General features: G+C 38.6%; 2 protein-coding genes and 1 pseudogene across 2 annotated transcripts; 1 reads left to right on the top strand and 2 right to left on the bottom strand.

The window, feature by feature from the left end:
* Positions 1-20,489: 20,489 nt before the first annotated feature.
* PAGE3 (PAGE family member 3) lies at positions 20,490-25,849 on the bottom strand. The gene is made up of 4 exons (XM_007991836.3): positions 25,712-25,849; positions 25,143-25,251; positions 22,622-22,741; positions 20,490-20,626 (listed from the first exon to the last, which is right to left on the bottom strand). The coding sequence occupies exons 1-4, from the start codon at positions 25,793-25,795 to the stop codon at positions 20,604-20,606; spliced, it is 336 nt and encodes a 111-aa protein (XP_007990027.1). The 5' UTR covers positions 25,796-25,849; the 3' UTR covers positions 20,490-20,603.
* Positions 25,850-37,739: 11,890 nt separating this feature from the next.
* Positions 37,740-47,915, top strand: LOC103232034 (putative G antigen family E member 3). The gene is made up of 4 exons (XM_073013201.1): positions 37,740-37,833; positions 38,134-38,242; positions 38,993-39,118; positions 47,796-47,915. The coding sequence occupies exons 1-4, from the start codon at positions 37,750-37,752 to the stop codon at positions 47,810-47,812; spliced, it is 336 nt and encodes a 111-aa protein (XP_072869302.1). The 5' UTR covers positions 37,740-37,749; the 3' UTR covers positions 47,813-47,915.
* Positions 44,387-45,413, bottom strand: LOC119622594 (non-histone chromosomal protein HMG-14 pseudogene; annotated as a pseudogene).
* Positions 47,916-72,089: the final 24,174 nt, after the last annotated feature.

Below are 72,089 nucleotides of genomic sequence, written 5' to 3'. Positions count from 1 at the left end.
GACATGATAGAAAACCCCATCATCTCAGCCCAAAAACTTCTTCAGCTGATAAGCAACTTCAGCAAAGTCTCAGGATACAAAATCAATATGCAAAATTCACAAGGATTTCTATACACCAACAACAGGCAAGCAGAGAGCCAAAAAATGAATAAACCCCCATTCAAGATTGCTACAAAAGGAATAAAATACCTAGGAATACAGTTAACAGGGAAGTGAAAGACCTCTTCAAGGAGAACTACAAACCACTGCTCAAGGAAATTAGAGAGGACACAAACAAATGGAAAGCTATTCCACGCTCATGAATAGGAAGAATCAACATTGTGAAAATGGGTATATTGCCCAAAGTAATTTGTAGATTCAATGCTATTCCCATTAAACTACCATTGACATTCTTTGAAAAATTTGAAGAAACTACTTTAAAGTTCATATGGAACCAAATAAGAGCCTGTACAGCCAAGACAGTCATGCTACCTGACTTCAAAGTATACTACAAGGCTACAGTAACCAAAACAGCATGGTACTGGCACAAAAACAGACACATGGACTGATGGAACAGACTAGAGAACTCAGAAATACGACCATACATCTACAACAATCTAATTTTTATCAAACCTGACAAAAACAAACAATGGGGAAAGGATTCCCTATTTAATAAATGGTGTTAAGAGAACTGGCTAACCATATGCAGAAAATTGAAACTGGTCCCCTTTCTTACACCTTATGTGAAAATTAATTCAAGATGGATTAAAGACTTAAATATAAAATCCCAAACTATAAAAACCCTAGAAGAAAACCTCAGCAGTACCATTCAGGACATAGGCATGGGCAAAGATTTCATGATGAAATCGCCAAAAGCAACTGCAACAAAAGCCAAAATTGACAAATGGGATCTAATTAAACTAAAGAGCTTCTGCACAGCAAAAGAAACTATCATCAGAGTGAACAGACAACCTAGAAAGTGGGAAAAAATTTTTGCAATCTACCCATCTGAGGAAAGTCTAATATCCAGAATCTACAAGGAACTTAAACAAATTTGCAAGAAAAAAACAACCCCATTAAAAAGTAGGCAAAGGACACAGACACTTTCAAAAGAAGACATTCTTGCAGCCAAACAAACATGAAAAATAGCTCAACATCATTGTTCATTAGAGAAATGCAAATTAAAACCACAGTGAGATACCATCTTATGCCAGTCATAATGGTAATTATTAAAAAGTAAGAAACAATAGATGCTAGCGAGGTCGCAGAGAAATAGGAACACTTTTACACTGTTGGTGGGAGTGTGAATTAGTTCAACCATTATAGAAGATGGTGTAGCAATTCCTCAAAGATCTAGAACCAGAAATACCATTTCACCCAGCAATTCCATTACTGAGTATATACCCAAAGGACTATAAATCATTCCATTACAGAGATACATGCATGCATATGTTCATTGCAACACTATTCACAATAGCAGAGATGGAATCAACCCAAATGCCCATGAACGATAGACTAGATAAAGAAAATGTTGTACATATACACCACAGAATACTATGCAGCTGTAGAAAGGAATGAGATCATGTCCTTTTCAGGGACATGGATGGAGCTGGAAGCCATTATCCTCAGCAACCTAATTCAGGAACAGAAAATCAAACACTGCATCTTCTCACTTGAAAGTCAGAGCTGAGCAATGAAAACACATGGACACAGGGAGGGGAACAACAAACACTTGGGCCTGTCCCAGGGTGGGATTGAGGGAGGGAGAGCATTAGAAAAAATAGCTGATGCATGCTGTCCTTAATACCTAAGTGATGGGTTGATGGGTGCAGCAAACCACCATGTCACACGTTTACCTAAGTAACAAACCTACACATCCTGCACATGTACCCCACATCTTAGAATAAAAATTTTAAAAATGTATAGTCATTTCAATTGATGCTGAAAAAGCTTTTAAGGTTCAACATTCCTTCATAAATAAAAGCCTTCATAAATCTGGGGATAGAAGAAATATGCCTCAACATCATAAAGGCCATATGTGACAGACTCACAGCTAGTATCATACTGAATAGGGAAAAAACTAAAAGCCTTATGGAACATAACAAAGATGCCCACTTTCACCATTTTTATTCAACATAGCACTGGAAATCCTAGCTAGAACAATTCAGGTAAGAGAAAGAAATCAAGGGCATCCAGATTGGAAAGGAAGGAGTCAAAGTATCCTTGTTTGCAGATTATATGATCTTATATTTGAAAAAACCTAAAGGCTCACAAAAAACTATTAGAACTAATGAAAGTGTTCAGTAAAGGTGCAAGATATAAAGTCAATATAGAATAATCAGTAGCACTTGTATATGCCAACAGTGAGCAATCTGTAAAAGAAATCAAGAAAGGTATCCCATTTACAATAGCCACAAATAAAATAAAATACCTAATAATTAAGCAAAGAAGTGAAAGATCTCTATAATGAAAACTATAAAACACTAATGAAGGAAATTGAAGAGGACATAGAAAAATGGAAAAATATTTCATGTTCATGGTTTAGAACACTCAATATTGCTAAAATGTCCAGACTATCCAAAGCAATTTACAGATTCAATGCAATTCCTATCAAAATACCAATGACATTCTTCAAGGAAGTAGAAAAAAAATCTAAAATTTATATGGAACCACAAGGACCCAGGATAGCCAAAGCTATCCTAAGCAAAAAGATCAAAACTGAAGGAATCACATTACTTGACTTCAAAGTATACTGCAGAGCTATAGTAAGCAAAACAGCATGGTACTGGCATAAAAACACACACATAGACCAATGGAGCAGAATAGAGAATCCAGAAACAAATCCATACACCTACAGTTAACTCTTTGCAACAAAGACTACAAGAATATGCACTGGGGAAAGAATATGCACTGGAGACAGTCTCTTTAGTAAATTGTGCTGGGAAAACTGGATATCCATATGCAGAAGAATCAAACTAGACCCCTACCTCTTGCTACAAAAATCAAATCAAAATCGATTAAAGTCTGAAATCTAAGATATTAAACTATGAAAATACTACAAGAATACATTGGGGAAACTCTCCAGGACATTGGTGTGGGCAAAAACTTGAGTAATATTCCACAAGCACAGGCAACCAAAGCAAACATGGACAAATGGATCACATTAAGTTACAGAGTTTCTGCACAGCAAAAGAAAAAATTAACAAATTGAAGAGACAACCCACAGAATGGGATAAAATAGTTGCAAACTACTCATATGACACAGAATTAATAACCAGAATATATAAAGAGTTAACTCTATAGCTAAAAATATAATAATCTAATTAAAAATGGTGAAGAGCTATGAATAGACATTTCTCAAAAGAACACATACAAATTGCAAACGGACATATGGAAGGGTGCTTAACATCATTGATCATCAGAGAAATGCAAATCAAAACTACAATGAGATGTCATCTCACCCCAGTTAAAATGGCTTTTATCCAAAAAGCAGGCAATAACAAGTGCTGACAGGGATGTGGAGAAAAAGGAATCCTCTTAAACTGTTGGTGGGAATTTAAATTAGTACAACTATATGGAGAACAGTTTGGAGGTTCCTCAATGAATTTAAAACAGTGCTACACCATACAATCCAGCCACCCCACTGCTGGGTATATACCCCACAAAAAGGCAATAAACATATTGAACAGATATCTGCACTCCCATGTTTGTTGCATCACTGTTCACAATAGCCAAGATTTGGAAGCAACCTAAGTGTTCATCAACAGATGAATGGATAAAGAAAATGTGGTATTTATACACAATTGAGCACTATTCAGCCTAAGAAAGAATGTGATCCAGTCATTTGCAACAACATGGATGGAACTAGTGGTCATTATGTTAGGTGAAATAAACCAGGCACAGAAAGACAAACATCACACGCTATCACTTATTTGTGGTATCTAAAATTCAAAACAAACTCACAGAGATAGAAAGTAGAATGATGGTTACCACAAACTGGGAAGAGTATTGGAGAGGTTGGGGGAAGGTGGGGTTTGTTAATGAGTATGAAAAAATGGAAAAAGTGAATAAGATCTAGTAATTGATAGCACAAGAGGTTGACTATAGTCAATAGTAATTTAACTGTACATTTAAAATAACTAAAAGAGCATAACTGGATTGTTTGTAATACAAAGAATGAATGCTTGAGGGGATGGATACCCCATTTTCCATGATGTGATTATTATGCATTGCATGCCTGTGTCAAAACATCTCATGTATCCTATAAATGTATACACCTACTATGTACTCACAAAAATTAGAAATTAAAAAATTTTAAAAAGAAAAACAATTTAATAAAAGAAGATAAATTAACCATAAATGCATGAGTTTATTTCTATGTTTTCTGTCCTGTTCTATTGGTCTATGTGTCTGTTTTTATGCCAGTAAGAACCCCATGCTGTTTTGATTACTATGGATTTATTATGTATTGATATTTTAGAGTCAGGTAGTGTGATGCTTCTAGCTTTGTTCTATTCACTCAAGATTTCTATGGATGTTTGGTGTCTTTTGTGGATTCACACAAATTTGTGATTAGTTTTTCTTTTACTGTGAGAATTGTCCTTCAAATTTTGATAGGGACTGCACTGAATCTGACATTTTAGTTTTTGTTTTGAGACAGAGTCTGGAATTTTGATAGTGACTGTGTTGAATCTGACACACACACACACACACACACACATATATATGTATGTATATACACACATATATTATTATTATTATTATTATTATTATTATTATTTTCTGAGACAAAGTCTCATGCTGTCGCCCAGGCTGGAATGCAGTGGCGTGATCTCTGCTCACTGCAACTTCCGCCTCACAGGTTCAAGTGATTCTCCTGCATCAGCCTCCCGAGTAGGTGGAACTACAGGCGTGTGCCACCACACCTGGCTAACTTTTTGTATTTTCAGTAGAGACGGGGTTTCACCATGTTAGCCAGGATGGTCTCGATCTTCTGACCTCGTGATCGGCCCACCTTGGGCTCCCAAAGTGCTAGGATTACAGGTGTGAGCTTCTGCGCCTGGCCTGACATTTTAATATTTTTAATTCTTCCAATCCATGAACATGAAATATCTTTCAATTTGTTTGTGCCTTCTTCTATTTGTTTCATCATTGTTTTATAGTTTTCAGGGTATAGATATTTCACCTCCTTGGTTAAATTTATTCCTAAGTAATTTTGTTTTACAGCTATTGTAAATGAGATTATTCTTTTGATTTCTCATTTTGGATAGTTTACTGTTAGCATATAGAGGAACTACTGATTTTTGTATGGTATTCCCTTCACTTTCAATCTATGTGTGTCTTTAAAATTGAAGTATCTTGTAGACAGCATATAGTTGAGCTTTCCTTTTTATCCATTATGCTCCTATTTCTTTTGATTTGAGAATACAGTCTATTCACAAAGTAATCATAGACATGTAACTTACTACTGCCATTTTGTTGACTGTTTTCTGATTGTTTTGTAGGTTCTTTTTTCCTTTCTTCCTCTCTTGCTACCTTCCTTTGCGGTTTGATGATTTTTTTGAGGTTGTAGTAGTATTCTTTGATTCCTTTCTCTATTTTTTATATCTGCTTCAGGCTTCTGATTTTTGGTTAACATGAGGCTTACATAAAATATCTGTTAGGTTGGTGCAAAAGTGATTGCTGTTTTTGCCATTACATTTTGCCATTAAGGCTTTTGTTTGCCATGAAATGGCAAAAAAGCAATTGCTTTTGCACCAACCTAATACTTTAAAAAGACTGTTTTAAGCTGATAACAACTTAATCTTGATGGCATTAAAAAACTCTACACTTTTACTCATCCCTTCATTTTGTGTGTGTGTGTGTGTGTTGTTTGTTTGTTTGAGACAGGGTCTCCCTCTGTCGCCCAGGCTGGAGCACTGGTGTGATCTCAGCTCACTGCAACCTCTGCCTCCCAAGTTCAGGTGATTCTCATGCCTCAACCTCCTGAGTAGCTGAGACTACAGGGGTGTGTCACCACACCCAGCTAATTTTTGTATTTATAGTAGAGACAGGGTTTCGTCATACTGGCCAGGCTGCTCTTGACTTCTTGTTCTCAAGTGATCCACCTGCCTTGACCTCCCAAAGTGCTGTGTTTACAGGCATGAGCCACTGTGCCCAGCCCATTTTGTGTCTTTCATGCCACAAGTTACTTCTTTTTATGTGTATCTTTTAACAAATTATTGTGGTTATAGTTGTTTTTAATAGTTTTGATGTTAACCTCCATACTAGAGACATAATTGATTTACACACCACCATTACATTATTAGAGTATTCTGAATTTGACTGTGTACTTATTTTTACCAGTAAGTTTTATATATTTTCATGTTTCTAGTTAGCACCATTTTCTTTCTGCTTGAAGAACTCCCTTTAGCATTTACTGTAAGGCAGGTCTAATGGTGATGGACTCCTTCAGCTTTTGTTCACCTGGGAAATTCTATATTTCTCCCTCATTTCTGAAGAACAACTTTTCTAGATAAAGTATTATTGGTTTACGTGTGGAGAGGGGGAGTTAACACTTTGAATATATCATCCCACTCTCACCTGGCCTGCAAGATTTCTACTGAGAAATCCGCTGATAGTCATTGATGTGAAACCACAAAAGACCCCAAATAACCAAAGCACTCTTGAGAAAAAGAACAAAGCTCAAGGCATTATACTTCCCAATTTCAAACTGCAGTACAATGCTATGTTAGTAAAGACGGTATGGTACTTGCATAAAAACACACGTGGAACAATAAAACAGAATAGAGAACCCAGAAATAAATCTAGGCATATGTGTTAAACTAATTTTTGTTGTGGAAGCCGAGAATACATGATAAGGAAAGGATATTATCTTTAATAAATGGGGTTGAGAAAACTGGATATCCAAATTCCAAAGAATGATATTGGACCCTTATCTTATACCATACATAAAAATCAAATAAAAATGGATTAAAGACTTAATCATTAAGACATGAAACAATACAACACCTTGAAGAAAACAAAGATAATAAACTCCTTGACATTGGCCTTTTCAGTAATTTTTGTATGTGCTACCAAAAACATAGGCAACAAAAGAAAACAATTTTAAAATGAGACTACACCAAACTAAAAAGCTTCTGTACAGTAATGGAAACAGTCAACAAAGTGAAAAAGCAGCCTACAGAATGAGATAAAATGCTGTAAACCATATGTCTGATAAGAAGGTAATATTCAAAATATGCAAGGAAATTACACAACTCAATAGCAAGAAAACAAGTAACCCTCTTTTTAAAAATGGGCAATGGACCTGATAGACATTTTCCCAAAGAAGACATACAAATGGCCAACAGTTATAGGAAAAACTGCTCAGTGGCACTAATCAGGGAAATGCAAATCAAAACCACAATGTGATATTTCCTCACATCTGTCAGGATGGCTATTATCAAAAAGGCAAGAGATAGCAAGTGTTGTTGAGGATGTGGAGAAAAGCGGACCCATGTACACTGTTACTGGCAGTGTAAATTGGTAAAGCCATTATGGAAAATAATATAAAAGATCTTTAAACAATTAAATATAGAATTACCAAATATGGTCCAGATTATATGACTCTCCCAGTTATATATTCAAAGTTAATGAAATCAATACCTTGAAGGGATATCTGCACTCACATGTTCATTACAGCATTATTCACAATATCCAAGATATGGAATAGACTGAAGTATCCATTGAGTGGATAAATAAATTGTGGAATGCATATACAATGAGATGTTATTCAGACTTAGAGAAGAAGGATATCCTTCCATTTGTGAAAATATGGATAAATCTAAAGGGTATTATGTAAAGTGAAACAAGCCCAACACAGAAAGAAAAATACTGCATCTTATATGTGTAATCCAAATAAGTTGAATGCATGGAAGCAGAGTAGAACAGTGATTACCTGTGGCTGGGAGGTGGGAGGAATATGGAGATGTTGGTCAAATGGTATGAAGTCACAGCTATGTGGGATGAATAAGCCTAGAGCTATAATATATTGCATGAATACTGTTATGTACACTGAAAATTTGCTGACATTAGAAAAACCCAAAAAGGTAACTACATGAGAAGATAGATGTGGCTGTTCGCTTCACTATAGTAATCATTTCACTATGTATATCAAAACATCTAGTGCACATTAAATATATACAATTTTTATTTGAAAAATGAAAATAGGAAAAACAATAGAACAAGAATAACTAAAATGATTCTGAAGAATAATGTTGAAGAACTCATGCTACCTAATTTAAAGACTTAGTGTATAACTACAGTAATCAAAATAGTGTGGTATTGGTTAAAAAAAAAAAAGGACCAGAAGAGAGTTCAGAAATAGACTCATACATATATGATCAACTGACTTTCAACAAAGATGCAAAAACAATTCAATGAAGAGAGATAATCTTTTTAACAAATAGCGTTTGGATAATTGGAGTCTAGAAGCAAAAACAATAAAACAAAAAACACAAAATGAACAAACAAAAAAAACCTTATTCTGGCTGGGAGAGGTGGCTCACGCCTGTAATCCCAGCACTTTGGGAGGATGAGGTGGGCAGATCACGAGGTCAGGAGATCGAGACCATCCTGGCTAACACAGTGAAATCCCGTCTCTACTAAACAAAATGCAAAAAATTAGCTGGGCATTGTGGCGGGCACCTGTAGTCCCAGCTACTCCGAAGGCTGAGGCAGGAGAACAGCCTGAACTCGGGAGGCGGAGCTTGCAGTGAGCCCAGATGCCACCACTGCACTCCAGCCTGGGCGACAGAGGGAGACTCTATCTAAAAAATATGCCCAAGGTAATTTATAGATTCAATGCCATCCCCATTAAGCTACCAGTCACTTTCTTCACAGAATTGAAAAAAAACTACTTTAAAGTTCATATGGGACCAAAAAAGAGCCCGCATTGCCAAGACCATCCTAAGTCAAAAGAACAAAGCTGGAGGCATCAGGCCACCTGACTTCAAACTATACTACAAGGCTGCAGTAACCAAAACAGCATGGTACTGGTACCAAAACACAGATATAGACCAATGGAACAGGACAGAGCCCTCAGAAGTAATACCACACATCTACAGCCATCTGATCTTTGACAAACCTGACAAAAACAAAAAATGGGGAAAGGATTCCTTATTTAATAAGTGGTGCTGGGAAAACTGGCTAGCCATAAGTAGAAAGCTGAAACTGGATCCCTTCCTTACTCCTTGTACAAAAATTAATTCAAGATGGATTAGAGACTTAAATGTTAGACCTAAAACCATAAAAACCCTAGAAGAAAACCTAGGTAATACCATTTAGGACATAGGCATGGGCAAGGTCTTCATGTCTAAAACACGAAAAGCAATGGCAACAAAAGCCAAAATTGACAAATGGGATCTAATTAAACTAAAGAGCTTCTGCATAGCAAAAGAAACTACCATCAGAGTGAACAGGCAACCTACAGAATGGGAGAAAATTTTTGCAATCTACTCATCTGACAAAGGGCTAATATCCAGAACCTGCAAAGAACTCAATCAAATTTACAAGAAAAAAACAACCCCATCAAAAAGTGGACAAAGGATATGAACAGACATTTCTCAAAAGAAGACATTTATGCAGCCAACAGACACATGAAAAAATGCTCATCATCACTGGCCATCAGAGAAATGCAATCAAAACCACAATGAGATACCATCTCACACCAATTAGAATGGCAATCATTAAAAAGTCAGGAAACAACAGGTGCTGGAGAAGATGTGGAGAAATAGGAACACTTTTACACTGTTGGTGGGACTGTAAACTAGTTCAACCATTGTGGAAGACAGTGTGTTGATTCCTCAAGGATCTAGAACTAGAAATACCATTTGACCCAGTCATCCCATTACTGGGTATATATCCAAAGGATTATAAGTCATGCTGCTATAAAGACACATGCACATGTATGCTTATTGCGGCACTATTCACAATAGCAAAGACTTGGAATCAACCCAAATGTCCATCAATGACAGACTGGATTAAGAAAATGTGACACATACACACTATGGAATACTATGCAGCCATAAAAAAGGATGAGTTTGTGTCCTTTGTAGGGACATGGATGCAGCTGGAAACCATCGTTCTCAGCAAACTATCACAAGGACAGAAAACCAAACACCGCATGTTCTCACTCATAGGTGGGAATTGAACAATGAGATCACTTGGACACAGGAAGGGGAACATCACACACCAGGGCCTATTGTGGAGTGGGGGAGGGGGAAGGGGGAAGAGATAACATTAGTAGATATACCTAATGTAAATGACGAGTTAATGGGTGCAGCACACCAACATGGCACATGTATACATATGTAACAAACCTGCACGTTGTGCACATGTACCCTAGAACATAAAGTATAATAATAAAAAAATAAAATAAAGGAGAAATGAAGGTTTTCTCAGAAAAAAACCTTATTCCACATGCAATAGTTAACCCAGTGTGTGTCATAGAGTTAATTATAACACCTAAAACTGGAAAACTTCTAGGGAAAAAAATAAATAGGAGAAGATATTTTTACCTTCTGTGAAGCAAAGATTTCTTGGATTAAAAAAACCCATTAGAGAAAAACTGGGTACATTGTATTTCAAAACTAAAAACATCTTCTGCTCTTCAAAATGCATGGTTAGGAGAAAGAAAAGACGAGGTACACATGGGGAGAAGATGTTTGCAAAACATCACATATGGGGAGAAAAGATTTGAAAAACACATCTCTAATAAAATACTGATTTCCAGAATGTATCAAGTACCCTCAAATCTCATAAAGAAATGAAAATAACTCAGTTAAAAAATTGGCTAAAGATTTGAACAAGACACCACAAAGGAAGATATGGATGACTAATAGGTATATAAAAAAGTGCTCAGCATCGTAAATTATTACAGAAATGCAAATCAATGCAATATGTTACTACTATGTACCTATGCCGGTAGCTGAAATGAAAAGAAATACTTTTTAAAACGAAAATAACACTGCCCATCTGGCAAATTTTAGTTTATAATTGCCATTCAGCCTTACATTAGTAGAAGCAAGTATATGAACCCAGTGATCGGTGGATATGGGAAGTCCAGTGTATCTCTTTCACTCTAAGAATGAGTCGTCTTTTTGTGCTTTTCTCGTGCTTTTAAGGAACCTCAGTCTCTTTTTTTAAAAATTATACTTTAAGTTCTAGGTTACATGTGCACAACGTGCAGGTTTGTTATATATGTATACATGTGCCATATTGGTGTGCTGTACCCATTAATTCATCATTTACATTAGGTATATCTCCTAATGCTATCCATTGCCCCTACCCCCTCTCCACAATAGGACCCGGTGTGTGATGCTCCCCTTCCTGTGTCCAACTGATCTCTGATCTCATTGTTCAGTTCCCACCTATGAGTGAGAACATGAGGTATTTGGTTTTCTGTTCTTGTGATAGTTTGCTGAGAATGATGGTTTCCAGCTGCATCCATGTCCCTACAAAGACATGAACTCATCCTTTTTTATGGCTGCATAGAATTCCATGGTGTATACGTGCCACATTTTCTTAATCCAGTCTCTCATTGATGGACATTTGGGTTGGTTCCAAGTCTTTGTATTGTGAAGAGTGCCACAATAAACATGCGTGTGCATGTGTCTTTATAGCAGCATGACTAATCCTTTGGGTATATCCCAAGTAATGGGATGGCTGGGTCAAATGGTATTTCTAGTTCTAGATCCTTGAGGAATCACCATACTGTTTTCCACAATGCTTGAACTAGTTTACAGTCCCACCAACAGTGTAGAAGTGTTCCTATTTCTCCACATCCTCTCCAGCACCTGTTGTTTCCTGACTTTTTAATGATTGCCATTCTAACTGCTGTGAGATGGTATCTCATTGTGGTTTTGATTTGCATTTCTCTGATGGCGAGTGGTGGTGAGCATTTTTTCATCTGTCTGTTGGCTGTACGAATGTCTTCTTTTGAGAAGTGTCTGTTCATATACTTTGCCCACTTTTTGATGGGGTTGTTTGTTTTATTCTAGTAAATTTGATTGAGTTATTTATAGGTTCTGGATATTAGCCCTTTGTCAGATGAGTAGATTGCAAAAATTTTCTCCCATTCTGTAGATTGCCTGTTCACTCTGATGGTAGTTTCTTGTGCTATGCAGAAGCTCTTTAGTTTAATTAGATCCCATTTGTCAATTTTGGCTTTTGTTGCCATTGCTTTTGGTGTTTTAGACATGAAGTCCTTACTCATGCCTATGTCCTGAATGGTATTGTCTAGGTTTTCTTCTAGGGTTTTTATGGTTTTAGGTCTAATATTTAGGTCTCTAATCCATCTTGAATTAATTTTCATATAAGGAGTAAGGAAAGGATCCAGTTTCAGCTTTCTACTTATGGCTAGCCAATTTTTCCGGCACCATTTATTACATAGGGAATCCTTTCCCCATTTCTTGTTTCTCTCAGGTTTGTCAAAGATCAGATGGCTGTAGATGTGTGGTATTATTTCTGAGGACTCTGTTCTGTTCCATTGGTCTATATCTCTGTTTTGATACCAGTACCATGCTCTTTTGGTTACTTCAGCCTTGTAGTAGAGTTTGAAGTCAGGTAGCATGATGCCTCCAGCTTTGTTCTTTAGGCTTAGGATGGTCTTGGCAATGCGGGCTCTTTTTTGGTTCCATATGAACTTTAAAGCAGTTTTTTCCAATTCTGTGAAGAAACTCATTGGTAGCTTGATGGGCATGGCATTGAATCTACAAATTACCTTGGGCAGTATGGCCATTTTCACCATATTAATTCTTCCTATCCAGGAACATGGTATGTTCTTCCATTTGTTTGTGTCCTCTTTTATTTCACTGAGCAGTGGTTTGTAGTTCTCCTTGAAGAGGTCCTTGACATCCCTTGTAAGTTGGTTTCCTAGGTATTTTATTCTTTGAAGCAATTGTGAATGTGAGTTCATTCATGATTTGGCTCTCTGTTTGTCTGTTACTGGTGTATGAGAATGCTTGTGATTTTTGCACATTAATTTTGTATCCTGAGACTTTGCTGAAGTTGCTGATCAGCTTAAGGAGATTTTGGGCTGAGACAATGGGGTTTTCTAAATAAACAATCATGTCATCTGCAAACAGGGACAATTTGACTTCTTCTTTTCCTAACTGAATGCCCTTGATTTCTTACTCTTGCCTGATTGCCCTGGTCAGAACTTCCAACACTATGTTGAATAGGAGTGGTGAGAGAGGGCATCCCTGTCTTGTGCCAATTTTCAAAAGGAATGCCTCCAGTTTTTGCCCATTCAGTATGATATTGGCTGTGGGTTTGTCATAAATAGCTCTTATTATTTTGAGATATGTTCCATCAATACCGAATTTATTGAGAATTTTTAGCATGAAGGGCTGTTGAATTTTGCCAAAGGCCTTTTCTGTATCTATTGAGATAATCATGTGGTTTTTGCCTTTGATTCTGCATATGCTGGATTACGTTTATTGATTTGTGTATGTTGAACCAGCCTTGCATCCCTGGGATGAAGCCCTCTTGATCATGGTGGATAAGCTTTTTGATGTGCTGCTGGATTCGGTTTGCCAGTATTTTAATGAGGATTTTTGCATCGATGTTCATCAGGGATATTGGTCTAAAATTCTGTTTCTTTCTTGTGTCTCTGTCAGGCTTTGGTATCAGGATGATGTTGGCCTCATAAAATGAGTTAGGGAGGATTCCCTCTTTCTCTATTGATTGGAGTAGTTTCAGAAGGAATGGTACCAACTCCTCCTTGTACCTCTGGTAGAATTCAGCTGTGAATCCATCTGGTCCTGGACTTTTTTTGGTTGGTAGGCTATTAATTATTGCCTCAATTTCAGAGCCTGCTATTGGTCTATTCAGGGATTCAACTTCCTGCTGGTTTAGTCTTAGCGGTTTTTATAGTATTCTCTGATGATAGTTTGCATTTCTGTGGGGTTAGTGGTGATATCCCCTTTATCATTTTTTATTGCATCTATTTGATTCTTCTCTCTTTTCTTCTTTATTAGTCTTGCTAGTAGTCTATCAATTTTGTTAATCTTTTCAAAAAACCAGCTCCTGGATTCATTGATTTTTTGGAGAGTTTTTTGTGTCTCTGTCTCCTTCAGTTCTGCTCTGATCTTAGTTACTTCTTGCCTTCTGCTAGCTTTTGAATGTCTTTGCTCTTGCTTCTCTAGTTCTTTTAAATGTGATGTTAGGGAGTCAATTTTAGATCTTTCCTGCTTTCTCTTGTGGGCATTTAGTGCTCTAAATTTCCCTGTAGATACTGCTTTAAATGTGACCCAGAGATTCTGGTATGTTGTGTCATTGTTCTCATTGGTTTCAAAGAACATATTTATTTCTGCCTTCATTTTTTTATGTACCCAGTAGTCATTCAGGAGCAGGTTGTTCAGTTTCCATGTAGTTGAGTGGTTTTGATTGAGTTTCTTAGTCCTGAGTTCTATTTTAATTGCACTGTGGTCTGAGGGACAGTTTGTTATAATTTCTGTTCTTTTACATTTGCTGAGGAATGCTTTACTTCCAACGTTGTGGTCAATTTTGGAATACGTGTGAGGTGGTGCTGAGAAGAATGTATATTCTATTGATTTGGGGTGGAGAGTTCTGTAGATGTCTATTAGGTCCACTTGGTGCAGAGTTGAGTTCAATTCCTGGATATCCTTGTTAACTTTCTGTCTCGTTGATCTGTCTAATGTTGACAGTGGGGTGTTAAAGTCTCCCATTATTATTGTATGGGAGTCTAAGTCTCTTTGTATATCTCTGATGACTTGCTTTATGAATCTGAGTGCTCCTGTATTGGGTGCATGTATATTTAGGACAGTTAGCTCTTACTGATGAATTGATCCCTTTACCATTATGTAATGGCCTTCTTTGTCTCTTTTGATCTTTGATGGCTTAAAGTCTCTTTTATCAGAGACTAGGATTGCAACCCCTGCTTTTTTTGTTTTCCATTTTCTTGGTAGATCATCCTCCATCCCTTTATTTTGAGCCTATGTGTGTCTCTGCATGTGAGATGGGTCTCCTGAATACGGCAGACTGATGGGTCCTGACTCTTTATCCAATTTGCCAATCTGTGTCTTTTAATTGGAGCATTTAGTCCATTTACATTTAAGGTTAATATTGTTATGTGTGAACTTGATCCTGTCATTATGATATTAGCTGGTTATTTTGCTCACTAGTTGATGCAGTTGCTTCCTAGCATTGATGGACTTTACATTTTGACATGTTTTTGCAATGACTGGTACCTGTTCTTCCTTTCCATGTTTAGTGCTTCCTTCAGGATCTCTTGTAGGGCAGGCCTGGTGGTGACAAAATCTCTCAGCATTTGTTTGTCTGTGAAGGATTTTATTTCTACTTCACTGATGAAACATAGTTTTGCTGGATATGAAATTCTGGGTTGAAAATTCTTTTCTTTAAGAATGTTGAATATTGGCCCCCACTCTCTTCTGGTTTGGAGTATTTCTGTCGAGAGATCTGCTGTTAGTCTGATGGTCTTCCCTTTGTGTGTCACCCGACCTTTCTCTCTGGCTGCCCTTAACATTTATTCCTTCATTTCAACTTTGGTGAATCTGACAATTATGTGTCTTGGAGTTGCTCTTCTTGAGGAGTATCTTGGTTGCGTTCGCTGTATTTCCTGAATTTGGATGTTGGCTTGCCTTACTAGGTTGGGGAAGTTCTCCTGGATGATATCCTGTAGAGTGTTTTCTAACTTGGTTCCATTTTCCCCATCACTTTCACACACACCAGTCAGACGTAGATTTGGTCTTTTCACATAATCCCATACTTGTTGGAGGCTTTGTTCATTTCTTTTTACTCTTTTTTCTCCACACTTCTCTTCTTGCTTCATTTCATTCATTTGATCTTCAATCGCTGATACTCTTTCTTCCAGTTGATCGAGTTGGTTACTGAAGCTTGTGCATTTGTCACGTATTTCTCATGTTATGGTTTTCATCTCTATCAGTTCTTTTAAGGTCTTCTCTGCATTGATTATTCTAGTTATCCATTCGTCTATTATTTTTTCAAGGTTTTAGTTTCTTTGCGCTGGTTACATAGTTCCTCATTTAGCTCTTAGAAGTTTGATGGATTGAAGTCTTCTCTCAGCTCGTCAAAGTCATTCTCCGTCCAGCTTTGTTCCTTTGCTGGCAATGAACTGTGTTCCTTTGGAGGGGAGATGCACTCTGATTTTTTGAATTTCCAGCCATTCTGCACTGCTTTTTCCCCATCTTTGTGGTTTTATCTGTCTTTGGTCTTTGATGATGGTTATGTACTGATGGGGTTTTGGTGTGGGTATCCTTTCTGTTTGTTAGTTTTCCTTCTAACAGTCAGGACCCTCAGCTGTAGGTCTGTTGGAGTTTGCTCGAGGTCCACTCCAGACCCTGTTTGCCTGAGTATCAGCAGTGGAGGCTGCAGAAGAAGATAGGATATTGCTGAACAGTGAGTGTTGCTGTCTGATTTTTGTTCTGGAAGCTTCGTCTCAGGGGTGTACCCCACAGTGTGAGGTGTAAGGTGTGAGGTGTCAGTCTGCACCTAGTGGGGGATGTCTTCCAGTTAGGCTACTCAGGGGTCAGGGACCCACTTGAGCAGGCAGTCTGTCCGTTCTCAGATGTCAACCTCCGTGCTGGGAGATCCACTGCTCTCTTCAAAGCTGTCAGACAGGAGCATTTACCTCTGCAGAGGTTTCTGCTACTTTTTGTTTAGCTATGCCCTGCCCCCAGAGGAGGAGTCTACAGAGGCAGGCCATCCTTCTTGAGCTACTGTGGGCGCCACCCAATTCGAGCTTAGTTTACCCACTTTAGCCTCAGCAATGGCGGGTGCCCCTCCCCCATCCTTGCTGCCACTTTGCAGTTAGATCTCAGACTGCTGTGCTAGCAATGAGGGAGGCTCTGTGGGCGTGGGACCCTCTGGGCCAGGTGTGGGATATAATCTCCTGATATGCCATTTGCTAAGACCCTTGGTAAAGCACAGTATTAGGGTGGGAGTTACCCGATTTTCCAGGTGTTGTGTGTCTCAGTTTCCCTTGGCTAGGAAAATGGATTCCCTTCCCCCTTGAGCTTCCCAGGTGAGGCAATGCCTCGCCCTGCTTCAGCTCTCGCTGGTCAGGCTGCACCAGCTGACCAGCACTGATAGTCCAGCACTCCCCAGTGAGGTGAACCCGGTACCTCAGTTGAAAATGCAGAAATCACCTGTCTTCTCTGTCACTCGCACTGGGAGCTGGAAGCTGGAGCTGTTCCTATTCGGCTACCTTGGGTGTGCCACCCCCAGTCTCTTTTAAAATTTTTATTTTTATTTTTGGCTGGATCTCTTGCCCCTGTTCATTCTTTGTGTTTCAACTGCTTTTGTGTTTATTTATGTCTGTCCCATGAGAATGTGATATCACCCATGGCAAGAACCACATTTTGTTGGTCTCTTCATTTCCAGCATTCCAGAAATTTCCTGAAGCATAGCCAGCGGCAAGCCATATTTATTGAATTAATCTTTTGTAATGACCCAGACAGGGAAAGCATCCCCTCCATTGTGGAACCAGTATTGGAAATGTTATGTTCGTAAACACTATACATATAGTCTTTTGTTTTATGCCAGACACCAGGGGAATGGCTCAGCCTTGGTGCCTTGGTGACCCTGCCACAGGGAATTTTCTCACTTGCCTCCTATCTTGCTGGAGGCTAACATGAGATCATTACTCATCCATCTTCATAGTAGTTGAGCACAAGATGTTCCTTGTTGCCCCACCTTAGGGTACAGTTTTGGGTATAAAATTGTTTGCTGACTTTAAGTATGATTATGGACTTCTCAATGGCAGAGGACCCACCACCTGCACTGTTACCAAGCACCTCTGATTCAATGTCAAACTGTGGGGCTAGGGAAACAGAAAGCTGATACAATGCTTATCTTGCTTGTGCTGTCTGTAAGTAGTAAACTATTTGGATCTATTTGAACTCATTGTCTTCTTACTAGCTGACTCTATGAATGTGCAACAAGCCAATCTAACAATTGCAGTGGTGATCCGTATGGCACTAGTTAACCACCACAGGGCTGCTTAGGGACTGCTTGACCACTTGACAGACAGACTCTGATATTGAGTTGTGTGGTGTTGCATGACCAGAACATTGACTTCTTTTCAATGGCATCACATACAGCAAGGAGCAGTTTTCAGCACATAGGATGACCTAAGGTGGCCTTTGCCAGGCCTCTGTCATTTACAAACCAACTTTAGATACAATGCCATGTCTGATACCAACTACACTGCTATTTAGTTAATGTTTACTTAAATCAAATTAGTTTCTGAGCTCAGATTCATTCGGTTATATAACGTAATTACTTGAAATTCAAAATCAGTATCTCTTACTAGAGATATAATTGTAAAAGTAAATGAAATAAAAAATTAATTTAAAAATGGGCTATAACTAGTGAACCAAATCCATTTATACTGTAATGCCTACTTCATATGTGCTATCTCACTCATTTATTTTTATTATTTTATTTTCAGTAGTGATGAGGTCTTGCTATGTTGCCCAGGCTAGTCTCAAACTCCTGGGCTCAAGCAATCCTTGGCCTTCCAAAGTGCTGAGGTTATAGGCATGAGCCACCATGCCTGGCTTTATCTCACTTATTAATCATAGTAATACTTTAATGTAAATATTGTAATTTATATTTTAGTAATGCAAAACAGTTCCAAAGGATGTAAGTATCTTTCTCACTATCACACAGCCAGTTTGTGTCACAGCCAGGATGAAAACCCATGGCTATTTCATGCTACAGCCTATAAAGAGACAGTGTAGGTAGGACCCAAGACATTTTGCCTCAGCAACTACCCCTTTCATTCCTACCTAACTTCTAATCTTTGCAGTTAGCTCCAGCATCTAGGAACCTCTCACATATTTTGTGAAAATTGATATAGCCTGCATTTCTCTCATTTTTAAATTTTAACCATAGATTATTAGTCTTTTTGGATGAAGAAAATATTTTTAACTTGCAAGTAAAAGAAATAGTTGCTATTTATAATTCTGTGTCTTTCCCTAAGCAAGGTGGATTTTAGGTAGGGTCTTTTCTTGTATAACTGTAAATGTGTGTGGATATGAATGGGGCTCAGAGATGCAACCTGCTGTCATTGTGTACAGTAATAAGGGTGTAAGGCTGGAATTAGGCAGCTTTGGAAGCTTCTTAGCGAGATATGGGGAATACCAGGCCAATAAAGAATTTTATAGAGGAAAAAAGAGATTTGTCACTGCTCCTTCTCAATCTCTAAATTAACTTTGAGAAAGAACAGAAGGGGATACAAGAGAAACTTTCCTTCAAGGAAAGAACAAGGTCTTTTAAGTCAAACAATTTTATATTCACATGTTGATTAAATTTTTATGAAAGTATCCTATTACTGGCTAAGGTCATCATGTACAGTGTTAGTTCCTTATACAACACTTTCAGAAGCATATACTTTGAGAAAAGTATCAGCATAAAAACATGAGCAGGTGGCTTTCAGAGTGATAGCATCATTAAAGGCATCTAAGCATTCAGAGAAGATGTGCTTCATAAGGTTTGAAGGGATGGGAACCTGGAGCTGCCCCTTCTGTCACTGCCTTTGAAGTCCTAAAATGTAAAATTGTAAGAGACAGAAGCCATACAGAAACAGATGAGCGTAGGAAAGCCTAGCCCTTCATAACTCACAATTTGTGGAGATTTTATTTCTAGAGAATGGAAAAAGAAGTTTTACATCCCAATTCACATTAAAAAGCTAGCATAATCTTGATACCAAAATCAAAGATTGTACAAGAAATCAGTGTAAGTTAATCTCACTCATTATATATATATATATATATATATATATATATATATATATATACACACACATACACACACACACACACATATACCCTAAATAAAATGTTAGGACATAGATTATTGAAAAAGGATAACATTTCAAGAACCAATTGTGTTTACCCTACAAATGCAAAGTTAGTTAAATGTACTTAGTGTATTCACCACAGTAATAAATTAATAGAGGAACAAATCCTATGATAATCACAGACGATGAAGTACAACTCTTTGGGGAAAGTCAACATATATCCAAGAGGAATACTCTCAGGAAACTAGAAGTAGAAGGAACTTCTGATAAAGCACATCTACAGATAAAATCTACACCAAATCATGGTAAAATGTTGAATATTTTCCATTTCTTATCAGGAATAAGATGAGAGTGTCCACTATCACCAGTTCAATTCCACATTGTACTGGATGGGTCTGTCCAATGCCATAAAATGAATTAAGGAAATAAAGAGTAAAATACTTTAAAAGGCAGACTGAAAAGTATTATTACTCACAGATGGTATGATTGTATATGTTGACAATCAAAAAGACCTAGAGACAAACTTTTGGAATTAATAAGCATATTTAGCAAGGTTTCTGGAGAGAAAAATCAATACGTAAAATTATATCTCTATACACCAGCTGAAACAGAATATAAATTTTCAAAAAAACAAGCATGAAACACCTAATTATTCCTAGTTTAACATAAGCTGCACAAGACTTCTTTGCAGACAATTGTGAAACTTTATTGAGAGAATTTCAATAGTCAAGTTTCCAACGTAAAGACTGCATGTATGGTTTCAGCTTGTCTTCGTTTAAACCGATGGTGGCCCTTCACCTATAAGATAAACATAACAGTTGAGAGTATTTTTTAGCAGAACTTTTTTTGATGACACTACGGGTTGAAAAAAGACATAGTTTTGGTTTTATGAAATGAACTATAACAAGGTAACCCTCTGGCTTATATCCAGTTAAACCTCTATAGAGACTTCGAAGATAGGCTTTCAGGTGTATTAACAATATTTTAAAATCTCACTCATTTTTCTAGTGTATGAGAAAGAGTTTGAGTTCAAAATGATTTGATCAAATGAACCTATTTAAAGAAAGTTTTAACTAGAAACTAAAAACTGCGTGTAATTTTAGAAAAAAATCCAACTAGCCAAACATAAACATAAAACTTAGGAAACAAAAGAAATTTGAAATAATGTTTTGAATATAGGATAGCTCAAACAGTAATGCTACATTTGAAAGTGCTTAAGTGACATAAATAGAAAGGCTAGTATTATATTTGTTTTGTTTCTGTTGTGGGAAAACGCTAAAATGTTTTTGATTAGTTTACTCCTTATATGGTTGTTTTAAGTAGGTTAACCATTTGTCCCTGTTTTCACCTGTGGTTCTAGTATAATTATCAATAATGCCTCTTTGCACATTTAAAAATATTCCAGTTTGTCCAATAAATTATATCGTCACACTGGCTGCAAACCATTATCATTATAGATGAAGTGTTGAAAAGAAATAGTAGTGATTCTCACAATTTGGCAAAAGGGGGAGCAGAAGGAGGGGGAGAGGAGAGAGAGAAAGAGAAGAGACTGAGGAATCTAGAAAAGCCAAATACAAATAAACAAACAATAGCTTATTTTTTGTTGTTGTTTTTAAATGATAAATAATTTAGATGGAAAATTCTGGCAAGTTTTAAAAGTTCATCCATGTTACCATGTTTAAATATTCAGTACTACTGTGGTATAGTAAATAATTTTATGTTTTGCTAGCATATCAAACATTGCATCAAATTGTGAAAATTGTTTAGAGCTCAAGAATGCATCCACTTTTAATTATATTACACATTCAATATCTGTCCTGTCTTGTTCCTATTTTTTATTGTGTGTACTTGGGCTTTGTCCATTTTCTTCAAGATTATGCAAACTAGGGGATCCTCTATTCATAGATATGTTGAAAATCTCTTTTATTTACTGGTTGAATTATTTCCCTTAATGACTTATACCTATCTTTTATTAAGTATATATTTTTTCCCTTATGTTTATTTTATGCCTGTTTCTTATTTTTTTATATTGAATGCTCATATAATTTTATATTTTTATCTTTTAATAACATATGTATTTAAGGCAATGATCTTCTTACGAGTATATGTTCAATAGGTTCCTGAACATAGCCCGAAAAATACTTTTAATCTAAATATTCTAATGGAATGGATCAGGAATGTAGAGCAAAAGCAGTAGACTAATGCAAGATAATTTTTTCCCTAAACACTAAGTGTTTATATTAAATTCAGAAGCTCATATAATTAATGCCTAGAAGTTTGGGGAAAAAATGTATAAAACATACTTAAGTTGATTACTCAAATTTTAATATATTTGATTTTGACCCATTTTTGTAAGAGCAAATATGGGTTTAGAAGATAAGGAATTTGCCCAAAGTCAGTGAAATTTTGTTAGAGCTTGGACTAAAGCCTACTTAATTGCCTCAGCATGTTTCATACAATGAATATCTGTTACAAATTCATTAGGTATTTATTAAAAGCAGACCTTTATAAAAGTATCTGATATTATTAGCTGTTGGTTTAGGAACTTATACTAAAAAGTAAGAAAGTACCTTCACATTTTATAATTGAATGTGACTTTGACCCAATGTGGTAGAATCTATGATTCTGTTTGTTTATAAGTCAGGCTTTTGGGGACTGAACTATCTTTCAAAGAATCTTTATATACGAACTCTGTTAAATTATATTAGCAGTAGTGGTACCTCTGTATTATAAAATGTATAGTATTTTTGAAAACAGAAACCCCATAATTTGCATTTTCAATGAATAACTTACCTGCTTCTGGTATTTTAACAGGCTCGAGATTTGGCAGAAATTCTCCCTTGACATTAGGACCATCTCCACGTTCACCCCCAGTCTTTGACCGAGTCAGTTCCCAGAGATAGGCTGCCAGGTCTAGCACGTAAAAATAAAAAAGGTTACCAATTTAAGTTGTAAAACGTAAAATATAAATAAAAGAATGATAATATTCACTCCCTCAATGTTAAGAAATAAAAGCCTACAGGCTAGTGTGGTAATACATGCAATGCATAAGAATTTCAAGAACATTATTTCAGGAGTCTTATCAGAAAAAGAAAACAAAGTTCTCCAAATGTTATCACCCTTTTCTTTTCCCACAACTGCCCCAGACAGCTTAGTTGAACCCTCTGTAGGTATACGTTATTGTACTTATCATTTTAAGTTAGTGATTCATTTGAGTCTGTCTAACTAGATTATGAGCTCAAGGCTGAAATCATCTCTCTCATTATATTTACATCCCTAAAGCCTACATATTGCATGGCATGAGTCACTGTGAATAAATGTTGAGGGAAAAAAAAAGTATTTAAAAATACAGCCCATACTGGTGAACACTCTGCAAAGCAACTGGTCCATTCTCTTAAAAAATACCAGTGCCCTGAAAGACGAAGAAAGAGTGAAGAACTGGTCCAGATTAAAAGAGATTAAATAGGATTGAAAACTATATGTAATGCATGATCTTGGAATCAGAAAAAAAAAACTATAAGGGAAATTATTGGGACAGCTGGGGAAATTTGAATACAAGCTATATATTAAACAACTGCATTTTTCATTGTTGAATTCCCCAAATGTAATAAAAATACAGGGGTTATCCAAGAGAATATGGCTATATAAGAGAATAGTGGGTATGAAATCAATGTGGCAAAGCTGTAAACATTAGTTAATCTAGGTGAAAAGCATATGAGCTAATTATAATAGTCTTGCAACTTTTCTGTAAATTTTATATTTTTTCAAAACATAAATTAAAAATAAAAAAGAATAAATGACAACTGTGTTGGAGTTCAGGAAGACAAGAGTTAGTTTTGACAACATTAACAACAACTAGGATTGGACTTCAGACAAGATTGAGTGGATTCAGGGTGGTATGGCTGTGGATGGATTGGACTTCATATATTTGTTTTCCTGCATTACAAAAACCTCCATTTTAAATGACATTGTAAGAACAAAGCACAAAATGTGCTGTCCTTATATTTTACCACAGTGCAATCAGGGAATAAACATCAGTTTTCCAGGAAATCAGAAATTTATACCATGGATAAGATTTAAATTACATTTAAATTATAATTTTATGAAGAATTAGCTGAATGGATTTGTAAGCATATGACATATTTTATAGTCATGACACCCATAACCTGTGGAGGTAACAAGAAACTTACTATTGTCATCATAATTCTAGGACTCTTTCAACAGTGAATTGCTAAAATAATCTACAGCTTGAGCTATGTAAACATTTTGCTCCAAAATGCCATACCTGGAAGAACTGTTTCATGATAATTGTAGGTACTTAACCTTTTGATGTTTCTAGCCATAAGAGGATTTAACCACCTTTTAAAAGCCACTTAAAAATTATACTGAACCAGCTACCTATATGCCAATATCCTGAATTGTTCAGCTATTAACTAAACTTTCCATACACAAATTTCAATCAAAGTAAACAGTGGCTATCATTCATTGAGTCATTCTCTGGAATCACATTCTGTTCCACTGAATTGGGTCTATTCCTATGCCAGTACTAAGCTATCTCACAGTATAGACATTTTAGTATTAAACAGTTTGAGCAAAATCATTCACTTTTTCTTACAGCAACCTAGATGGTAAGAAGCATACATACTTTGGAATAAAATACAAATTATTTCTCCACCAGTGAAGTGCCCTTTGGTAAGACACAATCTCTGAGTCTCAGTTTTCTTACTTATCAAATGGGATTTATATTTCTATGCAAGCTAGTTTAACCCAAGGTGTTATATATGATATACATATGAGATGTGTATATCACATATCATGTATAGATTTATATCTCGATGCAAGCTAGTTTAATCCAAGGTGTGAATTAGTGTGGATATGAGATATATATATGATATATATATTCATATATGTGATCTATAATATATATATATAATGCCTTAACACTCTACACATGCTATTACAAGTTGCTTAAACTTTTAATATAATTACTAAAAAGGACAGACAGTATTCTAAGATCAAATTTAACTAGTGAAATAGTATACAATTCTGATGAAAATTAAACATAGTTTCCCTGGATTTGCTAATGAAGCGCTCTGGCAAGCATAACAAGTAAGTCTTGAAGGTCGAATGCATTATACTAAGGGACTGCCCCCGGCTGCAAACTATGCCTTCTTCACTTTTCCAGCCAATTTTCAGGCAATGTTTGAGATCTCTTTCTATTGCTTTTTTCCCTCCTTTTACTTCCATATCATAATACATGATATATACATACACCTCCTCCATTCATAGGCATTCTTTCTTTCCCACCCTTCACCTTGGAACTCCAGTGCTCCCTCGTCTCTCTCTTGACCAGGTGTATAATCATGACTTTCAATTGGTGGTTCCTGTTGTTGAAGTTGGTCATCATTGGGTGGCTCCTGGGCCTAGGAATATGAGTGCATGTGCAAATAAAAAGCTCTGTTATTAATAATGCATGTTAATAGCATACATATACTCAATATACAAATATATCTTACCATAAATAAGCCTAAAGACATTTTTTATCCTACACAATTCTATATACTTATTCTTAATAGTTACTACAAGAAAAGAGTTACCCTTAAAAACTTGGGAAGCTATTTTAATCCACGCTGGAATGGATGTATACAATGTGTTATGAATAAGCAGGAGAAGGAAGCCATTGAGAATATTTCTGGGGAATATAAAAACATAACCATCCAGGCAACATTAGAATGCAAACATCCAAATCTATGTTTACTTCACGAGATTCAATTATTACCATTTATAAGCATGGAAAACCTTATTAATATATCAATATTAGTTCAACAACATTTTCACAAAAATAAGTTTCTAATAGAAAATATCAAATGTCAAAATACTCACAACCACAGCCCCTATTGGATGATTAGAGTCTTGATCATCTCTCCTTTCTCTAGATCTGGATCTTGTTCTTTGATGTGCACTCATGTTTCACTCTGAAAGTGGCATACTGTGATTCAGAAAATGTACGTAAGAGTGTATCATTTGACCACTTCCATGGCTAAATTGGAAAGCATGCAAGCTCACAATTACCCTGGGACTTAATTTTAAGATATTTTCAAAATTTTTCAGGTATCATCTAATTTAGCCAAATATGGCTGCTTGCAAAGTCATTAATGTTATGGCTCTGGTAGCAGGCAAGGCTCACGGCAAGACAGAGGACTTCTCTGTGAGTTTCGGTTTTACAATTAGACTCTCCATCATGAAGACATCTAGGAAAATACAGGTGGAGAATTGGAACCAGAGTGACTACCTTTTGCCCCACTCTCATTTACTAGGCCCATTTCCCCCCTAAAATCAAGTTAAGTTGGAACGCACAGACTCTCCCATTCCTTCCCGAGACATCATTGGCAGAGGTGTGAAGTTACGAAGCAGAGTGAAGGGCGTGCTCCTCACTCTCTACCGCCGTGGGGCACTCTGCAGACCTCGGGGCCGCGGTTATCAGGCGGCAGTGTTCCTAGTTTCCAGGCCCCTTCCTTACTGCCCACCTCGCCCGGCCACTGCCCAGGTGAGAACTGGGGAATCTGCCCTCCCTCGGAGAGTTCCAGGCGTTTCGGCACTCAGATACCTCCAACAGCATGCCCAGCACTCGCCCCATCTTCACATGATTCCTCCCCTCTTCGACCCACGTTCCTCCCTCTTCCTAGCCCAGCCACGACGACAAAGGCCCATGCGGCGTAGCGACCTGGGAGGAGCCGGACGTCGACCGCGAGGCCCTTTTCCCTCAGAAGCCACAGACTGTGGCTTCTGTGCCGCAGGACCTGTCCAAAGCCCGCTGGCGCCCCCTTACATTCACTCACAACTAAATTCCCAGGAGGACTGATCTGCGGACCTACCAGCTGAGTCCCAGTCAGTGAGAAAGAATGAAGAGGACAGGAGGACCACCTCCCAGGGCACAGCTCTGAGCGCAGACGGCAGACAGCAAGGCACATGCGCAATAATGGACACACCCAGCAACGGACATGCCTACGGATGCAGCTTGTGTTACGTAGACTGAGGCTTTCCTGCCTCTGTTGACTGGGAGCCACAAGAGCTCTTGAGTATTGAAAGGGGCTTGCACAGCTCTTTTACTTTTCCTTCCTAAACTTTTTGACGTCTTAAGTAAGGGTCCTTGAGGCTCGAGGTCAAATTAACTATCATACCCAATACAACTCTCATACTTCCCTCATAAATAGAGGGAAGAGGGATCATAAATACATGACATTTAACTGCACCCCAGCCCCAGCCCAAGAACAGCCTTACACAGGATGGCAAATGACCAAGAGGGCACCTGTAACTGTTGATCCTTTTTCCTGAGGTCTAATTTGTATTAATTAACTCTTACCTTTTGTAAAACAAACACTGTTATCTGAAGTTTAATGTGTACCTTTAAAAATGCATTGTTTTTTAGACAAAAAGGACATATTTGATATGGGCCACTAGGGTTACCACAAAATACATAGTTGTTGATGAAATGTAATTTACATCTTTAATGTAATGAGCAAGAACAGCATTTTAAAGAAACACAATAAAATAAAATAGAAACTATCAGAACTGCATTTAGGATATATACACATAGCGTACACACACACGTACAAACATACATGTTTACACACATATATTTATGTTCAGTCCACATCTCCTGCCCTCAAACTGGGATTTACACCATCTGCTTCCCTAGTTCTCAGGCTTTTGGATCTGGATTGAAGTACATCACTGGTTTCTGGTTTCCTTCTTGCTTGTAAATGGCAGACTGTGGGACTCAGCCTTCACAATTGTGTGAATCAATTTTTCACACAATTTTATATATATATAAAATACACACACACACACGGATAAGGAAAAAGGCCAGGATATCAGTCCTACTCACTTCTCTTCAGCACTGTCCTGGTGAATCTAGTTAGTGCAATGAGACAAGAAATGAAATAAAAGGCATTCAGATTGAAAAGGAGGAAGTAAAACTGTATGATTCATAGATAACATAATCTTTCACGTGGAAAATCTGACAGACTCTATAAAACAGTTACTAGAAACAATAAGTGAGTTGCAGAATTAAAAATCAATATAAAAATTTAATTGTATTTCTGTGTATCATCAATACAAACTTGGATTGGCATTTTTAATGGTATGTATTATAGTATTGAAGAATATTAACTGCAAAGGGAAGAATCTGAATAAGGAAGTTCAAGACCTATAACACATTGAAAAGTACAAAAGATGGCTGAGAGAAAATTTAAGACTGAAATAAAATTAAGAGATATATCTTGTTCGTGAATCAAAAGAGTCAATATGCTTAAGATACAGTTTCCCCAAACTGAGCTATAGATTCAAAGCAATTCCAATCAAAATCCCAGAGGGTGTTCTTTTCGGAGAAATTGATAAACTGATCTTCTAAAATAAAGAGAAAGTTTTTAGGCAGAATCAGACAAGTGCAGAAACAGCAGAAACATATATACATGAGTACAACCACTAATCAGACAAGTGCAGCTGCTCTGTCTGTGGAGTAGCCATTATTTTATTCCTTTACTTTCTTAATAAACTTGCTTTCACTTTGCACTGCAGACTCACCCTGAATTCTTTCTTGAGTGAGATCCAAGAACCCTCTCTTGGGACATGGGGTCAGGATCCCTTTCCTGTGACATATTTCTGGCGACCACAGAAGGGACTATAGTGCAGAAACCCTGACCCAATGCTGACCTTTGGGTAAGTGTTGGGGTCTTGTAACATCTCTCTGACGACCACGGAAGTGATTATACTGCAGACACCCCCAACCAAAAGGCTAACTTTGGGTAAGTGGTGGGGTCCGGTAACATCTTTCTCGTGAACCACAAAAGGACAATACTGAAGAAACCTCCCCAACCCAAAGGAAATAGACTGCAACACTGATTGGACGACTGGGTAAGTAGCAGGGTATCAGGCTAAAGGATGGGATTGGGTTAGAGGCCCAACTTAGGGGAGTTAAAGTCTCTCCTAAGAGAGAGTAGATTAGAGGCCCCTCTTCATAAAAGGCAAGGACACTAGACTGACCTTGGGTTACAGGCCCAACTTAGGAGTGTTAGAGTCCCTTCTAAGATTTAGGGGGTTAGAGGCCCCTCTCGGTAAAGTCCCTCTCAGCTAAGAACAGGTTCGGCACTATGGGATGTTAACTGCTATTCTCTTTGAATTAATCTGGCTTGCACTCTTTGCTGATGGCTGTGGGTGACAGGATTAGGCATGTGCAGGATCGAGGGACATGGGGAGCATTTTCCTCCTCCAAAAGGGGAAACTTGAGAGCTGATGGGACTGCTTGAAAAAGATCCCTGCCAGACGACAGCAGCCGCCTGAGCTTTTCAATGTCGCTGCAATGGGTGGGTCTTTCTCTGGCCTCCCTGATCATTTTGCTTTCCCCACCCTGCCACAGGCAATACTTTCCTTCTCTACTTTTTGTTTCTCTTTCTTATTTTTATTTTATTAATTTGTTTACTAGTTAATTTATTTATTTGACAAAGTCTTGCTCTGTTGCCAGGCTGGAGTACAGTGGCGTGATCTTGGCTCACTGCAACTTCCACCTCCCAGGTTCAAGTGATTCTCCTGCCTCAGCCTCCCTAGTAGCTGGGAATACAGATGTGTGCCACCACGCCCAGCTAAGTTTTTGTTTGTTTGTTTGTTTTTTAGTAAAGACGAGGGTTTCACCATGTTGGCCAGACAGTCTCCATCTCTTGACCTTGTCATCTGCTCACCTCAGCCTCCCAACGTGCTGGGATTACTGGCATGAGCCACCGCGCCCAGCCCCCTTTCTTATCTTTTCTATTATTCAGGGCCACCCTCTTGCCCAGAGACCATGTGTTGAAACTCTAAGTCGGAGGTTGGATTAAAGATGACAGGGCCCATCTGGGGGCAAATTTAAGCCTTGCTAGTTTGATATTGGGTGCTAAGCAGAGTGGCTAATGTCTATGTTTTATCACACATAGTTTGCTCCAGCCAGAACAACAAAAAAAATAATTTTCCTTTATGATGCAGCTTGGCCCCCAGGGTGATGGTGCTGCAAACCAGATCACTAGGGCTGCTCAAGGAAAGAGAACCCAAAAGCCTGGCATGCTGACAAAAGGGTAAGAATTTCTTACCAGTCAGATTTCTGGCTTATCTCTCTCTCTGTAAACGATCGAATGAATTGAAAAAAAATCAGTGTTTATCTCCTCTGTAAAGTTCTGATTAATGCGAAAAAGAATTAGTTCTAAGACTAGTCTTAAGCTGGTGTATTTTGTTCTATGAATTCATTTTTCTGTGTTGAGGGGTACTTCAGCGTAAAACATGGGCTTAGAACACTTGTAAGTCCGCTTTTCAAGACGACCCAGCAAGCTGGTCAATAACTACTTTGGCTGCAGGTCCCTGAAACAAAAAAACAAACAAAAACGGATTAAATATCCACATCGTTTTACATCCTTGGGAGCTTTACCTTTTAACCACGTGGCCGTACTTTCTTTCGGTCTCTGCCTTCAGGGAACAGGAATTTTAGGGTTCATGTCATAGTTAGTTCTAAAACTCATACTGAATAGTTAAAAGCCTTTGCAAGCTCAAAATTAACTACTCTAGACTCCTTCTGGGAAAGAAGCTGAAGACTGCTGCGGGCTGTAGCTCACTAGCTAAGGTATGGGACCTTCGCAGTGGTGGTCCGAGTTCATATTCCTCACCTAGGAAGTAAGTCGTTTCTGGTTTAATGTTGCGCATATTTGTCAATTATCTTCTTCTCCACAGACTGTCTTAAATTTTCCTTTCTCTAAGCGCCTGAGAGGTTAACTTTAGTAAAGTTCAAAAGCCAGAAATATCGGCCGTTTGGCATAAGAAATACTAAAAGGACTTTATTAAAACATGCTAAAAGCAGATGTTCAAGCTCTAATAGCCAGGACTCCTTGGGAAAAACAGGAGGCACCAGAGACCCCTTTCCTGGCCCTGTTCTTCCAAGGGCTCCACCCTAAAGCCAGTAATCCAATTAAGAAACTTAAAAACTGGCAAATGAAAAATCTTACAACTACTGCAGTAATCATCTTCTGTCTTTCTGTGTAGCTATATATGTGTTGCGTGTAACATTTATATAAAAGAGCTCTAATTAATTGGTTTACCAATAAGCATTTAAATCAAATATTTTAAAAGCAAAATAAAAAGTGTAATGCCTTTTAGTTTATGTAACTTTAGTAACCTTTGGGAAATAAAAGCAGTTTTAAAAATTATTGATAAAATAAAAACATTTAGTCTAAATTATGCAGGTCAGATATTAAGTTTGTTAAATGCTTTAAAGTCATAAACTGCTTCTTTAACATTTAATAATTGTTCAGTTTACCTACCTCAAAGCCATTAGATTCTAGATGAGGTCTCAGGACATGTGGAATTAGCCATGCCCTCTAGCTATACAAAGAAGATTATAAAGAAGGTTATTTTATATGCAAAAGAATCTTGTATGATAAATTCTTGTCCTAAAGTAAAATGACTGGTTGTTTAAAAGGAGGGATGTTTTTATTTTATATTTTTATTTTATAAAAATGTTTTTATTTTATATTCATACAGGAAGCATTATCAAATGTGAAAAAGTGTTTTGCTTTCTTTGGACTAAATTTGCATAAATATGTTATTGGTATATGTTCCAAAGTTATGGGAAACTCCTATAATTCTAATATGACTTAATGTATGTAATTAATAATTATAATTGTTACATAAATCATTGTATACCACAGAGGTAACAAATTTCCTTATCAATTGTGGCTTTACTAGTGGCTGCCCTAAAACTTTATTATCCACAGAAAATTGTTGTCTTGTTTTAATTTTCTTTAGAAGGTGGTTTATAATCCACTATAGAACTCTAGCAAGGGTTCTTAAATGCAGCTTTCTGATAACTTTGGAAATTGTAACATTAAAATACGGGAAACAACTTTCAGAACTCTCATGAAGAGCTAAAATGTTCATGAATATCAAGCAAAACCAAAACAGGAGTTAACTAAATTCACTGAACCAATGAAAAACTGAAGTAATATTTTAACTTTGCTTAAAATGCTGTTGATCCTTTGTTTTGTTTTTCAGAGTCAAGGAAACTTTTCTTTTACGCTATTTACGGCTTTTAGAAGTTGAGTAAAATATACTCCTGTGAACAAAATTTGGAGCATATTTGTTTCTGTCTGCCTGATTTTGCCAGAATTTGGAAACTAGTCGTGAGTGTTCTTAACTTATGGCAATATTGTTATTTGCATAAGTGCAGTAAGAATCTGTTTTCTTTTGTAACAGGAAACAGTTGGAGAAATTGATTATTTTACCAAGGTTTTGACTAGAATTGTGTGTTTTCCTTTAGGGAATTAAACTTGACTTATAGAGCCAATAAAAGCCCTGTGGGGAACTGGCCTCATACCTTGCCTACAACAGTCCCTGTGCAGGGTTTCTGACCGGTAGTGAGTAAAGAATGTCACTTTCTGACAGGTCCAGAAGCCCCAAGTCATCTTGGGACCTCGAGAGGAAAAAATTACCCAACTCATAGGTATTTAAGGGTACAAACCCATGGTTGGGCTCGGCTTTAAAAAAGTCTTATCTGAAATTCCTTCTATGGAACAGAGTTCCATCAATGCCAATTTAAAAAGAGCTTATGTGAAAAATAATTATTTTTGCTGCACTTTATACAAATAATCATGGCAAGTATAATAAAGCAAATCTGTCTTACCATGATTTGTCTTTAGTAAAAATGGGAAACTGGAGAGGAAATATTATGTTTCAAAAGCTATGGTATACTTGTTAGATTCTAGTCTCATCAGTTGTTTTTAAGTTTATTTCTGCAATTTAGGGTAGCCCTGCTTATTCTTGTGAACCAACCAGTGGTCTCTGACTGTTGCTCAGCAGAAACAAGAGGATGGGTAATATAAAAATCTGGATCAGTATTCTAATTCTGGACACATTGTAATCAGCTAACAACCCCACACCAGCTTAGTTCCAACAGTTGCCCAGTTCATGAAAAGCCTTCTAATTTAGTTTATTTGGAATAACTGTACTTATTTTGCTTTACTCTTGTGGAATATATTGCTGTTATATTCTTTGTGTAGGAATATAGGACAAGCTTACTGAATGTTTTCTTAAACACCTATTAATCTTCCAGATATCACCTTTTGTCGAAACTCAAGAGTTATGAGTGGACCTTACTATACTGGTGCTTTCTGACTGAGCTCCTCTCTACCTTGAATGCAAGAAACCCTCACGGTTAGGCAGGAATATCATAGGCCCTATTCAGTCTGAGGAAGTTACAGAAGATGGATCTTCATCAGCGGTGTATGAACCAGAGCAACTCCATTTTAAATAGGAGCTGGGTGAAATGAGACTGAAACTTACTAGGCTGCATTCCCAGACAGTTAAGGCATTCTAAGTCACAGGAAGAGATAGGAAGTCAGCACAAAATACAGGTCATAACGACCTTGCTGATAAAACAGGTTGCAGTTAAGGAGCGAGCCAAAACCCACCAATACCAAAATGGCAATGAGAATGACCTCTGGTCATCCTCACTGCTACATTCCCATCGGCACTATGATAGTTTACAAATGCCATGGCACTGTCAGGAAGTTACTCTATATGGTCTAAAAAAGGGGGGGCATGAATAATCCACCCCTTGTTTAGCATATCAACAAGAAATAACCATAAAAGTGGGCAACAGCACCGCTTGAGGCTGCGCTATCTATGGAGTAGCCATTCTTTTATTCCTTTACTTTGTTAACTTGCTTTCACTTTGGAAAAAAAAAAAAAAAAACAAGTGCAGAAACATACATACATGAGTACAACCCTTAATTAGAAGAAAATAATCTTACATACTTAACATTATTACCATTTTTGGTGCTCTTAATTCCTTTGTTTAGATCAAAATTTCTACCTGTTTTTATTTTCCTTCTATAAGAAAGATGTCTCTTAACATTTCTTGTAATGTGATATACTGGGCACTGTTCTTTTTTGTTTTTCTTTTTTATTGTACTTTAAGTTCTGGCATACATGTGCAAAATATGCAGGTTTGTTACATGGGTATACATATGCCATGGTAGTTTACTGCACCTATCAACCCATCATCTCGGCTGTAAGCTCCATATGCATTACGTATTTGTCCTAATGCTCTCCCTCCCCTTGGATGTGGTTTTTGTGTAGTGGTCCTTTATGTTGGTGTTAATGTTATTGCTTTCTCTTTGTTACCTTTTCTTCTAACAGTCAGGCCTCTCTTCTGTAGATCTGCTGCAGTTTTCTGGAGGTCCGCTGAAGACCCTATTTGCCTGGGTATCACCAGTAGAGGCGGCAGAACAGCAAAGATTGCTGCCTGCTCCTTCTTCTGGAAGCTTTGTCCCAGAGGGGCAGCGGCCTGATGCCAGCCAGAACTCTCCTGTACGAGATGTCGATTGACCCCTGCTGGGAGGTCTCTGCCAGTCAGGAGGCAGGGGGGTCAGGGATCCACTTGAGGAGGCAGTCTGTCCCCTAGCAGAGCTCGAGCGCTGCGCTGCAAAACCTTTTCAGGATGCACTGCTCTCTTCAGAGCTGGCAGGCAAGAACGTTTAAGTCCACTGAAGCTGTGCCCACAGCTGCCCCTTCCCTGAGGTGCTCTGTCCCAGGGAGATGAGAGTTTTATCTATAAGACCCTGACTGGGGCTGTTAACTTTCTTTCACAGATGCCCTCCCTGCCCAGTGAGGAAGAATCTAGAGAGGTAGTCTGGCCACAGCCACTTTGCCGCCCTGTGGTGAGTTACACCCAGTCTGAACTTCCCAGCTTCCTTAACACTGTCAGGGGAAAATTACCTACTCAAGCCTCAGTAATGGTGGATGCCCCTTGCCCCACCAAGCTCCATTGTCCCAGGTTGACTTCAGACTGCTGTGCTGGCAGTGACACATTCAAGCCAGTGTTTCATAGCTTCTTGGGCTCCATGGGAGTGGGACCCACTGAGTGACACTACTTGGCTCCCTGGCTTCAGACTCCTTTCCAGGGGAGTGAAGGGTTCTGTCACGCTGAGGTTCCAGGTGCCACTGGGGTACGAAATAAAATAAATAAATAAATGAATAAATAAATAAAACTCCTGCAGTTAGCTCAGTGTCTGCCCAAACAGCTGCTCAGTTTCGTGTTTGAAACCCAGGGCACTGATGGTATTAGCACGTGAGGGAATCTCCTGGTCTGTGGACTGCAAAAACCGTGGGAGAAGCATAGTATCTGGGCAGTACAGCACAGTCCCTCATGGCTTCCCTTGGCTGGGAGAGGGAGAACCCTCACTCCTTGCACTTCCCAGGTGGAGCAATGCCCCACCCTGCTTCTGCTCGCCCTCCAGGGGCTGCACTCGCTGCCTAACCAGTCTCAGTGAGATGAACTCAGTACCTCAGATGGAAATGCAGAAGTCCCCTGCCTTCTGTGTTGGTCTCGCTGGGAGCTGCAGACCGCAGCTGTTCCTATTTGGCCATCTTGCCAGATCCCCACCAACCATCCCATATAAATTTGAAAATAGTTTTTTTTTTTTTTTTCTAAATCTGTGAAGAATGTCATTGGTGGTTTAGTAGGAATATCATTGAGTGTATAAATTGCTTTGGTCAGTTTGGCCATTTTGACAATTTTGTTTTTCCTGTTCATGAGCATGGAATGTTTTTCCATTTGTTTGTGTCATCTCTGATTTCTTTGAGTAGTGTTTTGTAGTTCTCATAGAAGAGATTTTTCTCCTCCCTAGCTAGCTGTATTCATAGGTATTTTATTCTTTTTGTGGCATTTGTGAATGCGATTGTGTTTCTGAATTGACTTTGAGCTTAGAAGGTTGTTGGTATATAGAAATACTCCTGGGTTTTGTACATTCATTTTGTATCCTGAAACTTTCTTGAAGTTGTTTATCAGATCAAGGAGCTTATGGGCAGAGAGTCTGGGATTGTCTAGGTATAGAATCATATTGTTTGCAAACAGAGATTGTTTGACTTCTGTGAAAAACATAGTGGGGTGAAAGCAATCACCTGTCAGCAATGGAATGGAACAATAAAAGTGCCCAAGAATAAATTTAATTTGAATGTGAAGAACGAATATGAAGTAAATAACAATCATTGCGAGGGATACGTAAAAATTGAGTAGTGGCTTTTTCTTGGATAGAGAGATTCTAAAATAGAAAGATAGTTATTGTCCCTAAGATGTAATTTAAAAATAATAGCTAGTATCTCAACAGGAATATTTTAACACCTGATCAAACGGTTCTGAAGTTCATCTGAAAGACAAATGTGTCAGAATAGATAGAAAAAGAGAAAGGAATGAGGGAGGGCAAGCATTATTTGACATTTCAAATATAATCAAGCTACAGCAATTAAAAAATATAGTAGTGGTGCAGTTATAAACAATTCAGTAGAAGAAAATTAAAAGTAGAGAGTTACACACCAAATTGAGTAGGGATGTAGGTGACAATAAAAGAGCCATTTCAAAACACTGAGTGAAACAGGGATTCAACAAAAATGTTGAGTCCCTATCACATTAATTTTGTTCAGATGGATCAATGATTTTGAATGTACAATAATGCAACCAAAAACTATGAATGTCTTATCGTATTGGAGTGGGTAAGTTCATTGCAAACATGACAGCAGACTCATGAAGGAGGCAAGAAAATGATTTATGATAGCAGATATAAAATACGTATTAAAATATTTAATATTTATTTCTATGATGATGAATTTTTCTGAAACACATTCTTCCCTTAGAGTAACCTGGGGCTCATATTCTCCAAAGCCATTGGAAGTGGAAGAAAGGTTGGGCAGGGGGAAAAAGAAAAATGTTTTGTAAGTTCAGTTTTGGTGTCAGGAGAGCTTGTAGTCTAGGTTCGCCACAGAGGCAGGAAAACTTCAGTCACGTGGTGAATGCCTCACTCAGTGCACACGCTACACAGATCTGTTGCTGTGGATTTCTGTTGCTACGCGTGACTGTTGTTACGCATGCGCCTTGTTGCCTACCTTCTGTTCACACAGAGCTTTGCGAGGAGAGGCTGAGTTTTCTTTCTTTCCACCATTTTGATTGTTTCTCACTGACTGAGGCTCAGCAGGTAGGTCCTCAGAGCGGTCTTCCTGGGAATTTAGTTGTGAGTGGATGTGAGGAGGAGCCGGCAGGCTTTGAACAGGTCCTGCGGCATGGTCTGTGGCTTCTGAGTGAAAGGGGGTCGTCCGGTTCCTCCCAAGTCGCGACGCTGCTATGGGTCTTGACATAGTGGCTGGGCTGGAAGGTGGGCCACGGAGGGGAGGGATCACGTGAAGGTGGGGCGAGTGCTGGGGGTGCTGTTAGAGGTATCTGAGTCCCCAAAACTGGAACCATCGGAGAGAGGACAGTTTCCAGACTCCTCGGTAGGGATGAGGGAAGGGGCCTGGGAACTGGGAACGCTGTGCGCTGGTGACTGCGGCCTGAGGTCTGTAGAGTGCCTGGCAGAGGTGTCCATTGAGGAGCATAACATTCACTCTGTTTAACGATTTCTCACCTCCGCCGTGGACGTCATGGGAAGGAATGGGTGAGGCTGTGCGTTCCAACAAAACTTGATTTTGGTAGGGGGTATGTAGGGGGGGAAATGGGCCTAGTAAATCAAAGTGGGACGAAAGCAGTAGTCATTTCGGTTTGAATTCTCTGTCCGTTTTTTCCTAAATGTCTTCATGATGGAGAGTGTGATTGTGAAACCAAAACTCAGAATCTAAGTCCTCTGTGTTTTGCTATGGCGTTAAGGTGATTTCTGTGCCTCTTCGACTATGACACAAACAAATCTGTCCATAGTTTGATTGGAAAACATGCGTACTTATCATTGCTCTGTGAATTATTTTGAAAATATTTTCAAAATTAAAAAAGTACAAATCACCATTTTGCCATGGAATATTCATATATATAGCTAAGCTACACACTTTTTTCAAATAACAATATTCTATTTTCAGTGGGAAATATGAGTGAGCATGTAAGAACAAGATCCCAATCCTCAGAAAGAGGAAATGTCCGAGAGTCTTCCCAGTCGGTTGAATCTGTGATTGTGAGTCCTTTAACATTTGATGTTTTCTATTAACACAGTTTATTTTTAAAAATATTTTTGAGCTAGTGTACATGCACTGATACAGATGTTCCATGCTGATAAAAAATGATGATGGCATCTCATGAAGGAAACTTTGGTTCAGGAATATTATATTCTGGTGTTACCTGTATGAATATGGATATTTCTCTCTCTTCCTCCCCCCATATATATTTATGTCTTTAGATTTATGAATCGATGCACATATGCATTTGTGTATTTATGTTACTGACTTTTTATTCGCACACACACTTACACCCTTAGGTCCAGCAGCCCGCTGAGGAAAAACGTCAAGAAGAGGAACCACCAAATGAAAATCAGGGTATTGCACCTAGTGGGGAGATTGAAAATGAAGGAACACCTGCTGTTCAAGGTGAAGGGAGAGTGGAGAATAATGCTTATGGGTGGTGGAGGTATATTTATGCCTTATATTTTATGACATACCAGTAACAGGAGGACAGAAAACATTAGGAAGGGATCCTAAACATTTCCTGCTGCTGCTGTGGGGAGGGGTGGGACAAGGACACATAAAAAGTCACAAAACTTTCCTACCATTTTGATAGAGGCTTTTTATTGATTGGATATTTGCATGGTTGCTGTAAACCTTTGAGTGTTTTCCGGAGCTCCTGTATGGTTTGTTCAGCCATTTTCTGTTTTTTGTTTAGCTTTGTTTTGTTTTATGTTTCTGTGGAAGAATGGCAGCTTGCAGCTTCCTAGTCTGCCATCTGCGGACGTCTCATGTATTTTTTAAGAAACTGTTTAACGCAGATTTATTAATGCTTTCTCATGCTGCGTAATATACTAAGTGCTGGAGATGTCAGTGCCAAATTTTTGCCTAAAGCTCATAGTCTAGTCAGAATAACTCAAACAAATCACTGATGTAATGTGATAAGAATAAGAGCAAATGAGTACAAAAGGGGCAAGTAAGTTGTCTAGGGCCAGCCTTGGGAAAGGAAAGGGCAATGTTTGAACATCACTGCTTTCCTGTTTTCCTGGCAACAGACTCCTTAAATGATTAACCCACAGGTTTTTATTTCATAACGATGAGGGAATAAACATTATCATTTCCTCGTTCATAGTTCATGTTTTAATTTGTAAACTGATGACCTTTTTATCTTTTAAGGGCCTGACGTGGAAGCTTTTCAACAGGAATTGGCTCTGCTTAAGATAGAGGATGAGCCTGGAGATGGTCCTGATGTCAGGGAGGGGACTCTGCCCACTTTTGATCCCACTAAAGTGCTGGAAGCAGGTATGTTGTTCAATTAAGATGCAAACTATAGGGTGTCTGTTTTCACAATATTATATTTTGTGTGACACAGAGGTAAAATTACTGCTACTTTAATATCATACTTCACGTCTAAAGATTCTTTGAAGGTAGTCCAGATCCCAGATGGCTGCCTTACACACTATCAGAGAGAGAGGGTCAGGTATGCTGGCTCATGCTTTTAATTCCAGCACTTTGAAGGCCAAGGCAGAAGGATCACTTGAGGCCAGGACTTCAAGAGATGGAGAAAAATTGGGTCAAAGCTAATTGGATTACAATATGAAAGATATGAAACATGCTAAGAGAGGATATCGATTGTCTTCACAGCTATGTGAAGTAATGCAGATATTAATTAGCTTGATACAGCCATTTCACAGTGTGTATATATATTTTAAAGCATCATGTTATGCATGATAAATATATATGATTTTATGTGTCATTTTTAAAAAAAGATATGAAAACGTGTTCTGACTTTTGAATGTAAGTCATTTAACCAACAGCCAATAATTTTCAGATATTTTTATCGAGGCCTGCTTTTAACAAATAAGTAAGATGTTTATAATAAGCATCAGTTTATATTGCAGTGTTAACTGTGATGGTAACGACTTAAAGCTAGCGCGGGTGTTCACTTTACTGTATAAACTGAACTGCTTTTAGGCATGTAAAGAGGCAGGAGAACCGGTGAAAATAGTGACAAATGTTCGCCCTACTTAAAGCAACTGCATAATGGCTAAACTAGTCCAAAGTAACGTTTTTACACTTTTTCACAAGAGACACAAAACAAATGTAATACTATTCTATTTCCTTCACTTACGGAGTTCTGAGCATGTTCTATATTCAGAGTGTTATTTCATATCAAAACATTTGAATGATAATTTGAAAATATCTTTTTCCCTTAGGATTTTGTTTCGTTGAATTTTCATTGAAAGTATATGCGTTTTTTTTTTTTTTTTTTTGCTTTCGACTTATATATACAAAACAGACTCACTTGATTGAATTCATTCTGAACTTGAACAGTCTCTTTGTTTCCTTATTCTACTAGAAAAAGTGGCATGAATTAAAAATATTGTTAATATGCCTGGAAGTCTACCTTCAGAGTTTATTCAGAGGCTAACTGGATGTAAGCTAAAGGGTCACCCTCAGGGTTCTGATATTAGTTCATCAACACGGTAGTTGTATGCCTCTAGTGTCGTATGAATAAAAATCTCCTGAGTAACGGACCCTAGTTTTATATTTATGTTATAGGTGATGCGCAACCATAGGTTTACACCAAGACAAATGAAGACTGAAACCAAGAATGTTATTCTTAATCTGGAAATTTGGCTGATAACATTCTCTTAATAAAGTTTTACAGTTTTCTGCAAAGAATCCTTGCACGTTTTTGTTAAATTTATTTCTGGATCTTTAATACTCTTGAGAATTTTATCTTTTTTGAAACTTTAAATCCTGTGTTTGAGATGGTACATGGAGATAAAATGTTGGTACATTGATTTTCTGTCATAGATAGATAGGAAGCTGGAAGCTTTCATAGGGGGATGCCAACAGCTGCGCAGATAGAAAAGGCCACGTGGGGCCAGGCATGTCCACCATGGGCTTTCCACCTCCCCTTTTTTAGCACATGCACAGTGAGAACGAAATGAGCAGTGTGGAGTAGCTCAAGCTGAGGACTTGCCTGCATAATAAAAGATTAGGGTGGGGCCTGGGAGAGATTCACGCCCTATGTAGATGGTACACTTGGTCCTAACCGGTTGTTTGTACCCTATGTAGATGATCAGATACTGCTTCCCCACTAGTTCATCCATAAAACTCCCTGCATTTCACTGCAGGATGGCAAACGTTTTTTCTGGGACCCCTGTCTGTAGTAGAAAGCTGTTCTCTTTGTTTCTTCTATTAACTTTCTGCTCTAAACCTCACTTTTGTTGTGCCCATGTCCTTGATTTCCTTGTCTGTGAGACCAAGAACTCCAGGTGTTACCCCAGACAACGAGGCCACTTCAATACTAGCTGTGGGTCTATGGTATATGGCTTTTATTACATTGAAATATGTTCCTTCTTTCCCCGGTGTTTTGAGGGTTTGTATCATGATGACATACTGAGTTTTATTAAATGCTTTTCAGCATCAATTGAAATGATTATATGGTTTGTAACCTTCTTTCCGTTGATATGATTTATCACATCAGTTGATTTGCATATGTTGAACCATCCTTCCATCCCAGAGATAAATCTCACTTGGTCATGATGATGATTCTAATGTATTGTTGAATTTGATTGCTACTAGTCTGTTGAGAATTTCTGCATCAATATTCATCAGCGGTTTTGCCCTGTAGTTTTCTTTTTTTGATGTGTCTTTGTCTGATTTTGGTATCAGGGTAACACTGGCCTCATAGAATGAGTTTGGAACTATTCCCTCCTCCTCTATTTTTCAAAATAGTTTGAGTAGGATTGGTATTAGTCCTTTTTTAAATGTTGGGTAGAATTCAATAGTGAAGCCATCAGTTCTGGGTGTTCTTTACTGGAAGACTTTTAATATGGCTTTGATCTCGTTGCTTATTATTGGTCTGTTCGGGTTATGGATTTCTTCATGATTCAATTTTGGGAGGTTGTATGTGTCTAGGAATTAATCCATTTTTTTCTAGATTTTCCAATTTATAGGCATGGAGTTTCTCATAGGAGCCAGTTATGATCCTTTGAATTTTTGCAGCATCAGTTTTGTAATGTCTCCTTTTTCATTTCTTTCTTTTTTTTTTCTCTTCTTTTCCTTTTTTTTTTTTTTTCTCGAGACAGAGTCTCCTTTTGTCGCCAGGCTGGAGTGCAGTGGCACAGTCTCAACTCACTAGAACCTCCACCTCCAGGGTTCAAGCAATTCTCTTGCCTCAGCCACCCTAGTAGATGGGATTACAGGTGCCTACCACCACGCCTGGTTAATTTTTGTACTTTTAGTAGAGATGGAGTTTTGCCATGTTGGCCAGGTTGGTCTTGAGGTCCTGGCCTTAGGTGGTCCACCTGCCTCAGCCTCCCAAATCGTTTTTCATTTCTGATTTATTTATTTGGGTTTCTCTCTTTTTTTCTTAGTTTGGCTAATGGTTTCTCAATTTTGGTTAACTTATTAAAAAAAGAAACTTTTGTATTATTGCTCTTTTGTAGGGTTTTTTCTTTTTTTTTTCATAATTGAGATTTTATTGGTTGAGGATCAGTACAGACATTTCAATCTGTACACAATTCTTAACATATGTAATGAAATTCTAAAAAGCCACGTGTTGTAATTCCTTTTTCAAGTTATTATATTTAGAAAATCCCATGGTCTCAGCCCAAAATCTCCTTAAGCTGATAAGCAACTTCAGCAAAGTCTCAGGATACAAAATTAATGTGCAAAAATCACAAGCATTCGTATACATCAGTAACAGACAAACAGAGAGCCAAATCATGAATGAACTCCCATTCACAATTGCTTCAAAGAGAATAAAATACCTAGGAATCCAACTTACAAGGGATGTAAAGGACCTCTTCAAGGAGAACTACAAACCACTGCTCAGTGAAATAAAAGAGGACACAAACAAATGGAAGAACATACCATGCTCATGGATAGGAAGAATCAATATCGTGAAAATGGCCATACTGTCCAAGGTTATTTATTGATTCAATGCCATCCCCATCAAGCTACCAATGACTTTCTTCACAGAATTGGAAAAAACTGCTTTAAAGTTCATATGGAACCAAAAAAGAGCCCGCATCTCCAAGACAATCCTAAGTCAAAAGAACAAAGCTGGAGGCATCACGCTACCGGACTTCAAACTATATTACAAGGCTACAGTAACCAAAACAGCATGGTACTGGTACCAAAACAGAGATATAAACCAATGGAACAGAACAGAGTCCTCAGAAATAATACCACACATCTACAGCCATCTGATCTTTGACAAACCTGAGAGAAACAAGAAATGGGGAAAGGATTCCCTATGTAATAAATGGTGCTGGGAAAATTGGCTAGCCATAAGTAGAAAGCTGAAACTGGATCCTTTCCTTACTCCTTATAAGAAAATTAATTCAAGATGGATTAGAGACTTAAATGTTAGACCTAATACCATAAAAACCCTAGAGGAAAACCTAGGTAGTACCATTCAGGACATAGGCATGGGCAAAGACTTCATGTCTAAAACACCAAAAGCAACGGCACCAAAAGCCAAAATTGACAAATGGGATCTAATTAAACTAAAGAGCTTCTGCACAGCAAAAGAAACTACGATCAGAGTGAACAGGCAACCTAGAGAATGGGAGAAAATTTTTGCAATCTACTCATCTGACAAAGGGCTAATATCCAGAACCTACAAAGAACTCAAAAAAATTTACAAGAAAAAAACAAACAACCCCATCAAAAAGTGGACAAAGGATATGAACAGACATTTCTCAAAAGAACACATTCATACAGCCAACAGACACATGAAAAAATGCTCATCATCACTGGCCATCAGAGAAATGCAAATCAAAACCACAATGAGATACCATCTCACACCAGTTAGAATGGCGATCATTAAAAAGTCAGGAAACAACAGGTGCTGGAGAGGATGTGGAGAAATAGGAACACTTTCACACTGTTGGTGGGATTGTAAACTAGTTCAACAATTATGGAAAACAGTATGGTGATTCCTCAAGGATCTAGAACTAGATGTACCATATGACCCAGCCATCCCATTACTGGGTATATACCCAAAGGATTATAAATCATGCTGCTATAAAGACACATGCACACGTATGTTCATTGCGGCACTATTCACAATAGCAAAGACTTGGAATCAACCCAAATGTCCATCAGTGACAGACTGGATTAAGAAAATGTGGCACATATACACCATGGAATACTATGCAGCCATAAAAAAGGATGAGTTTGTGTCCTTTGTAGGGACATGGATGCAGCTGGAAACCATCATTCTTAGCAAACTATCACAAGAACAGAAAACCAAACACCGCATGTTCTCACTCATAGGTGGGAACTGAACAAGGAGATCACCTGGACTCGGGAAGGGGAACATCACACACCGGGGCCTATCATGGGGAGGGGGGTGGGGGGAGGGATTGCATTGGGAGTTATACCTGCTGTAAATGACAAGTTGATGGTTGCTGACGAGTTGATGGGTGCAGCACAGCAAGATGGCACAAGTATACATATGTAACAAACCTGCACGTTATGCACATGTACCCTAGAACTTAAAGTATAATAATAATAATAAAAAAATAAATAAAAATAAAGTTATTCCAGTGACTTTCCAGTTTAAAATTTGGAAGCAAATTTTCCTTAAGAGGCTATCAAATACCAGTATCTTCACATGTTGGTCAGCTGTTACATATGGCCCACCAGTTCACAACTGAATAGCATGTACACTACATATTCAAATCTGTAATCTTTCACAGCACAGCAACAAAGTTATTAGAAAAACAGGACTACCACAACCAAAGATGTTACACAGTGCACACAATTCTGACAGGGAGCGCCATGAACAAGGAGTGGTTTTCTTTAGGAAACAATTCTACTAAAAAACATGAGAATAGAAGTAAAATAAAATGTTCAAGATATTAAATGCAGGACTGACTCCATATTGCCATTTAATATGCTTTGTATTATAGGACATAAAAACTATCCCCCCATCTATGGAATGTTAAGCCGACACCCGAGACAGTCAAAGCCTCCCATAATTCAATATCCTACACTATTTTCTGGTTGTACCAAAAAATAAACAACCAGCAAATGATTTCACCTCTTAAAAAAAAGCATTTACACTTTAAAAAAATTGGATGAGGTGGGATTCCCTCCTTCTTAAAAAATGTTTCTAGAGCTACTAAAAGACTTACATTTACAAAATAGTTGATAAAAATATTCCTCTGGATTGTACAAGAAGGGAGACAGGGACCACTGGTAAAACATGATACATAGGTCTCGGCTTCTTTCTCTCCTGCTTCATCAGAGGCTGGACTCTCCTCAGTTTTCGTTTCCCCGTTTTCTGCAGGTAAATCTTCTTTAGTTTCTTCGTTAGCCTCTTTGGCCTGTTTTCCCTTTGCTCCCCTTTTCCCTTTTGTTTGCACTTTTTTGTCTGAAGATTTATCAGCTGACAACCGCGCTGATCTCCTCTTGGGCTCTTCCTTGGCGGCGCCTTCAGCGGAGCTGACCTTCCTCTTGGGCATCCTGGCGGCGGGGAAGGCGCGTGCCAGGTGCCTGTGGGCCACGGCGCGCCTAGAGCCTTCGTGAAACTGGGCTGCCTGGCCGCTGCCACTCCTCCCGCCACCCGAGCTGCTGACTGTAGGATTTTTTCGTTTCAATTTTGTTTATTTCTATTGGGATCTTTATTATTTCTTTTCTTCTAATTTTTGGTTTGGTTTACTCTTTCTTTGCAGCTCTTTAAGATGCATCATTAGATTGTTTATTTGAAGTTTTTAACCTGTTTTGTTGTAGGCACTTAATAGCTACAAACCTCTTTCTGAGTACTGCTTTTGCTGTATCTCATCGGTTTTGGTATGTTGTGTTTCCATTATCATTTGTTTCAATAAATTTTTTAAATTTCCTTCTTAGCTTCTTCATTGACCCATTATTCATTCAGGAGCAGATTATTTAGTTTTCATGTATTTGTATAGTTTCCAAAATACCTCTTGTTATTAATTTCTAGTTTTATGCCATTGTGGTCTGACAAGATCCATGATATTATTTCAGGTTTTTTTTGAATGTTTTGAGACCTAACATATGGTCTTGTCCTTGAGAATGATCCATGTGCTGAGGAAAAGAATGTGTATTCTGTGGCCGTTGGATGAAATGTTCTGTAAATATCTATTAGATCCATGTGTCTGTAGTGCTGATTAACTCTGTTTTGTTGTTGTTGTTGTTGAGTTTCTGTTTGGCAGATCTGTCCAATACTGAATATGGGATGCTGAAGTCTCCATCTATTATTTTATTAGGGCCTATCTCTGTCTTTAGCTCTAATAGCTTTTGTTTTATATATCTGGGTGCTCAAGTGTTGGGTGCATATATATTTAAAATTGTTAATATCCTCCTGATGAATTGACTGCTTTATTATTACATAGTGACCTTTTAGTCTCTTCTCAAAGTTTTGCTTTGAAATCTTTTTTTTCTTATTTTTGTATCTTTTAAGTTCAGGCATACATGTGGTGCAGGTTTGTTATACAGGTGAACTTGTGTTATGGGGGTTTGTTGTAGAGATTATTTTGTTACCCAGGCATTAAACCTGGTACTCATGAGCTATTTTTCCTGATCCTCTCTCTCCTTCCATCCTCTGTTCTTCGGTAGGCCCCAGTGTCTGTTGTTCTCCTCTGTGTGTTGATTTTTTTCTCATTTTTAGCTCCCACTTATAAGCGACAACATGCAATATTTAGTTTTCTGTTCCTGCATTACTTTGCTAATGCAGCTCCATCCATGTTCTGGACACGGAGATAATGTTATTCGTTTTTATGGCTGTATGCTATTCCATGGTATATATGTACTACATTTTCTTTATCCAGTCTACCATTAATGGGCTTTTTGGTTGATTCCATGTCTTTGGTATTGTGAATAGTGCTGCAGTGAACATATGCGTACATGTGTCTTTATGATAGAACAGTTTATATCCCTTCGGCTGTCTACCCAGTAATGGGATTGCTGGATCGAATGGTGGTTCTGTTTTTAGGTCTCTGGGGAATCAGCACACTGTTTCCCACAATGGTTGAACTAATGTACACTTCCACCAACAGTGAATAAGTGTTTCTTTTTTCTCAACAATGTCACCAGCATCTGTTATTTTATTTTATTTTATTTTTTACTTTTTAATAATAGGCATTCTGACTGGTGTGAGGCGATATCTCATTGTGGTTTGAATTGCACTTCTCCAGTTATCAGTGGCTTTGAGTTTTATTTCATATGCTTGTTGGCCACATGCATGTCCTCTTTTGAAAGTGTTTCTTCATGTCCTTGGGCCACTTTTTAATGGTATTATTTTTTGTTTTGTTTTATTTTCTGAGACAGAGTCTTAGTCTGTTGCCCAGGCTGGAGTGCAGTCGCACGGTTTCTGCTCACTGCAACCTCTGCCTCCCAGTTTGAAGTGATTCTCCTGCCTCAGCCATCCTAGTATCTGGGATTACAGGCATGCACCACCATACCAAGCTAATTTTGTATTTTGTTGGTTTAAAGTCTGTTTTGTCCAAGAGTAGGATTGCAACCCCTGCTTTTTTATTTTTTTGCTTTCCATTTTCTTGGTCAATATTCCTCCATCCCTTTATTTTGAGATTTTGAGCCTGTGTGTTCTTTGTACGTGAGATGGGTCTTCTGCATCTATCACACCAATGAGTCTTGACTTTTTATCTAGTGTATCAGTCTCTGTGTTTTTATTTGGTTGAATTTTTACGGAAGGTATATGCGTTTTTTGCTTTCCTCTTATACATATGAAATAGATTCACTTGATTTCATTCATTCTGAACTCGAACAGTCTTTTTCTTTCCTTTTTGTACTAGAAAATGTGGCGTGAATTAAAAATATTGTTAACTACCTTCAGAGTTTATTCAGAGGCTAACTGGATGTAAGCTAAAGGGTCACCCTTAGGGTTCTGATTTTACAGTATTTGTATACCTCTCGTGTCATCTAAATAAAAATCTGCTGAGTAACGTGTTCTAATTTTATATTTATATTATAGGTGATGGGCAACCTTAGGTTTAAACCAAGACAAATGAAGACTGAAACCAAGAATGTTGTTCTTATGCTGGAAATTTGACTGCTAACATTCTCTCAATAAAGTTTTACAGTTTTCTGCAAATAATTCTTTCACATTATTGTTAAATTCTAGATTTTTAATACTCCTGATAACTGTATATTTTATGAAAGTTTAAATCCTGTGCTTGAGATGGTATATAAAGATAAAATGTTGGTACATTAATTTTCTATCATAGATAGATAGGAAGCTGGAAACCTTCATAGGGGGATGCCAGCAGCTGCACAGATAGAAAAGGCCACATGGGGCCAGGCATGTCCACCATGAGGGTTCCACTTCCCTTTTTTTTAGCACATGCACAGTAAGAAAGAAATGAGCAACATGGAGTAACTCAGGCTGAGGACCTGCCTGTATAATAAAAGTTTAGGGTGGGGGCTGCCAGAGATTCATGCCCTATGCAGATGGTACACCTGGTCCTATCCGGTTGTTTGTACCCTATGTGGGTGATCAGATACAGCCTCCCCACTAGCTTATCTATAAAAACCCCTGCATTTCACTGCAGGATGGCAGCCCTTTTTTCGGGACCTCTCTCTGTAGCAGAAAGTTGTTTTCTTTCTTTCTCCTATTAAATTTCTGCTCTAAACCTCATTCTTTGTGTGTCCGTGTCCTTGATTTCCTTGTCTGTGAGACCAAGAACTCTGAGTGTTACCCCAGACCATGTGGCCATTTCAGTGCTAGCTGTGGATCTGTTGTATATGACTTTTATTACAGTGAAGCATGTTCTTTCTATTGCCAGTGTTTTGAGGGTTTATATCATGATGACAATGTTGAGTTTTATTAAATGCTTTTTCAGCATCAATTGAAATGATCATATGTTTTTTTATTCTTCATTCTGTTGATATGATTTATCACATACATTAATTTGTGTATGTTGACTCATCCTTGTATCCCAGGGATAAATCTCACTTGGTCATGATGAATATTCTTTCTAATATATTGTTGAATTTGATTTGCTGGTATTTTGTTGAGGATTTCTGCATCATTGTTCATCAGTGATTTTTGGCTGGTAGCTTTCTTTTTTTGATGTGTCTTTGTCTGGTTTTGGTATGAGGGCAATACTGGCCTCATAGAATTAGTTTGAAAATATTCCATCTTCCTCTATTTTTCAAAATAGTTTGAGTAGGATTGGTATTGGTTTTTCTTTTAATGTTGGGTAGAATTCAGCAGTGAAGCCAGTGAATTCAGCAGTGAAGAAAAGTCCCAGACTTTTCTTTACTAGAAGACTTTTATTATGGCTTTGATGTTGTTACTTGTTATTGGTCTGTTCAGGTTATGGTTTCTTCCTGCTTCAGTCTTGAGAGGTTGTAGGTATCTAGGAATTAGTCCATTTGGTCTAGATTTTTCAATTTATAGGCATATATTTGCTCATAGGAGCCAGTAATGATCCTTTGACTTTCTGCAGCATCAGTTTTAACGTCTCCTTGTTCATTTCTTTTTTCTTTTTTCTTTTTTTTTTTCACAGAATTGCACTCTGTCGCCTAGGCTGGAGTGCAGTGGTGCAGTCTTAAGCTCACTAGAACCTCCATTTCCTGGGATCAAGCAATTTTCTTGCCTCAGCCACCCTAGTAGCTGGGCTTACATGCACCTGCCACCACACCTGGCTAATTTTTGTATTTTTAGTAGAGATGGGGTTTTGTCATGTTGACCAGCCTGGTCTCGAGCTCCTGGCCTCAAGTGATCTGCCTGCCTCAGCCTCCCAAATAGTTTTTTTATTTCTGATTTTATTTATTTGGATTTTCTCTTTTTTTCTTAGTCTGGCTAATGGTTTGTCAATTTTGGTTATTAAAAAACAACTTTTGTTTTATTGCTCTTTTCTAGTTTTTTTTTTCATTTCAATTTCTTTTATTTCTGCTCTGCTCTTTATTCTTCTACTAATTTTTGGTTTGGTTTGCTCTTTCTTTGCAGCTCTTTAAGATGCATAATTAGATTATTTGAAGTTTTTGCTTTTTTTGATGTTGGCACTTATAGCTATAAACCTCTTTCTTAGTACTGCTTTTGCTGTATCCCATAGGTTTTGGTATGTTGTGTTTCCATTATCATTTGTTTCAAGAAATTTTTAAATTTCCTTCTTAACTTCTTCATTGACCCATTAATCATTCAGAAGCAGACTGTTGAGTTTTCATGTATTTGTATAGTTTCCAAAATTTCTCTTGTTACTCATTTCTAGTTTTATTCCATTGTGGTCTGACAAGAAGCTTGATATTTCAATTTTTAAAATGTTTTGTGACCTAACATATGGTCTGTCCCTGAGAATGATCCATGTGCTGAGGAAAAGAATGTGTATTCTGTAGCTGTTGGATGAAATGTTCTGTAAATATCTGTTAGATCCATGTGGTCTATAGTGCAGATTAAGTCTGGTTTTTTGTTGTCGTTGTTGAGTTTCTGTCTGGAAGATCTGTCCAATGCTGAATGTGGGGTGCTGAAGTCTCTATTATTGTATTGCAGCCTATCTCTCTCTTTAGCTCTAATAGTATTTGTTTTATATATCTGGGTGCTCCAGTGTTGGGTGCATATATATTTAAAATTGTTACATTCTTTTGATGAATTGACTCCTTTATTATTATATATAGTGACCTTTTGCCTCCTCTCAAAGTTTTCGTTTTGAAATCTATTTTTTTCTTTATTCTTTTTTTATCTTTTATATTAAGTTCAGGCATACATACATTAAGTTCAGATGCAGGTTTGTTATACAGGTGAACTTGTGTCATGGGTTTGTTGTACAGATTATTTTGTCATCTAGGTATTAAGCCTGGCACTCATGAGCTATTTTTCCTGATCCTCTCCTTCCTCCCATCCTCCACTCTTTGGTAGGCCTCAGTGCCTGTCGTTCTCCTCTGTGTGTCCATTTTTTCTCATTTTTAGCTCCCACTTATAAGTGAGAACATGCAATATTTAGTCTTCTGTTCCTGCATTACTTTGCTAAGTATAATGACCTCCAACTCCATCCATGTTCCATCAATAGATATAATGTCATTCATTTTTATGGCTGCATACTATTCAGTGGTATATGTGTGCTACATTTTTTTTTATCCAGTCTACCATTGATGAGCTTTTAGGTTGATTCCATGTTTTTGGTATTGTTAATAGTGCTGCAGTGAAAACACGTGTGCATGTGTCTTTATGATAGAACAATTTATATTCCTTTGGCTATATACCCAGTAATGGGATTGCTGGATCGAATGGTAGTTCTGTTTTCAGGTCTTTGGGGAATTACCACACTGTTTCCCACCATGGTTGAACTAATTCCACTTCCACCAACAGTGAATAAGTGTTTCTTTTTCTCCATAACATCACCAGCATCTGTTATTTTTTTTTTTCTTTTTTACTTTTTAATGATAGCCATTCTGACTCATGTGAGATGATATCTCACTGTGGTTTGAATTGCATTTCTCTAATGATCAGTGATGTTGAGTTTTATTTCACATGCTTGTTGGCTGCATGCATGTCTTCTTTTGAAAGTGTCTGTTCATATCCTTGGCCCACTTTTTAAAGGTATTGTTTGTTTGTTCGTGTTTTTTTTTTTTTTTTTTTCTTTGTTTTTTGAGACAGAATCTCAGACCGTTGCCCAGGTTGGAGTGCAGTGGTGTGATCTCCACTCACTGCAACCTCTGTCTCCCATGTTCAAGCGATTCTACTGTCTCAGCCCCCCTAGTAGCTGGGATTACAGGTGTGCACCACCACACCCATCTGATTTTTGTGTTTTTGGGAGAGACGGGGTTCTGCCACGTTGGCCAGGCTGGTCTCGAACTCCTGGCCTTAAGTGATCTGCCTGCCTCGGCCTTCCAAAGTGCTGGGATTACAGGTGTGAACCACTGCGCCTGGCCTGTCATTTTTGTTTGTTTGTTTGTAAATTTGTTTAAGTTCCTTATAGAGGCTGGATACTAGACTTTAAACAGATGCACAGTTTGCCATAATTTTCTCCCATTCTATGTGTTGTGTGTTCACTGTCTGGATAGTTTCTTTGCTGTGCAGAAGCTCTTTAGTTTTATTAGATCCCATTTGTCAATTTTTGCTTTTATTGCAATTGATTTTGGCATCTTTGGTATGAAATCTTTGTCCTTTCCTGTGTCCAGAATGATACTGCCTAGGTCATCTTCCAGGATTTTTATAGTTTTGGGTTTTACATTTAAGTTCTTAATCCATCTTTGATTAATTTTTGTATAAGAAGTGATCCAGTTTCAATCTTTTGCATATAGTTAGCCAGTTATTCCAGCACCATTTGTTGAATAGGGAGTCCTTTCTACATTGCTTGTTTTTGTCAACTTTGTTGAAGATCAGATGATAATAGGTGTGAAGTGTGCAGCATTATTTTTGGACTGTGTATTCTATTTCATTGGTCTATGTGTCTGTTTTGCCATCAGTACCATGCGGTTTTGCTTATTGTAGCCTTATAGTGTAATATAAAATGAGGTAATATGATGCCTCTGGCTTCGTTCATTTTGCTTAGGATTGCCTTGGCTATTCAGGCTCTTTTTTGATTCCATATGAATTTTTTCTTTTAGTTTTTTTTCTTTTCTTTTTTAAAATTTTACTTTAAGTTCTGGGATAAATGTGCAGAACCTGCAGGTTTGTTATATAGGAATACGTGTGCCATGGTGATTTGCTGCATGTATCAACCTGTCATCTAGGTTTTAAGCCCTGCATACACTAGGTATTTGTCCTAATGCTCTCCCTCCCCTTGCCCCCCACCTCCTGACAGGCATGGGTGTGTGATGTTCCCCTCCCTGTCTCCATGTTTTCTCATTGTTCAACTCCCACTTATGAGAACATGCGGTGTTTGGTTTTCCATTCCTGTGTTAGTTTGCTGAGAATGATGGTTTCCAGCTTCATCCATGTTCCTGCAAAAGACATGAACTCATTCTTTTTTATGGCTGCATAGTATTTCATGGTGTATATGTGCCACATTTTCTTTATGCAGTCTATCATTGATGGGCATTTGGGTTGGTTCTAAGTCTTTTCTATTGTAAATAGTGCTGCATTAAATATACGTGTGCATGTGTCTTTATAGTAGAATGATTTATAATACTTTAGGTATATACCCAGTAATGGGATTGCTGGGTCAAATGGTATTTCTGGTTCTACTTCCTTGAGAAATCGCCATACTGTCTTCCACAATGGTTGAACTAATTTACACTCCCACCAACAGTGTAAAAGCATTCCTATTTCTCCACATCCTCTCCAGCATCTGTTGTTTCCTGACTTTTTAATGATTGCCATTTTAATTGGCATGAAATGGTATCTCATTGTGGTTTTGATTTACGTTTCTCTAATGACCAGTGATGATGAGCTTTTTTTCATATGTTTGTTGGCTGCATAAATGTCTTCTTTTGAGAAGCATGTGTTCATATCCTTCACCCACTTTTTGATGGGGTTGTTTGTTTTTTTCTTGTAAATTTATGTTCCTTTTAGATTCTGAATATTAGACCTTTGTCAGATGGCTACATTGCAAAAATTTTCTCCCATTCTGTAGGTTGCGTGTTCACTCTGATGATAGTTTCTTTTGCCGTGCAGAAGCTCTTTAGCTAGATCCCATTTGTCAATTTTGGCTTTTGTTGCAATTGCTTGTTATTTTAGTCACAAAGTCTTTGCCCATACCTGTGTCCTGAATGGTATTGCCTAGGTTTTCTTCCAGGGTTTTTGTTGTTTTTGGTTTTACGTTTAAGTCATTAATCCATCTTGAGTTAATTTTTGAATAAGGCGTAAGGGAGGAGTCCAGTTTCTGTTTTCTGTATATGGCTAGACAGTTTTCTCAACACCATTTATTAAATAGGGAATCCTCTCCTCATTGCTTGTTTTTGTCAGGTTTGTTGAAGATCAGATGGTTGTAGATGTGTGGTGTTATTTCTGAGGCCTCTGTTCTGTTCCATTGGTCTATATATCTGTTTTGGTACCAGTACCATGCTGTTTTGGTTTCTGTAGGTTTGTAGTATAGTTTCAAGTCAGGTAGTGTGATGCCTCCAGCTTTGTTCTTTTTGCCTTGGATTGTCTTGGCTCTACGAGCTCTTTTTTGGTTCTATGTGAAATTTAAAATAGTTTTTTTACTGGTTCTGTGAAGAAAGCCAATGGTAGCTTGATGAGAATAGCATTGAATCTATAAATTTCTTTGAGCAGGATGGCCATTTTCACGATATTATTTCTTTCTATCCATTAGCATTGAGTGTTTTTCCATTTGGTTGTGTCCTCTCTTATTTCCTTAAGCAGTGGTTTGTAGTTCTCCTTTAAGAGGTCCTTCATGTCCCTTGTAAGTTGTATTCCTAGGTATTTTATTATCTTTGTAGCAATTGTGAATGGGAGTTCACTCATGATTTGGCTCTCTGCTTGTCTATTATTGGTGGATAGCAATGCTTGTGATTTAAGCACATGGATGTTGTATCCTGAGGCTTTGCTGAAGTTGCTTATCAGCTTGAGGAGTTTGGGGGTGAGACGATGGGGTTTTCTAAATATACAATCATGTTATCTGCAACAAGAGACAATTTGATCTCCTCCCTTCCTATTTGAATACCCATTTTCTTTCCCAATTGCCCTAGCCAGAACTTCCAATACTATGTTGAATAGGAGTGGTGAGAGAGGGCTTCCTTGTGCTGGTTTTCAAAGGGAATGCTTCCAGCATTTGCCCGTTCACTATGATATTGGCTATGCGTTTGAAATAAATAGCTCTTATTTTTTTGAGATATGTTCCATCAATACGTAGTTTACTGAGAGTTTTTGGCATGAAGGGCTGTTGAATTTTATTGTAGGCCTTTCCTGCATCTATTTAGATAATCACGTGGTGGTTGTCATTGGTTCTATTTGTGTGATGGATTACATTTATTGATTTTTTATGTTGAACCAGCCTTGCTTCCCAGGGATGAAGGGGACTTGATCATGTGGGATAAGCTTTCTGATGTGCTGGTGGATTCAGTTTGCCAGTATTTTATTGAGGATTTTTGCATTGGTGTTCATCAGGGATATTGATCTGAAATTTTCTTTTTTTGCTATGTCTCTGCCAGGTTTTGGTATCAGGATGATGTTGGCCTCACAAAATGAATTAGGGAGTAGTCCCTCTTTTTCTATTGTTTGGAATAGTTTCAGAAGGAGTGGTACCAGCTCCTCTTTGTAGAATTCGGCTGTGAATCTATCTAGTCCTGGGCTTTCTTTGGTTGGTAGGCTATTAATTGCTGCCTCATTTTCAGAACTTGTTATTGGTCTATTCAGGGATTCAACTTCTTCCTGGTTTAGTCTTGGGAGGGTGTATGTGTCCAAGAATTTATCCATTCTAGATTTTGTAGTTTATTTGCGTAGAAGTATTTATAGTATTCTCTGATGGTAGTTTATATTTTTGTGGGATCAGTGGTGATATCCCCTTTATGATTTTTTATTGTGTGTATTTGATTCTTCTCTCTTCTCTATTAGTCTGGCTAGCAGTCTATTTTGTTAATCATTTCAAAAAAACCAGCTCCTGGATTCATTTACTTTTTGAAGGGTTTTTCGTGTCTCTGTCTCCTTCAGTTCTGCTCTGATCTTAGTTATTTCTTGTCTTCTGCTGGCTTTTGAATTTGTTTGCTCTTGCTTCTTGAGTTCTTTTAATTATGATGTTAGGGTGTCAGTTTTAGATCTTTCCTGCTTTCTGATGTGGGCATTTAGTGCTATAAATTTCTCTCTTAACACTGCTTTAGCTGTGTCCCAGGGATTCTGGTATGTTTTCTCTTTGATCTCATTGGTTTCAAAGAACTTCATTATTTCCGCCTTGATTTCATTATTTACACAGTAGTCACTCAGGAGCAAGTTGGTCAGTTTCCATGTTGTTGTGCAGTTTTGAGGGAGTTTCTTAAACCTGAGTTGTAATTTGATTGCACTGTGGTCTGAGAGACTGTTTGTTACAATTTCCGTTCTTTTGCATTTGCTGAGGCGTGTTTTACTTCCAACTATATGGTCGATTTTAGAATAAGTGCTGTGTGGTGCTGACAAGAATGTATATTCTGTTGATTTGAGTGGAAAGTTCAGTAGATGTCTGTTAGATCGGCTTGATCCAGAGCTGAGTTCAAGTCCTGAATATCCTTATTAATTTTCTTTCTCATTGATCTGTCTAATATTGGCAGTGGGGTGTTAAAAGTCTCCCACTATTATTGTTTGGGAGTCTAAGTCTCCTTGTAGGTCTATAAGAACTTGTTTTATGAATCTGGTTGCTCCTGTATTTGGGTGCATATATATTTAGGATAGTTAGCACTTCTTGTTGCATTGATCCCTTTACCATTATGTAATGCCCTTCTTTGTCTTTTTTTATCTTTGTTGGTTTAAAGTCTGTTTTATCAGAGACTAGCATTGCAACCCCTGCTCTTTTTTGCTTTCTATTTGTTTGATGGATATTCCTCCATTCCTTTATTTTGAGGCTATGTGTGTCTTTGCACATGAGATGAGTCTCCTGAGTACAGCACACCAATAAGTCTTGACTCTTTATCCAATTTGCCAGTCTGTGTCTTTTAATTGGGGCATTTTGCCCATTTACATTTAAGGTTAATATTGTTATGTGTGAATTTGATCCTGTCACCATGATGCTAGCTGGTTATTTTGCACATTAGTCGATGCAGTTTCTTGATAGTGTCTTTGGTCTCTATATTTTGGTGTGTTTTTGCAGTGGTGGTACCAGTTTTTCCTTTCCATAAGGCCAGCCTGGTGGTAACAATATCCCTCAGCATTTGCCTGTCTGGAATGGATTTTATTTCTCTTTTGCTTATGAAGCTTAGTTTGGCTGGATATGAAATTCTGGGTTGAAAATTCTTTTCTTTAAGAATGTTTAATATTGGCCCCTACTCTCTTCTGGCTTGTAGGGCTTCTGCAGAGAGATTCACTGTTAGTCTGATGGGCTTCCCTTTGTAGGTAGCCTGACCTTTCTCTCCATCTGCCCTTAACATTTTTGCCTTCATTTCCACCTTGGAGAATCTAACGATTATGTGTCTTGGGGTTGGTCTTCTCGCGGAGTATCTTTGTGTTGTTCTCTGTATTTCCTGAATTTGAATGTTGGCCTGTCTTGCTAGGTTGGGGAAGTTCTCCTAAATAATATCCCGAAGTGTGTTTTCCAACTTGCTTCCATTCTCCTTGTCACTTTCAGGTACAACAATCAATCATAGGTTTGGTCTTTTCACATGGTCTCATATTTCTTGGGAGCTTTGTTCATTCCTTTTCATTCTTTTTTCTCTAATCTTGTCTTCATGCCTTATTTCAGTAAGTTGATCTTCAATCTCTGATATCCTTTCTTCTGCTTGATTGATTTGGCTATTGATACTTGTGTATGCTTCACGACATTTTCATTCTGTGTTTTTCAGCTGCGTCAGGTCTTTTATATTCCTCTCTAAGCTGATTATTCTAGTTAGCAGTTCCTGTAACCTTTTATCAAGTTCTTAGCTTCCTTGCATTGGGTTAGAACATGCTCCTTCAGCTCAGAGGTGTTTTTTATTACCCACCTTCTTAAGCCTACTTCTGTCAATTCATCAATCTCATTCTGTCTAGTTTTGTGTCTTTGCTGGAGAGGAGTTGCAATCATTTGGAGGAGAAGAGGCACTTTGGTTTTTGGAATTTTCAGCATTTTTGCACTGTTTTTTCCTCATCTTCGTGAATTTACCTACCTTAGTCTTTAAGCCTGATGACTTTTGGATGGGGTTTTTGTGTGGGCGTCCTTTTTGTTGATGTTGATGTTGTTGCTTTCTGTTTTTTAGTTTTTCTTCTAACAGTCAAGTCCCTCTTCTGTATGTCTGCTGGAATTTGCTGGAGGTCCACTCCAGACTCTGTTCACCTTGTTATCACCTGTGAAGGCTGCAGAACAGCAAAGATTGCTGCCTGTTCCTTCCTCTAGAAGCTTCATCTCAGAGGGGCACTGGCCTGATGTCAGCTGGAGCTCTCCCGTATTAGGTGCCTGTTGACCCTTGTTGGGAGGTCTCTCCTAGTCAGGAGGCATGGGGGTCAGGGACTCACTTGAAGAGGTAGTCTTTCCCTTAGCAGAGCTGGTGCGCTGTGCTGGGAGAATTCCTCATGTCAAGATCAGCTGCTCTCTTCAGAGCCAGCAAGAAAAGATTGAATCCACTGAAGCTGCCCCCACAGCCGCGACTTCCCCCAAGTGCTCTGGAGTGATATGGTAGTTTTATCTGTAAGCCCTTGACTGGGGCTGCTGCATTTCCTTCAGAGATGCCCTGCCCAGTGAGGAGGAATCTAGAGAAGCAGTCTGGCCATAGCCACTTTGCTCTGCTCTGGTGAATTCTGCCCAGTCCAAACCTCCCAGCCTCCTTAGCACTATCAAGAGAAAACCGCCTACTAAAGCCTCAGTAATGGCATATACCCCTCCCCAACAAAACTTGATCATCCCAGGTCGATTTCATACTGCTGTGCTAGCAGTGAAAATTTCAAGCCAGTGGTTCTTAGCTTGCTGCGCTCCGTGGGAGTGGTACCCACTGAGCGAGACCACTTGGCTCCCTGGCCTCAGCCCCCTTTCCGGGGGAGTGAGTGGTTCCGTCTCTCTGGGGTTCCAGATGCCACTGGGGTAAGAAAAAAACTCCTACAACTAGCTCAGTGTCTGCTCAAACAACTGCCCAGTTTTGTGCTTGAAACCCAGGTCCCTAGTGGTTTGGGCACACGAGGGAATCTCCTTATCTGTGGATTGCAAAAGTCATGGAAAAACATAGTATCCAGTAGCTCAGTCCCTCATGGCTTCCCTTGGCTGGGAGAGGGAGGTCCCCTGGCTCCTTGCACTTCCCAAGTGAGGCGATGTCCCCTTGCTGCCCTGCTTCTTCTAGCCCATCTCGGGCTGCACCCACTGCCTGACCAGGCCCAATGAGATCAGCCAGGTACCTCAGTTGGAAATGCAGAAATCCCCGCCTTCTGTGTTGGTCTCACTGGGAGCTGCAGACTGGAGCTGTTTCTATTCGGCCATCTTGGCCGCTCCATCAGTTTTATATTTAGTACTCCCTTAAGGATCTCTTGTCAGGGTTGTCTAGTCGTAATGAATTCCCTTTGCACTTACTTGTCTGGAAATGATTTTTTCCCCCTGCTTTCCATATGAAGCTTAGTTTGGTGGCATATGAAATTCTTGGTTGAATTTTCTTTTCTTTAAGAATGCTGAAAATAAAGCCCCAGTCTCTTCTGGCTTGTAAAGTTTCTGCTGAGAAACCCGCTGTTAACCTGATGGGGTTTCCTTTGTATGTGATCTGACTTTTTTCTGTAGCTGCCTTTAGGACTTTTTTTTTTTAGCATTAACTTTTGACAGTCTGGTGACTACGTGCCTTGATGATGTCCATTGTTGTATAGTATCTTGCAGGTGTTCTCTGGATTTCTTGTATCTGGATGTCTATCTCTAGCAAGAATAAGAAAGTTTTCTTGAATTATTCCCTCAAATATGCTTTCCAAATTGTTTTCTTTTTCTCATTCTCTCTCAGAAATGCCAATAATTCATCAATAATTCATAGGTTTCATTGCTTCACACAATGCCATATTTCTTGAAGACTTTGCTCATTTTTTAAAATTATTTTTTCTTTATTTTCATCTGACTGAGTTACTTTGAAAGACCAGTCTTCAAGCTCTGAATTCTTTCTCTGCTTTGTCCAGTCTATTGGGAAATCTTTCAGTTGTATTTTTTAAATCCGTAGGTGAGTTTTTCAATTGCTTTAGGAGTTTCTTTGTGTGGATTTTCCACCTTGTCTTGGATCTCATTGAACTTCCTTGCAATCCATGCTTTGAATTCTTTATGTGTCATTTCTGAGTTTTCATTTGGGTTAGGGACTATTTCCAGAGAGCTAGAGCAATCTTTTGGTGGTATCACTACATTCAGATTTTTTATGGTGCCAGAATTCTTACACTGGTTCCCTCTCATCTGGAGATGCTGACACTTCAGATTTTTGTAATTATTTTTGTGCAGGTAGAATTTTTCCTTTTTCTTTCTTGCTCTATAATATGTTTTATTATTTTTCTTTCTCTTTCCCCCTTTCCAAAGTTATGTGACTATAGAGAATGTTTGATAGGGTCTTTTGGCTTTGCTTCTATATCTCTATGCAATTGTTTCAGCAGATTTTATATTGGCATGTGCAGTTCAATCTGTGAGACAGTAGATGACACATATAGGTAAGAGCCAACTGTGGCCAACATGGCTGAGTATATACTTCTTCTTTGTTTATGGAGAGGAGCTCTCAGTTGCTTCAGGCAGTGGGTTGATTCGTGGAATGCCAGTTGGTCTGAGCTTTCTGCTCAGCCTCGGGAGAGTGGGGGCCATGAAGGGGAGAACCAGATCAGGCAGGCCCACCTACAGGTCCCCTAGTGGCAAGTACAAGCACCAGTGGCTAGGGAAAATCCAGTGAATGGCCATCAAGCACCCAAAAGCTTGCCTAGGCATGGAGCTGGGAAACCTTTTTGGCCCCAAGTTCTCTGCATGGGGATTGGGAGTGGCCTAAGCTCTAAGTCCAGGGGAGTGGGTGTTCCAGATGCCTGGAGATGTACCTGGGCATGTAGTGGAGAACCCCCTACACTGCACCAAGATTTCTGCATAGGAGGGGTGGGACGACTGAGGCTGCTGCTTCAGGTGAGCAGATGCTCTCTGAATGCCTGGAGATCTGCCTGAGTGTGGAGCAGAGAGAGCCTTCTATATTCAGGAAGGGTGGGGTGGCTCAGGCTGCTGAACTAGATGAATGCCTCCTATTTTCAATTGCTGCTTTCATTCATTTATCTGTAAAATTTATGGGAATACCCCCTGCAAACCCACTCACTTTACCACAATATCTGCCCCAACCTACATTTGCAGTTTCATCATTCTCTAATCCCTGCACCAGGATTTCTCCAAATGTGGTTCTGAGACCACTTTTATTTGACTGCCTTCAGGAGACTTTGTTAAAATGCACCCTTCTGGGGTCACACTTCTGATCTGTTGGGCCACAGTCTCTTGGGTGGGGAGCAAGAATCTACATTTTGACAATTTTGGAATGGTTCACGACCTGATCTTGCACACGTCTTGGAGGCCAGTTCTATTCCCCTCACAGGCCATATGAATCCTGTCCTTTCTGCTTCAAAATGCCCATCCAGAGCCTCTACATTGATTAGCTTTTCCCTCTCTTCTAGAAAAGTTCAAAGGCTACCTCCTCCTCGAAGCCTTCACAAATACCTTAATCTAACTGTTTATAATCCTCTGCCATCTTAGCACTGTGGAAAATACAAAAACTTGGAGTTAGAACATCATCAGTTTTAATGTAAGCACCATCCTTTCTAGCTGTATGGCCCTCCTGAGCCTTACTTCTTACATCTTTAAAATGGAACCAGCTCAACAAGCATAAGGATGTAGCAAGAATCAAGATGCTGTACATGCAGCACCTGGCCGGTGGTAAGAGCTTGGTTGTCACAAGTTATCTTCACCCTCTACCTTGTGTGGCACTATTTCTTCTATGACCTTGACTGCTCTCTGCACTGATCTGGGAGTTCCCTGGGAAAAGGTGTCTCCTTTTTTATTACCTCCCAGGAGCACCATGAGTGATGCTCTACTTGTAGTATACCCTGAAATGATTATTCTTAAAGACTAGCTCTCCTGACTTGAGAGTTTGCTCTGTGTTAGGTACCATTGTAACACTGGATGTTGACTATGTATGTTATTTAATACTTCCATCAACCCCATAATATAGGGAGAATCATTATGCCCATTTTAAAGATGAGAAATTGAGGCACAAAGCAGCTAAGGGAAATTGTCCAAAATCTCACTGCTGGGTGGTATTGCAAGTATGTGAATACAGATAGCTTGATGCTACAGCTAACTTATTCTTAGCCAGTGCATTATATTCCTTTCCAAGAGAGAGTGGACTGCCCTACTGGCATTATGCAGAGGTCAGTAGTTGGGCAGAGATAGGAGAACAGCTCTCTGCAGATCCAGAGTCTGCACTTTTTCCATGGTTCCACGCTGGATCTGCTCAGTCCCTCTCTTGATCATGCTCAATTCTGTTGTGCCAGTTTTTTAGTTAAACAGTGTTTTATTTAGCTTCTTCCAGTGCCACTCAGGAGCTGACAGGCCTAGTGGTACAATTTCTGTCCTTAAGTTTCTTTCTGAGGAAAAGTAAATAAGCAGCATAAATCAAACAACTGGAGCCTGCAGTTACCACCAGCTCTGTCTAGGGCTGGTAATAGGAGGAACAGAGTGAAATACACCTGAGCTATTGTGGCAATCAAGGCTGTTGAATGTCAACATCAATTTGCCTCTGATGATACCATCAGCCAATAGCGGAGGGTTTTCCAATCAACATGATATGGAAATCAATGGTCATGACAGAGGCAGTGGGATCTCTTGGAAAGGAGAAAGGTGAAGGGCACCAAAGTCAAAAAGCCTAGCTTCCTGAGTCAGCCCTGCCAACAACCCAGGCCTCCATCTCCTTATCTATAAAATAGAAACATTGAAACCATCTAACCCCCTGGGAGCCTCAAATAAAATCCAAGAGTAAACCTGGGATAAGAAAGAAGCTAGGCCTAGGATCTGTGCCTTTGGGGTCTTCTCCTGGTCTTGTGGCCCCAACTTGCTTTGAGAACTTGAGCAAGCTGTTCCCGTGTCCCTGAGATCACTTCCAATTCTAATCCTCCTGGACTCCAGGATCTTTTGCAATGTCCTTTCAACTTTCATTTCAATTAAAATGAAAACCCTACATCCACTTCATTTTGACTTTCTTCACCCTAAGTCTTCATAGATAGAGTGCAGATCGCAATCCCAGCCCAGTATGTCTCACACGGTCCCTGGTTATGTGACAAAGACAGCCAAAGAAAAAATGACACTAACAATGAGAATATTAATAGCTAGAATTTTCTGAGTATTGACTAGGTATCAGTCAACATGCAGTGCCCCAGTTAATCCTCACAACAAACTGAGATACTCTCATTATTCACATTTTACACCTGGAGAGACTGATGCCCAGGAAAGTCAGAATCTTACAAAGAATGAGTAAGTTTGATTAAAACCAAACCAAAACAAAATCATCTAATCCTATTCCTAGAGCCTGTGCTTTGCTGTGTTCTTACACAAGCTGGGCTATGAAGAGCTGCCATGGCAGGCTTCCCTGTAGGGAATTTAAAGGAGCATCAGTGACTTGTGCACATCTCTGCATGTTCTCTCTCTCTCTCTGTCTCCCCCACCCCCCGCATTTCTGCTTATCTCTGCCTTAGTTTTTGTGTTGGCCTCATTATCTGTACAGAACTTTTTCATAAGCAGAAAACAAGGCATTGCTCAACTCTTATTGTAGAAATTTCTGCAAAAAGCAGAGACTTTTTTCCTCCCCATGTCTAAATCTCAGTCCCCAAAAAGGGTTCTGATTGGCTCTACCAGGACTACCTGCCTGGTAAATCAATCCCTTACACCTAACAGTGGGGTCCTGTGGTAGCTTAGGCCTCAGCATGTGCCAATGCTGGAGGCCAGAAGAATATGCCTATGAGCTGAATGAGGCATTTAGGAGGCAAGAAAGCCACTGTGCAGAACCTTGGCCATTTAATTCACAGTCTAAATGATGCATCAATTCCAAGGGTTCAATAGAACAGAAAATCAAGATGCAGTAAATAGGAGGCAGTCTGGAGAGTACTGACAAAAGTTCTGGCCCAATGCAGAGGGACACATACCCATAGTCTCGAGGGCAGGAGGGAAGTCATGACCCCCAGCATGGGCAGTCCAACTCACTTAATTCACCTGCAGCATATGAAGGGACTGGGTGTTCTTGAGCTCCATCTATCTATTTGCCCTCCTCCACCAGCATTGCATACAATAAAACTCAAGATGATAAACAAAATTAATTGTCTATTGATTATAGTGTGTAGGACCATCTCCAGTCCTTTGAAAGATCCTTTCCATGACACTAATTGCTGGGGGTTGGCATATTTTAACATGGGACTTGGAGCACAGGGTCCCTTCCTGGTAAAATGCCACCTGGGTCAGAGAATGGCTTGACAAATGGTGACAAACTGTGTTGTCAGCAACTGCACTGAATTAAGTAGTAATGACAGAGGGGACCACTGAAGACAGCATATGCAATTATGAGGAACATTTCAGAACATAGACAAAAGTGCCACTCAAACTTGGAGAAAATAACTTCATTTAATTCTGCTTCAGTCAGCTGAAACATCCCATCAAAATCTGAGTTACTTTGCCAAACAAGTGAAATGTCCCTTCATTTTCCAGGAGACAAGCTTTTTCCTTCATGAGTCCAGCCAGAGCTGGCTTAGAGCCAGAACTAGTTTTATTAATTCTACATATCATTCAACTTTGAGCTCTACAGGGAACAGAAAAACAAAGTTTACCTCACCCCTGGGGCTAGCAAAACAGTTGATGAAACAAACAAAAAAAAACCTTCACAAATAGAAATGATTTTTTGCCCCAGTCATCTCAGCATCCAGTAGCCTGCCCTTGCAAGGGGCCAGAAGTCACCAGAAGGGACAGAGGCTGAGGTCTGCTCCAAGTTCTTAAGGGTAACTAACCTGTGGAAAAGGACTACTCCTTGGAGCAGGAGCTAGTTCCTTCTCTTCTGGGGACCATAGCTGCCCTAAAGAAGAGGTAAGTGGCATTCTCTGAACCATGACAATCAGTCTCATCACATCCAGGCTCCTTTCTGAATCTAGACCTGGTAGAGAGGCCTGATGAACAGATTAGAGGCCCTGACAGCTACAGAGTTTCAGGAGTGGTCTGTGTGGCTGGAGGCTTCTGACACATAGCTTCTAGGTCCAGGTCTGCCTCTCACAGCTTCTCTTCTCTAGCCTTCAGCTTTCTCACATATTCAACAAAAAGGACAGGCTAAATTATGTCCAGAAACAACATTCTAAGATTTTAATCCTACATCCAACAGTGTTAATAGCTTAGATTTCAAAAAATTCAAGGGCCAAGGCCCAAAAAGAAGTGAGGTGTAGAAAGATTATAGCACACAGTTTCTCCATAATATGCCATGGAGGGGTGAAGGTAACAGCATGACCCTGGATGGTTCCCACTCTCTCCACCAAGCATTCCCTGCAAGTAGCGCTGTGGGCTGGAGCTGGAGTTCAAGGCCTGCCTGTCTCTTTCTCACTCCGTGATCTCAAGCTGACCTGGTTTTTGTATTTGGGCAATAGGCACAGTAGACTTAGCTCCAGAGTCTTTGTGAGGATAAATGTGAGGGTCTAGCCTGGATCGGAGTTCAATGTGTATTAGTCAGGGTTCCCCAGAGGAAAAAAACCTGAGGTTTGTTTATAAAAGCATATATCCTCTCAAGAAAGAGTAAGTGAGCATCTTTTTTCATATGAACAAATGAGCAACGGAATGAAATGTGATACACTAATGCACACACATTTGTCACAAATATATTATCTCAAACACACATGCTAACAAACATGGACATGCTCACCCACGCCTTTGGAGAGACACATTCACACACTCATGAAGCCATCACGCGTGTGGAGGATTTATTAATGGAAATGTATCTCTCCCCTTTACTTGATTTATTTAGTCAAAGTACACATGAGATAATATTTATGGAATTTCATAAGGGCTTCACTTATGTAGTGTCTAAACTTCACTTTTTCCCAAACCAGAACATTTTTATAAGTAATGAAAATGGCTCTGCTTCAGGATTCGTGATCTTCCATATGTACCAAGATGGGAGATGCCCTAGGGGTAAGCTCTCTGCACGATACTGAGTCATGTCCAGACCAAGAATCCAGCCTGGCAGTATCACAGTCACTGGGGCCTTTTAGGATAGTGCCTGGACAGAGGAAAAGAGGGTGCTCATCCAGGGTGAGGGTCAGGATGATGTTCAGGGTCCTCATAAGGCTGAGAGATAGAATAATACTGAGGACTCAGTTACAAATAGCTTATTCAAGGTAGAAAAGCCCTGGAGAGCTAGGGAGTCAGCAAGGCTTGGCCTTGGAGCCCTGCCCCTGTAACTAGGGCCAGACTCTCCTGTAGCTTTTCCCTTCTATAACTGTAGGCTTTCAGTCTGCCTCCTCTTCTACCTTACCACCCATCAATGCTTCCCCTCATCTCCTTTGCAGGGATGTTATGGGAATCAAAGAAATTCGTAAGAAACACAGGACAGTGCCATCATGTGGCTGCAACATGATAAACGGCCATAACTTTTATCATTTAAACTAGGTTTTTGGTGCCCATTCATACATGTCACAAATTTTGGTAGTTACAGCTTGCAACCGCCTGTCCTCAAACGGTTCTCCCTGCTGTATCCCTTACTGATCCATTTCCTGTCACCAAATTAGGCAACTTCCTGTTATGTGGACAGGACCCCAACATCCCAATTGAAGCCCTTATTCAGGTACTGTTCCCCATATCTGAGACCCCCTCCCTGCAAACTTATTCCATAGCACCCTGTCTCTGTGTATTGACATCCTACTTGTGGTGGACAGACTCCAGGGTGACTCCTATGATCTTGGCCTCTTGATATTTACAACCTTGTATAATCCTCTCCCCTTGGGTGTGGGCAGGACATATGACTTGCTTGTTTAAAAAGTATTTTAATTAATTTATGTTTTGAGATAATTGAAGATTCACATGCAGAGAGATCCCTATACTCTTCACCCATTTTCCCTCAATGGTAATATCTTGCAAAACTGTAGTACATTATTACAGTCATGGTATTAATATTGATACATTCAAAATGCAAAACATTTTACTTTTATTTATTTTATTTGTATTTTGTTATTTCAATAGACTTTTGGGGAATAGGTGGTGTCTGGTTACAAGGATAAGTTCTTTAGTGGTGATTTCTGAGATTTTGGTGCACCCATCACTTGAGCAGTGTATACAGTAACCAGTGTGTAGTCTTTTATCCCTTAACCCCCCTTTCACTCTTTTCCTTGAGTCCTCAAAGTCCATTGTATCATTCTTATGCCTGTACATCCTTAGCTCCCGCTTATGAGTGAGAACACACAAATGTTTGGTTTTCCATTTGTGAGTTACCTCACTTAGAATAATGGTCTCCAATCCATCCAGGTTACTGCAAATGCCATTATTTCATTCCTTTTGATGGCTGAGTAGTATTCCATGGTGTATTTATACATTTGCTTTATCCACTCTTTGGTTGATGGGCATTTGGGCTGATTCCATATTTTTGCAATTGTGAACTGTGCTGCTATAAACATGCATGAGCTACTATCTTTTTCATATAATGACTTCTTTTCCTCTAGGTTGATACCCTGTAGTGGGATTGCTGGATCAAATAGTAGATCACTTTTAGTTCTTTAAGAAATCTCCACACTGTTTTCCATAGTGGTTATACCAGTTTACATTCCCACCAGCAGTGTAAGAGTGTTCTGTTTTCACTACGTCGACGCCAACATCTATTATTTTTTGATTTTTTTGATTATGGCCATTCTTGCAGGAGTAAGGTTGTGTCTCACTGTGGTTTTGATTTGCATTTCCCTGATAATTAGTGATGTGGAGCATTTTTTCATATGTTTGTTGGCCATTTGTATATCTTCCTTTGAGAATTGTCTATTCATGTCCTTAGCGCACTTTTTGATGGGATTTTTTTCTTGCTGATTTGTTTGAGTTCCTTGTAGATTCTAGATGTTAGTCCTTTGTCAGAGGTATAGATTGCAAAGATTTTCTTCCACTCTGTGGGTTGCCTGTTTACTCTGCTGATTAGTTCTTTTGCTGTGCAAAAGGTTTTTAATTTAATTAAGTGCCATCTATTTATCTTTGTTTTTGTTGCATTTGCTTTCGGGTTCTTGGTCATGAAGTCTTTGCCTAAGCCAAATGCCTAGAAGGATTTTTCTGATGTTATCTGCTGGAATTATTATGGTTTCAGGTTTTAGGTTTAAGTCTTTGATTCATCTTGAGTTGATTTTTGTATGAGGTGAGAGATGAGGATCCAGTTTTATTCTTCTATATGTGACTTGCCAATTATCCCAGCACCATTTGTTGAAGTGGGTGTCCTTTCCCCACTTTGTGTTCTTGTTTGCTTTGCTAAATATCAGTTGGCTGTAAGTATTTGGCTTTATTTCTGGGTTCTCATTTCTGTTCCATTGGTCTATGTGCCTATTTTTATACCAGAACCATGCTGTTTTGGTGAGTATGACCTTATAGTATAGTTTGAAGTCAGGTAATGTGATGCTTCTAGATTTATTCTTTCTGCTTAGTCTTGCTTTGGCTATGTGAGCTCTATTTTGGTTTTGTATGAATGTTAGAATTGTTTTTTCTAGTTCTGGGAAAAATGATAATGGTATTTTGATGGGAATTGCATTGAATTTGTAGATCACTTTGGGCAGTATGGTCATTTTCACAATATTGATTCTACCCGTCTATGATCATGGGATGTGTTTTCAATTGTTTGTGTCATATATGATGTCTTTCAGCAGGGTTTTGCAGTTTTTCCTGTAAAGGTGTTTCACCTCCTTGGTTAGGTATATTCCTAAGTATTTTATTTTTTTGTAGCTATTGTAAGAAGTATTGAGTCTTTGATTTGATTCTCAGCTTGGTTGCCATTGGTATGTAGCAGAGCTACTGACTTGTGTACATTAATTTTGTATACTGAAACTTTGCTGAATTCATTTATCAAATCTAGGAGCTTTTCATTTAAGTCTTTAGGGTTTTTAGTTATATGATCATGTCATTGGCAAACCGTGACAGTTTGACTTCCTCTTCACTGATTTGGATGCACTTTCTTTCTTTCTCTTGTCTGATTGTTCTGGCTAAGACTTCCAATAGTATGTTGAATAGAAGTGGTGAAAGTGGGCATCTTTGTCTTATTTCAGTTCTCAGGGGGAACGCTTTCAACTTTTCCCCATTCAGTATAATGTTGGCTGTGGGTTTGTCATAGATGGCTTTTATTACCTTAAGGTATGTCCCTTTTGTTGAGCGTTTTAACCATAAAGGGATGCGGGACTTTGTCAAATGCTTTTTCTGCGTCTATTGAGATGATTATGTGATTTTTGTTTTTAATTCTGTTTGATTGTGTTTTGTTTTTAATTCTGTTTATTGACTTGCAGATGTTAAACCATCCCTGTATCCTTGGTATGAAGCCCACTTGATCATGGCGGATTATCTTTTTTGATAGCTTTTGGATTCAGTTTGCAGTATTTTATTGAGGATTTTTGCACCTATGCTCATCAGGGATATTGGTCTGTAGTTTTATTTTATTGTTATGTCTTCCTGGTTTTGGTACTGGGGTGATACTGGATTCATAGAATGACTTCAGGAGAATTTTCTGTTTCTCTGTCTTTTGGGGTAGTGTCAATAGGATTAGTACCAATTCTTTTTTTGAATGTCTGATAGAATTCAGCTGTGAATCCGTCTAGTCCTGGGCTTTTTTGTTGGCAATTTTTGAATTACCTTTTCAGTCTCGCTGCTTGTTATTAGTCTGTTCAGAATTTCTATTTCTTCCTTGTTCAATCTAGGAAGGTTGTATATTTCCAGGAGTTTATCCATGTCCTCTAGGTTTTCTAGTTTGTGCATATAAAGGTGTTCATAGTAGCCTTGAATGATCTTTTGTATTTCTGTGGTATTGGTTGTAATATCTCCTGTTTTGTTTCTAATTGAGCTTATTTGGATATTCTGTTTTCTTTTCTTGTTTAATCTTGCTAATGGCCTACCAATTTTATTTATTCAAGATGTAAAACATTTGTATCACCACAAGGATCTATTAATGCTTTCCTTTTATAGGCACACTCACTTCCCTTCCACACTCACTCCTTCCTTAAATCCTGATAACCACTAGTCCGTTCTCCATTTCTACAATTTTGTCATTTCACAAGTGTTATATAAATGGAATTATACAACATGAAATAGTCATTTTCACTCAGCATTATCCTCTAGAGATTCATCCCAGTTGTTGTGTTTTTATCAATAACATTTTCCCTTGTTATTGCTGAGTTGTATTACCTAGCATGGATGTGTCAAGTTTTTTTTTTTTTTTTTTTTTTTTTTTTTTTTTTTTAAATCAGTCACCCATTGAAGCACATCTGGGTTGTTTCCAGTTTTGGGCTATTATTAATAAAGTTACTGTAAACATTTGTGTGTGAGTTTTTGTGAGAACGTAAGTCTTTGTTTCTCTGGGACAAATGCCTAAGAGTGTAATTTCTGGGTTACATGGTAGTTGCATGTTTAGTTTTCTAAGGAACTACTAAACTATTTAAAGAGTGGCAGTGCCATTTTACGTTCTCATTGGCAATGTTTGAGTGATCCAGTTTCTCTGCATCTCACCATCATTTGTTGTTGCCAATTTTGTTTTTTTTAGCCAATCTGATAGGTACAGTGATCTCTCATTTTTGTTTTAATGTGCATTTCCATAGTGGCTAAAGACGTTAAACGTATTTTTGCATGCTTATTTACCATCATGAAGTATATCCTCTTCAGTGAGATGCTTGCTTATGTCCTTTGCCTGTATTCTAATTGGATTGTTTGCTTTTTATGGTTGAGTTTTGACAGTTTTTCTATATTTTAAATATCAGTAATTTGTCAGATATGGTCTTCACATTTCTTTCTCCCTGTCAATAGCTTGACTTTTTATGCTCTTAACAGAACTTTTCACAGAGCAGTTCCTATTTTGATGAAGCCTAACTGATCAATTTTTATTTTACAGATCATGCTTTTTGTTACTATGCTAAAATTTTTTCCTAGTTCAAGATCCTAAATGTTTCCTCTTATTTTTTTCCTAAAAGTTTTTTTAATATGTACTTTAAGTTCTAGGGTACATGTGCACAACGTGCAGGTTTGTTACATATGTATAAATCTGCCATGTTGGTGTGCTGCACCCATTAACTCATCATTTACGTTAGGTATATTCCTAATGCTATCCCTCCCCACTCCCCCCACTCCAGGACAGGCCCTGGTGTGTGATGTTCCCCACCCTGTGTCCAAGTGATCTCATTGTTCAGTTCCCACCTATGAGTGAGAACATGTGGTATTTGGTTTTCTGTCCCTGCGATAGTTTGCTGAGAATGATGGTTTCCAGCTGCATCCATGTCCCTACAGAGGGCATGAACTCATCCGTTTTTATGGCTGCATAGTATTCCATGGTGTATACGTGCCACATTTTCTTAATCCAATCTCTCATTGATAGACATTTGGGTTGGTTCCAAGAATTTGCTATTGTGAATAGTGCTGCAATAAACATACGTGTGCATGTGTCTTTATAGCAGCATGATTTATAATCCTTTGGGTATATACCCAGTAATGGGATGGCCGAGTCAAATGGTATTTCTAGTTCTAGATACTTGAGGAATTGGCACACTGTCTTCCACAATGGCTGAACTAGTTTACAGTCCCACCAACAGTGTAAAAGTGTTCCTATTTCTCCACATCCTCTCCAGCACCTGTTGTTTCCTGACTTTTTAATGATCGCCATTCTAACTGGTGTGAGATGGTATCTCATTGTGGTTTTGATTTGCATTTCTCTGATGGCAAGTGATGATGAGCATTTTTTCATGTGTCTGTTGGCTGCATAAATGTCTTCTTTTGAGAAGTGTCTGTTCATATCCTTTGCCCACTTTTTGATGGGGTTGTTTGATTTTGCTTGTAAATTTGTTTAAGTTCTTTGTAAATTCTGGATATTAGCCCTTTGTCAGATGAGTGGATTGTAAAAATTTTCTCCCATTCTGTAGGTTGCCTGTTCACTCTGATGGTAGTGTCTTTTGCTGTGCAGAAACTCTTGAGTTTAATTAGATCCCATTTGTCAATTTTGGCTTTTGTTGCCATTGCTTTTGGTGTTTTAGTCATGATGTCCTTGCCCATACCTATGTCCTGAATGGTATTGCCTAGGTTTTCTTCTAGGGTTTTTATGGTTTCAAGTCTAAGATTTAAGTGTTTAATCCAGCTTGAATTAATTTTTGTATAAGGTGAAAGGGATCCAGTTTCAGCTTTCTACACGTGGGTAGCCAGTTTTCCCAGCACCATTTATTAAATAGGAAATCCTTTCCCCATTTCTTGTTTTTGTCAGGTTTGTCAAAGATCAGATGGTTGTAAATATGTGGTATTATTTCTGAGGGCTCTGTTCTGTTCCATTGGTCTATATCTCTGTTTTGGTACCAGTACCATGCTGTTTTGGTTACTGTAGCCTTGTAGTATAGTTTGAAGTCAGGTAGCGTGATGCCTCCAGCTTTGTTCTTTTGACTTAGGATTGTCTTGGCAGTGTGGGCTCTTTTTTCGTTCCATATGAACTTTAAAGTAGTTTTTTCTTTCCAATTCTGTGAAGAAAGTCATTGGTAGCTTGATGGGGATGGCATTGAATCTATAAATTACCTTGGGCAGTATGGCCATTTTCACAATATTGATTC

The sequence above is a fragment of the Chlorocebus sabaeus genome, chromosome X (genome assembly GCF_047675955.1).
Source record: "Chlorocebus sabaeus isolate Y175 chromosome X, mChlSab1.0.hap1, whole genome shotgun sequence".
NCBI classification, from domain to species: Eukaryota; Metazoa; Chordata; class Mammalia; order Primates; family Cercopithecidae; genus Chlorocebus; species Chlorocebus sabaeus.
Note: the sequence above shows the minus strand (reverse complement) of the source record. Positions and strands in the feature narration are given on the sequence as shown.

Coding starts and splice junctions, on each gene's coding strand:
- PAGE3 (XM_007991836.3), bottom strand. CDS start 25,795: ATGAGTGCACATCAAAGAACAAGATCCAGATCTAGAGAAAGGAGAGAT. Junction 25,252..25,711: donor ATCCAATAGGGGCTGTGGTT/GTGAGTATTTTG, acceptor TCATATTCCTAG/GCCCAGGAGCCACCCAATGA. Junction 20,627..22,621: donor TGTTAAAATACCAGAAGCAG/GTAAGTTATTCA, acceptor TTTATCTTATAG/GTGAAGGGCCACCATCGGTT.
- LOC103232034 (XM_073013201.1), top strand. CDS start 37,750: ATGAGTGAGCATGTAAGAACAAGATCCCAATCCTCAGAAAGAGGAAAT. Junction 37,834..38,133: donor AGTCGGTTGAATCTGTGATT/GTGAGTCCTTTA, acceptor TTACACCCTTAG/GTCCAGCAGCCCGCTGAGGA. Junction 38,243..38,992: donor AGGAACACCTGCTGTTCAAG/GTGAAGGGAGAG, acceptor TTATCTTTTAAG/GGCCTGACGTGGAAGCTTTT.